Genomic DNA, 72,089 nt, shown 5'->3' with positions numbered 1-72,089 from the left:
GATCAATATTTTCACACAAATCGATCATTTAGTTAGATTATTATCTGAGACTAAACCTTACACTTCGTGAAATCTTCTCCTGTGATCACAAATTTCCGGATGAAATGAAACACCATGTTTTCCAAAAAATGGCTTTACACGTGATTTATGATGTGGCAGTTTCTCTTCTTTATTTTTCAAACTTCTAGAGTGGCTTCTTGTGTGGCAGAAGAATCTTCACAAAGCATATCAAAAGGTATTCAATCATTATTTTCACAGTCTAAATGTCTCATTGGAGGAGCTTGGCGAGAACTAAGGGCGGTGTCGATTCATGGCTACAAATCGCTCATTTTTTCAATTCTGGTTTTGGGCATCAGCACATGTACATGTACTCGGCTTTCTACATACCCTCGGCTAAAACGATGTAAATATTGGCAGATATTTCTATCGTTTATAAAGAGTGGGAGAAATTGCTCAACAGGAACTCAACAGGGACTTACAAGAACCTCCTAAATGTCTCATTGGAGCTTGACGAAAATTGAAGAAGGTTCCGATGCATAGCATCTACTCTGCTTTATTAATTTCAGCTTAAACGATGGAAAATTTGGCAGAACTTTCCATCAAGAAGTGCTTTTGAGCAGAAACATAACATTGATACAAGTCTGCAAAACGTTTAATCGAAGCTTGATGAAAGCAGAGGGAGTTTCTGGGACGCCAATAAACCACTTAGCATTGACGTGCGTGGGCTACCATACTCTTCCGACTCTTTTTCCAATACCTTCTTTGGCGGATAAAACAAAGAAAATTTGACATGTCTTGTACTCTGCTAAACAAGAATTTGATCTAGAGCAGTATCAGTTTTTTTGGATTCTTTTGATGAATTTGTTAAGTGCTTCCACATGATGTCTGGCTCGCATATATTGTGGAATTGATGCAAATTCAAGGAAGCCCAAGAAATGTTCAAGAAAAAAAATTCAAGTACTCCATCAACAAGAATTTTTTTTAGATACTGATGCAGGAACATGAAGATTAATTTGAATCGTGAAAGTCAATCTAGAGTTTTGACTACGAAACGTTGTCTAAGTATGGAAATATACTACCATTGGCACTTGGTGAATTATTTTCCATAAGAGGTTTCACACTTCTCAGCTGATCTAGACGATTCCTGTCATCTCAAAATAAACTTCACAGCCTATTATTTTGGATACCAAACCGCTAAGTTCAAAACTTGTCCAGGGATCATACCAAATTGCTTCTATAGCATAAATATTATGCTCACAAACAATATAAAAAAGATGAAAGAGACCCTTACAAAAAAACTAGTAACTTTGAATGAACTGTAAATTTTTTTAAAAAATGTATAAAAATTTACTAAAAAAATATATTTTTTTTTACAAATTGGTCGTCATACTCTCATTTGTTTATGTATAATTTCATAACCAACTTTGACTCGGACCCACTTCAAAATTTTTCTGTCATGTGAAATGTCGCTATATATATTCATTGAGTCTACGTCAACTCGTTTTGTACCGTAGTATATCTTTAAATATAAAAATAGATATAAAAAGTAATTATTAAAGTAGATTTAAAAAATAATTATTAAAATATCTAATATAATCATAATTTAAGAGAAATTTCAAAAAATTATGCAGACAAATGATGTTAAAGTAACTTCATATACAATATGTACAAATTTCGATATATGGACTAAAGAAATTAATTAGCATTTAACTCCGTAATAATCCTAAAAGTAGCCACATTTCAAAATTAAGCCGATATTGATCACACCCAATTAGTCTAACAGATATTACTTGTAATATGACTATAAGTCGTTCCAAAACTTCTCACGATACCAAATCGTGTGATAAAGATTATTTAGAGGGATTAGATTACCATATACTAATTTTGAGAAAAATATACATAGGATTAAATTTCAAATTGAATAATTAGTTTATTTATCTTACACTTTGAAAGAAATTGAGATAAAAAAGCAGTGTTTTACAAACTTTGAAATTAACGATATAAAACCGACTGTCTACCAATAAATATATTTAATTTTTTGCACAAACAATTATTTGCATATTTTGATAAATCTGTAGAAAAAAATGTGAAAAAATATTAATATCAACATTTCTGTGATATACAACAAAAGAATTTTACAGCAACTTTTAGATAAATTAATATCAAAAAACCTTTTATACTATATCGTTGCTCAAAATATCTAAATTGTTTGAATAGACACAGTCGAGTCTGCGTAATATTAGTTCTTTTAAAAAACGAATATTTTTATACCAATTAAAAATATAAATAAATATAAAATCAATTTCTGTATGCCTATATTTGATAAAAGGCAAGAATTATAAAAGTAAAGTATTACTAAAATATGATATAAAAAAAGCATAGTGAGTGGGTTATCTCTATGAATTGGAAAATACGAACCCATTAGGAAGATTATCTCATCTAGTATTATTCAATTAAGACAATAAAGAGCTTCACTCGATATTTTATCGATAAGGATAATAAAAAATGTTTTTGTTCATGGCGAAATGATAACTATAGTATATATCTAATAGTCCAGTTAACAATTTAAATATTTTCTGAAACCATTTTTAAAAAAAATAATTTTATTTCATATTTTAAATTAACAATGATACTAAGCTTGGGACGTATGTCTAATTTAAATTAAGATATATGAATAAAAAAATATGTTTTTTGCATTTTCTATAATAGCAAGTAAGTGTTAGTTATGAATATTAGTAATATAAATAAATAATCAAGTTATAGCAATGAAAGTAAAAAAGTAGATAATATTAAAAAATTAATGACAGATATCATGAACAGGCATCATTACATAATTCAGGAACTTTCTCTATTTGATTGTGCTTCTGGAAATACTTCCTTGTGTGCAGTTGATGTGATGATCAACTTTTTTTGTTAGAAAGATGATCAAAACAGTTCGAAAGATACATCAAGTTTTGACTTTTGCTACAATAAAGACAGAAAAAATGACAAAAATATTGAACAAATTATTTAAAAAAATATTGATTACTATCTACAGCAAATTCTCCCACTATTTAACTTCTGAAATTTGCATCTGAATTATACATAATACGATATAAACAACTTTGTTAGTTATTGTATATATAAGACAAGTTATGTTTTATTCAAATATGTAGGTAGAAATTTATTATGGAATATTTACAACTTCAAAAGTAAATGTTGTTTAAATTAGTCGATTATGGACAAAGTAGCGATAACTATGTTTTTGATAATTATAAAACTTTTACTAAAATTCAGGACATTTTTGTATACTCCTTACAATAATTGATTAGTGATTTTGATAAAGATGATCTTTCTATAATAAAGATGGTCACAGTTTAGACTGGGAGGTTTGCTGTAAAATATAATCAATAGGTATGTATACATGTTTATCCTATTCTCTCAAAAGTATTAAGAAATGCCTAAATACAAGCATTAATGACATAAAAACAATATAGTATAAAAGTATTTCCTTTCGTTGTTAGTTTATTTTATTGTGAGCACTGTTGTTTAGTCCTCGAGATCTTAATGTAATTCTTAAGTAAACGTTATTTAATTGGTCCATAAGATGTATCGTAAATTTTATGTTAGATTTAACAGATGTTTTTATATAATCTATATAATAGCTTACAAGGGTAAAAAGGACCAACTGAACTTTTACCCTGGCAAAGGCGTTAAAATATAAAATGGTAAAAAAATGATAATTTGCTTGAAAAATGCAATTTTACAATAATTAAAGTAAATTAATAGTTATTCCAACAGTGCTTATAAATAATTCTGATAAAATACCTGATCAAGGTTATATACAGTGTTAAGTTTGTAAATAATATGTCAATGATACTTATATTTTGCATTGGTTGAATATTGTAGCAATTATTTCGCAAAATCCCTTTAAAATTAAAATTATGACATTGTATCTGTTTACCATCTGGCTGTCTCATTTAAACCCGCCTATGGGGTAAACAGGACCAAGTGGCAAATTTTTAAAAATAGGAAAAAACACATAGTTCTCTTTCAATGATAAATTACCTGAAAGTTTTACTGAACATAGTCAGATAGTTGCTTTTTCGACCTGTGTGGTATTTGTTGTGATTTAATTGGTTTGGTTTTCACAATATAATTGCTTAAAATCGAATTGGACCTTTGTGTCCCGCCCTACCCTATGAGCTATCAAAAATGAGTTAGTTCATTGAAATGGAATTGTATGGTGCATGGGAGATTAACTTAGCTCGCAGCTATTTATTAGAACAACAGTATAGAATGTGGTTGAATTATTCTCATTAGCATAAAGATTTTGATATTGGGGTTGATTTGGCATTCCTAACATTATATATAATTTATATAAAAACAAATATGAAAAAATTAATATATATTGTGTGCTAAAACTATCAGTAATTGTGATTAGAGACACTTATTCAACGCATCTGAGTGAGGCAAAATAAGAACTTTTGAACACTGACATGTTACGTTCTTATGTCAATTATATACATTATACTTATTAATATTAACGTAGTTTATAATGATTATAATGCTTGTTTATTCTCTAATTTGTTCATATCCATTGACAATAAGATAAAATTATATGTCGAAATATTCTCTGAAATCTTTTTCGTTTTTATTCGATGTTTTCCATCCAATTGTTTTACATAATGAGAAAATAAGAAACATAAAAATGAGAAAGCATGAGTTATATTTTTGCATTATCAATATGAAAATGATATATTACGGTAGCTAGGTGCCTGTTGTAATAGTTTTTTTTAATTAATATGTCTTGAGATCCGGTGACTATATTCCTACTAAATAAAGATGGATAGTTGTTTCGACTATTTTTATACTGAATGGGGTAAAAATAATTCCACAACTGTTGTTCATTATTTCACAATCAATTGCCAAGACAATAGAATAATAAAAAACTAGTGGTGTATGGCATCGTGCTTTAAGGCAAATTGCTGGAACTTCGAGGAATATTAAATGTTTTTAAATAGATTATTATGAATACTGAACTTATATATGTTCACAGAAAAGTAAATAAACAAAACTTAATCAATTTAATTTAAAATGAAAGACATAGTGTAATATTTATAAAAATTATGTAAACTGAAATGCAAAGTTAAAGTTATTTATTTAAAGATTATAAGTGAGCTTTAGAACTTTAGCTAGAATTAGAATTAAAATCCAAATTATTTTTGATATCAAAAACAAAATATTTTTGAATACAAAATTGAAGTTTTTTTTTCTCCCAGAAGCAATCGTTTCGTCAATACAAGCAGAAACTTTTAAATTATTCAAATCTAGTTTTCTCAAAAACTGCCATTTTTAGCACATTTAGCTCCGTATTTCCGAGAGGGCTAGACCTCTCTTGCCAAAAACTAATTATCACTTCTCCCCGTCATTACGAATTGAATGTTTTTTGAATCATTCCAATCGGATGCTCGGTTCTCGCAAAAAGCGAGTTTTATATTTTCTGCACTCTTTGCTTCGTATCTCGGAAACGGCTGAACCGATCTTAATAAAAACCTAAAAACTAATCAGCACTAATCCCCATCAGTAGCAATCGATTGCTTTTTCAGTCATTCAAATCGGTTGAGCGGTACTCTCGAAAACGTCGACAAAAAATTGTATCCACACATACATACACATACGCACACACAAAAGTGAAGATATGCAAAAAATGTGGTTTTACTTACATGTTATACCCGCAGTTATAATTACATTTTTCAAAAAAAAAATAGTCGTGTGAAATTTTATCTTTTTTTTATTTTCTTAATTATTATCCTTTAACGTATATTAATCTCAAGTTCAAACCCTGCTTTGGACAACCTGACATCGTGCAGTGGCGATATCAATTTTTTGAAAATATAGATCAAAAATATATTTCCAATTGAAAACAGCCAATTTCAGACACTGCGGTAAAAATGGCAATGGGAATCTCTCACACTATTCTTCTCTGAATCGAGTTGGTGTTTAACTCAGCTCACAGACCTGCCAATAATGGGCAGTTATTGGCACCCATTATTGTTAAATATATATGTATATTTATTTCAACGTTTTGAATCTAAGTACGTTCCATCCTCAGGAGATCTGACAAGAAACATGATCTTGATTAGATATGAACAAACCAAAAACAATATATTTAAAAAAATAATAATAGTGGATTTTTATAAAATTAATCAATTATGATAGAAAGGAAATAATTTTTAACATAACATATACAAATGAAAATAATATAAAATGAATGGATTAATTTCACAGGCTAACAGAGAAAATGGTGCAAACGATTTTAATGCTGTTTTTAAGTATATTTGGGGCGCTGATTTCAAAAATGACATTATTTTTTTTCTATGAGCTTTAGTTTTCAAGATATGATATATATTATATATAAAGAATGAAAGTACAAAATAGTAATACATTTCAGAATGTTATTTTAATGAGATATGCCTACTCGTACATACAAACTTACAAGACCCATTCCGCCTTAGTTGGGACATTAGTTGACGACCTGGAATGGACCTGGTTTCGACAACTTTTTTCCAAGTTCCAAACTAGAGCTGATACAAAAAAATGGTTTGCAGATTTGAAATCAGCGACAAAAATACTATAAGAATCAGCTCTAACATTTGATGCACCAAACAAAAATACAATTTTTGTAGACCTGTGTTATTTATTAGGTTATATAAGTAATCTATTTATTTATTATTATTTGTGTTTTAATATTATCAAACATAAAATTGAATATCTTACTGTTACTGTTTCAATACGGTCTCGATAGCAGATTTTGAAGTCTCCTGGGGCGTATGAATGGATACAGTAATGGTCCTGAACGCCCTTCGCAGTTACCCCTTTGAGAGACCGCGGGGCCCTTCGAAGACTTTTATCGGTGCATTTTGTTCAACGATTATTATGTAATAAAACAGCACGTGAATATCTTTATCGTGCGCTTCGTTATGCGATGTAATAATGCGAGCATTCGGGAAAGGGTAGGCTATGTTTTATGATAAATATGTCATAATGACATATTTATAGTATAAATGAGTGTGTAGAGACCAAAAACTGTTACGCATAAGGGTTTAAGGGTAGGGGAGTCTGGGTACGGTTGTGCCAATTTTTTTTTATTATCAGCTATAATTTTGTTGATTTACCAGTTAGCTGGAAGAGAAGTAAATTTAATGGTAATTTGAACATTTATCTATGTAGAAATATTAGAATGCTGTCCTTAAACATAATTAGTAATAAAATCAAGTCATACAAAAAAAGGGCAAGTGTTACAACCCCAAGACGGTTGTGACAGGCATTTTTATGTTAGGTTAAAAAACCAACCGTATAAACACCGAAATAGTTCATAACGACTTTTATTATTAGAAATATATAACACAACATAATATAATCATTTAAACAAAGCTTTTGAAAATAATATAACAATATATAACAAGACATATTTTTTTAAAGAAAGTTAACAAGAAATCTTTGCGATTTTTTTTATTGAATTTTCCTTTTCGTCTTAGTTAAGGTAGATTTTTCTTTATCTGTTTAATTTTCACCAGGTTTAAATTTTAAATTCTAGGTTTTACACATGCCTCAGACAACTTATTGTCAAGCAGTAGTAACATTAGATTTTACTTGAAAATATAGAAAGCAATATTTCTAATAATAAGTTTTCAAGTGAAAATATTTCTTGCCCGGCATTTCTGCATCAAAAGTAAATTATATGTCTGTACTATTAGAGATATTCTAATACTATCAAATGTTTAATTCGTACCTCGTTGCAATTTTATCTAAATAAATTTTTTGAAATGCTAATCATTTGTTTCAGCACTGTGCACATTTTCTTAAGTTTTTTTAATATTAAAAGTAAATTTAGTATTTAATATTTATTAATTAAATTATTGTTTTTCCTGTCCTTTCGTAACATAATATAAAATAAATAAATTAGACGTATTTTGTTGAACAACTCCTATGCTCGAACTGTTGCGACTTTTTAACTAAAAACCTTTAGAGCTAGAAAGTTGCTTGAAAATTATCGTAAGACATTTAAAGTTATTACTCTTTATCAATTCCTTTTGTTCAAGGCCAAGGTTGTATGATGTGTTATGCTCGTACATCCTCATAATTTTCAATAATTTTTATTTTGTCATTAACATTTTTTGAGAAAACTCTTACTCGATCAAAGCTCGTATCTCGAATTTTGCTCGTATGTCGAAGAAACAAATTGCTCCTTTGGCGGCTCGTATTTTGAAAGACTTGTATGTCAGAGGTCAGAACCACTGTATATTAAAATATAATAAGTCCAACCGTTGGGTTGCTTTCTAAAAATAAAAACTACGTTATTAGGAAGTCACCACAGCAAATTTATGGATTAATAAAAATTCTGATTGCTATTAATATGTAATAATATCTCTATATATATATATATATATATATATATATATATATATATATTATATTTATATGAAAAATTGAGAACCAAAAAGAACTCTTGCCTTCCAATTAAAAAACTATTCGTTAAAAAACACCACATATAAAATACACTATGTATAAAGTTGATGTTTCAAAATTTGATTAAAATATAATAAACACACTCAATAAAATCTTTAAGTTAAAATTTTTTCATAATATTGTACACGTTGACATTTAATAATAATGATTTTTTGTTTTGTAAAATGAAAAAATATAGCTCGTTGTGATCATTTATGTCAATCGTTTTTTAATAAAATTGAAAATTCCTCCTCCTTCGTGTTCTATCCAAATATTCTTTATACAGAAGATTGTATTTTTAAAACACAATTTATAGAATATTGTATGACCTTTTCAAATTCGACTACTGGTGTCAATAAAAGATCTGACCAGAATATCCTTCACAGTAAGTGATTTTTTGTTTTTCAATTTTAAATATATTTTTTTGAAGTATTTGATAATTAATCTATTTCATCCATTCCAATTATATCACATCCAAACCAATTATATCACAATAAATAACACATACCAAACAACTATTTGACTATATTCAGTAAAACTCTTAGCTACAATTTATTATTGTAGAAATATGTGTTTTCTGCCGTTTACAAAAATTCATCAACTGGTCTGTTTTACTCTATAGGGTAATGGACGGCCAGTGGGTAAACAGGTTCATTGTCTTCTTTTTAATTTCAAAAGAATTGTACAAAATATATTAACTGCAAAATATACCAATGCAAAATCTAAATGTATGAGCAAAATTTTCATAAAGATAATACTGTGTATAACCTTGATCTGGTATTTAGTCAAAAATATTCATCAGAAGAGGTGGCATAACTATTTATTTAACTTATGAAATTGATTTTTTTAACTTAATTTACTTTTTATTTACTATTTTTTATTGTTTACACTTTTCTAGGGTAAAGGTTCAGTTGGTTCTTTTTACACCATCCACGTGTAAGCTTTTATAGAGGTTATATAAAAAAACTGTTGAATCTCACTTAAAAATAACAATACATCTTATAAAACCTTTAAATAACGTAGACTCAAAAATTATCTTAAGACCTCGTAAACTAAATAGCAGTGCTCACAACCAAAAAAACTAACAATGCAAAAAAATACTTTTGTTATGGATTTTCAAACATAAGTTTCAAACACGTTTATCTCCCGATAGCGACTTCGTAAGAATAAAGTTGATTGCTAATAATTATAAAATATAAATTTTATACTAGTGCTTTTCAACCAATATTTTTTTTATTTGAGGTAAGTGATTTTTTGTTCCTTAATTTTAATGATATTTTCCTTGAAGTATTAGATAATTAATCCATTTTATCCATTCTGATTCCATTAATCCAGTAAGTTTTTTTAAAAAAAATCCCTCTACTTTCAAATATTGTTAAAAAATTCTCAACTTAATTTATTTTTGAGATATTGTTGGTGAATAGTTTTAAGTTAATCCCCGTTTAACCCTATATATCTCGTGGGAAACAGAATTTTTTCACGCACTATTTATGTTTTATTGAAAGCAAAGTTAAATAAATGCAATTTAATAAATACTAATTTGAGATAAAATTGTTTTTACCTAACCGGAATTTAATCTCGATTTCAGCGTCCAAATATGCAAACGCGTTCGTATATATAGTTTCCGAGAACGGTGATTTGGAGTTAGGTCGATACGAATTCGCACATTGGTCCGCGGCGCAAATGCGCAAAATTTCGCGTTAAAAACAAAAGTGCGTAGTTGCCGCTCTCCGGTTCAGCGGGCGATATTGCGGTCCGAATCATGATTTCCGCTCGTTAATACGATGAAAATATAATGGAGTTTTGTGACGCGGCCTCGTTTTATAACGACGACATATTTACATATGAACACTATGGAAAATCACATCAAAATGCGATGTCACGATGCCGCTACATAATATAAATGTATAATACCATCACACATAAAACTTACTTTTACTTCCAAATTTGAATTTGGTATATCATTATTGCATGATGTAATGTAAGTACACAATTATTTATTTATTTATTTATGAAGATGCCAATCGGCTGCGAACAGTAAGTTTTATAATGATATCTATATACATGTTTTTTTATTTTATCATTTAATTTACAACTGTCTAATGAAATGGATTTAATGGACAACAAACCAACAAGTAAATAAGCATAATTAAGTAAAATAAGCCAACAAGTAAATTTGTTGGCTTATCTAACAAAAATGTTCAGTTGTTTTCAGGTAAATTAATAAATGCTTGGTAACTGCACAGTTGCATTCTTGTCTTAAATTAGGGTAAAATACACGTGGTTTGAAGGATATACACTCATTTAAACATTTGTAGCATATTTCAATTATTTTACTTTTTTATGGTCTTTAACCAGACGGTCATTAAGACATTACATAATATCCTATACTAATCAGTATAATTAATATATTGTTACTAACTATTTAAAGTTTGTGAATTATGATCCATTTTAGTTATTCACCATTGTTCATGCTGCGTTCAGTCATTGAATATTTTTGACATAATTTTAGTTCAAATTTTTGAACTTTAAGAAAAAGCTTGAATCTTGCATTTATAAACAATTTATTTTTATTAAGGGTTGTCCAACCCTAATATTTTTTAAATAATGCGGTCAATTTTCTTTATTTAAACTTTTTACCTCAGAATACTATTTATTAACTTCCCGAAAGAGATTTTTGTTTCTTTAATCAAGGATTGCTCACGTCTAAAATTTTTTTTAATTTTGAAATTGAAAAATACATGGAACTCTTTTTACTTCATAAAACTATTTATTAAACTAGATGACCCGACAAACGTTGTCCTGTACCCATGTCTACAATTTTTCAATATAATATACTAATATTCACCGTTTACCTAAAAATAATAATTCTTGTTTTTTAAATTACTCTTAGCACCAAAATGCATAAACATTCATAATATGAGCGATGTTAAATGTAGAACTGCTTTAATTAAAATGATGAGTCTCAATTCCCACACTATATTGGAAATTGAAGTCTGCTAAGCGGTATAACAGAACCATAACCATAACATAACACTAGAACTTTATGTTGGATTAAATTAATTTAATTTTATATCATTTAAGATATCCAAAATTGCATTTTAAACTTCTCCTAATCGATATCGTGATGGCCAAATTGTATGTATTCATCTTTACTTTCCCATTTGTTGTTATAAAGTGAAATTTTTGCGAATTTTAAAAATATTGTGGAAAGATTAGTAAAAGATGCAAAGAAATTATATATTAAAAAAAAAACATATTGAAAATTTAATATCCGAATCTTGTATTGACGCCCCCTAAGGCGTGCGCTTGTATTTTTTGCATGCATCGCATTAAATGTAGGACCGGCCCTGATTAATACTTAATTTCATATTTTAAGTGAATTAATTTGTCATATCCTGTTCATATGTGTATCATTCAATCTGCCATACATATACTGCATTTTATATTATTTCAATTTCTGGCATATCTCAGCTGCTTTTTGACAATAATAATGTATACATTTCATTTTTCTTATTCATAATCATAAATTTATTATACATATTCTAATATTGTCTAGGTTCATAAGTAAATTGAAATTAATGGCAAATGATAGTTTTTATTTGTTTTCAATGCAAACAATTTTTTCCATTTATTTCTACAATATTGCACATACATCCCAGTAATTTCTTTAACAAACTTCAGAAAGATTTATCAAATTCCGAATAATCGTTTAGGAAGAGTATACAGTGAGTGCTTGTAGTTTAATATGAACTTTATATAATAGCAATAAAGCTCAAATTGATTGTACTATTGATTTTAGTTAGAAAACGTTTGTATGTGAAAAAGAAAAGGGCTGTTTTTAGAATTTTGCCGGTAATTATTCGATTTTTTCTCGCCGTAAGAAATATCCTTAGACTTCAACGAACACTTTAAAAAAAGAATTGGCCAAATTGGTCCAGGCGCTGTTGAGTTATGCGCTTACCATCACATTTTGCGATTCATTTTTATATATAAGATGTGCCAATTCAATTTAAATAGAATATGTTCCAGATCAGGTTGGTTCTTGCAAAGGTTATTAATATAAACCAGGACCATTTATATGTGGCATGCTTTGCAGTGAGTGAACTAATCATATATTTTTTGTTAGCTGTCCTGTCTTAGCTGTTATTTTTATACTAGAAATCAGTTAGTATATAAACATATACTAGCTGATTCTATTAGAAATGTTTCATATCCTAATATGAAATATTTCTAATAGAAATGATCCCAGTGGCGCGCTCTCGTATCGTTATCCGGCAGCCGCAGTGGACCCGTTGAGACACTTAGCCCGTGCCGGGCCACGCGCCGGCACGTGTCAGCACCCTTTGGGATAGCTTTTTCGCTTTTTTCGACATCTCAATCTGTCCGACTGGTTAGAGTTGTGCGGCAATATATTCGCGATTATACTGGGACTAACAATAAGGAAAAAGTAACACATGCCGAATTCGAAATTGCATAACGATGAAATGCTAATAAATTTGAACGGAAGTCGCAGTGTGAGAATACTGCGTATGATATTAACTAAGAGATCAAAGTATCAACATTGGATAATGTGATTTTGATTTTGAATTTGAATTTGTGAGTTGCTTCTTTATTTTGAGAGCTGATTTATCTGAGCTATGTTTAGAACACTAGTTGCAATAGAAATTATCATCAAATTTAGTACATTTTTCATAAATTAGAAAACATACCAATGAGTGGTTCTCTAAGAACATTATACCTTTATTAGGTCTCAGACTAATTACTAAATGTCTTTTAATTATAAGACAGATTGTAATTTAAATATGAATAAAAAAAATATTACATACATTAGAATTTACATAATTTGCAATAGAATTTATATATAGGGTAAGGTTGCCTGAGTCGTATCCCGTATATTTATATCGTTATTTTATTTTATCTATACATTGTCTGATAATTATAAACTTTAATTGATTAGGGGACGTTCACTAATCACGTGATATTTTTAGGAGGAGGGGAGTTTGACAAAAAATCACAAAATATTACGTGGGGGAGTGAGGGGTGTAGTAAGATATCACTTGTATTTATTATTTACCTAAAATTTAAAAAAAAATCCAAACATTGAAAAAAAACAAAAATTTTACAATTTTTTCTCGTAACTAAAAATACACGTGGTGCGGGTGGGGGGAAGGTAAATTTATATATTACCACGTATCACCAAGTGGGAAGGGAGGTCCAAAATTCCTTAAAAAATTGATCACGTGATTAATGGACGCCTCCTTAAGCAAACGTTTGCTATTGAAAGGCTGGTCAACTTTTATTAAGTAGGAGAATTAGGGTTTTTTTGTAACAGTTTTTTTTTTTAATTATTATATCTTGAGATCCATTGATTATATTTCTACAAAATAAAGTTGGATAGTTGATATAACTATTCCTTTACAGAATAAAGTAAATATATTTCCTCCATTTCCAACTCAATTATTTCAATTCACAATCATTTTATATAAAAAGTGCGGAGTAACAATTAGCCCTGCGTTTGGGGCTAGTTGTAACATTTACCAGAGCAAGTAGTAACGATAAAAAAAACAACAAAAATACTCCTCGCAATTTATTTTTAACTTAGTTTTAAGAACATTGACTTGTTTTTAGGTATTTTTTTTTATAAATCAACAAAAACTATAATTTATACAACTAAAATATATAATGTAATATAAATATTTATATTTATTGAAATATATGTTCGTTCAAAGTTCAAAAGACGAAGTAAACAAACAAAAATATATATATATAATGTCTCTCATATTATGAATTTTTATCAAAAATCAACGTAAACTACAATTGATATCATGAAACAAATGTCTTCTGTAACACAATTTACATGTGCAAACTATTATTCCATCCAATCTTCTTCACTTGAATCTGTATCTAATTTTTGTATGGTAAAATAACATCGAAGTTTTGTTTCAACTAACCCCATATGTGATTTTTTACATTAATCAAGATAATATTTATACAATTTAGCAACTACAAAAATTGTTACACATTATGAAAGATTGATACTATGTAGTTTATAGTGATCCTTGTAGATATTATGGTTGGTTACAATAATTTTTCGAGTGTCCATACATTTGACATTGAATAACACCTTTGCTTTTACGTGGTGGTTCTACTACAATTATATGGTTAAGCAATTTTTTTAATTTACATATTTCACCATTGCCTTCTGCAAGTTCTAAATTTACAAGAAACATATTTAAGGTCAACTTGGTTTTGTGTTGTTTCACATTAATTATACTCCTTACTTAAGTTTCTGTAATTCATTTTTTATTTCATTAGTGTCATATGTATCGTGTAAATTTTTTATCACGACTCTATAAGGTTCCTGCTTTATCTGATATGTGTGATATACTACATTTTTTGTTTTAAAGAACTTGATTACTGCCCTGTATTGATCTGATAAATTTGTATTTATTCTGATGACTTCACTCGGCATAGATTTAAGTATATATTCACATTCTTTTATGATTTTATTTAAATCACTTCTCATATCCGCGAAGTCTGTAATACCGTGCACAAGTATAGGTTGTGGCCTTTGTATTGTAGTAGTAGTCATTGTGATGTTTCCTTCAGTTTGATTAACTGTATTGCAATTTGATGTCTCTATTCCCGAATTTAATATGTCAAATCTATTTAATACTTTTATTGTATTTTCACATGAATTGTTTGATGAGATTCGTCTACGCTAAGAAGTTTTACTTGTTGAATTCACAACTTACCATGAGACAGTCGGCATAGGTATAGCCCCAATATCATCATCAAACAAATATTTTAATATTTTAAGATCTTATTGAAAAACACCTGTTACTAGTTACCCCTGTAACGGATAACCCTTAGTTTTCCTATACCGTTATATAATTTTATCTTAATATTGTTTAATAATTTTCAACTACATTATCTGATATCGTTAAATAGATTTAATTGACTATGCAAACATTTGCAATGTAAACGCTGGTAAGTAGTTTGAAGACCTTGAAGTTAACAAAATTATGACTGATCAAAAAAAAGTGGCACAACCGTACCAAGTCTCCACTTCTAGTTTGAACTAAAATTAATTGTTATTAAATGGGATTTGGTAAACTAGTTCGTCGATTTTTTTGCTCCGCACTGCAAAGTATCGAATAATATGCATAGTTGCATATTAAGCTGGTAAGTTTTGTCTGCCGTCAAAATTTGAAACATTGATTTAGACCGGACGTCATCTCATTTTCGGTTTATAATGAAGTTTCATAAAGTTTATTGGACTCTTGCGGCTTAATGAAATATCACGGTGCGCAAACGGGCGAGCTTTTCGCTTTTCGCTTTCCGGCTTCGCCTCAGTTCATCCGCGATTTCATGAGCAACTTGATTGCATTCGTATACAGATACATAGAACATTAACCAGGGCACGATTTCTCAACCCTTATATCCATCATGCAAAATATTTTGACTAGCATACATAGTAAAACAACTAATAGTTCGAAAAGGTAAACAATTTATATTGCTATTCTATTCCTGAAGTGTATACATAATACCTTAGTTGCTGTAGGTTTTTTATTTAATTTTTTTGCATATACAGGGTGTTCCAGAAGTCAACATCAAGTCGAAACAGGTTGTCAATCAATACTGTCAGATTGGAACTATCATGAAAAATATTAGAAAAAAAAGTTATTCCATGCAGTTTGAAAATTATGAGCTTCTAAGCAAAACATGGAGCTTTGGCCAAACTATTACCATTTTTGTTTGGATTTTATTTTTATTTTTGTTCATTTAAACTTTGGAACAGTAACTGTAAATGACATTTAAAAATAATGATAAAATTGATCCAAGTTTTTCAAAATCAAAACTATTTGTTAAACTGTGAATTTAAAATTTTCAGAAATAATCGAATTTAAAAGTCCCTCCATTAAAAAAACGTACTAAAAGTGTATTGTTAAGTTCAAAGTTTGCAAAATTAATCATGATTGCAGAATGGTATATTTTGCAGTTTCAGACTAAAAAAAGAGTAAAAAATAAAAAATCTAACAATTTTCACAAAAATAGTCCAAAGCTCATAATTCTCAAACTGCATGAGATTTTTTTTCTATTTTTTTTAATAGTATCACCCCGTTTTCCCCGTTGAGAAAGGTCCAGTCCACCTATAAAACAAGTAAAATTAAGATTTTTTTTATATTATTTGAAAGTCGATAGAAAAAGATGTATAACCAGCCATCACTTTAACTCTTACAATGTCGCTATCAGGAGATAAACGGCAATGTTTGAAAATCCGTAACGAAAGTATTTTCTTTCGTTGTTAGTTTTTCTGGTTGTGAGCGCTGTTGTTTAGTTGCGAGACCTTAATATAATTTTTTAATACTTTATTTGTTTCGTATGTATATGTAAGATGTGTTGTTAATTTAAGTTATATTCAAGAGTTTTTTTAATATAATCTCTGTAAAGCTTACAAATTGGCTGGGTAAAAAGGGCCAACTGAAGCTTTACCCTGGCAAAGGTGTAAACAACAAAAATAGAAAATCAAAAAGTAAATTATAAGTTTAAACTAATGGGGTGTATGGCATTGTGCCTTAAGGCAAATTGCTGGAACTTCTCGTACCGTAACGAAATGTTCGAGGAATACTGAATGTTTTCAAATAGATTATTATAAATATTGTAACATTGTCTAATATTTATAAGAATTATATAAACTGAATTGCAAAGTAAAAATTATTTGTTTAAGTTATATTAGAACTTTAGTCAGAATGTCAGAATGTTACTTGAAACTTCGTAACTTAAAAATTTCAAGAAAATAAAATTTGAAAAAAAAAATTATAACAATTTTTTTCTAAAAGCAATTATTTTGTTAAAACAAGCAGAAGGTTCTTTGAATCATTCAAATCGGACACTTAGTTCTCTCAAAAACTGCCATTTTTTGTACATTTAGCTCTATCGGAATATCGGAATATCGGAACATCGGAATATCGGAATATCGGAATATCGGAATATCTGAATATTTGAATATCTGAATATCTGAATATCTGAATATCTGAATATCTGAATATCTGAATATCTGAATATCTGAATATCTGAATATCTGAATATCTGAATATCTGAATATCTGAATATCTGAATATCTGAATATCTGAATATCTGAATATCTGAATATCTGAATATCTGAATATCTGAATATCTGAATATCTGAATATCTGAATATCTGAATATATGAATATTTGAACATCTGAATATCTGAATATCTGAATATCTGAATATCTGAATATCTGAATATCTGAATATCTGAATATCTGAATATCTGAATATCTGAATATCTGAATATCTGGATATCTGAATATCTGAATATCTGGATATCTGAATATCTGGATATCTGAATATCTGAATATGTGAATATCTGAATATCTGAATATCTGAATATCTGGATATCTGAATATCTGAATATCTGAATATCTGAATATCTGAATATCTGAATATCTGAATATCTGAATATCTGAATATCTGAATATCTGAATATCTGAATATCTGAATATCTGAATATCTGAATATCTGAATATCTGAATATCTGAATATCTGAATATCTGAATATCTGAATATCTGAATATCTGAATATCTGAATATCTGAATATCTGAATATCTGAATATCTGAATATCTGAATATCTGAATATCTGAATATCTGAATATCTGAATATCTGAATATCTGAATATCTGAATATCTGAATATCGGAATATCGGAATATCGGAATATCGGAATATCTGAATATCTGAATATCTGAATATCTGAATATCGGAATATCTGAATATCTGAATATCTGAATATCGGAATATCGGAATATCGGAATATCGGAATATCTGAATATCTGAATATCTGAATATCTGAATATCTGAATATCGGAATATCGGAATATTTGAATATCGGATTATTTATATAATATTTACACATGTAAATATATATATATATATATATATATATATATAAAAATAATATATATTATATATATATATATATAAATATATATATATATATATATATATATATATATATATATATACTCGTATATATATATATATATATATATATATTTACATGTGTATGTCCATAATATATAATTCTTAATATATTAATAAACATATAACAAGTTTAGTGCACGCCAAGTTAGATGCTTCACATCAATGAACTCTCAATGAAAATATGTATATCAAATCAAAATCATTATTTAATTTGTCGCATAAAATTGAAATTGGGAATCGGTCTCTTAGTCGAAAACGCATGCGATAACGGCTCGACTCCCGTCGTCGTGCGTGTGTTTCGCTCGTATGCATGTGTATGACACAATCTCTGCCAAATAACATTGTTATATAATGGCAAACCAGAAACAGGCATAAACCAATTCTGGTAACTGGATGTCTCTAATCAGTTTACAAAACAATTTGTCTGATCGGTGGCGCGTGAGATGCACACATCACCCGGCAAGCGGGACGGCAGGCGAGGAGCAGCGCGAGAGAGCGGGACTGACGCCGTAAGGACGACACAGGAATACAGGGACACAGGAATACAAGGACATAGGGACACAGCACGCATATACTAAACTAAATGTACGACGACGTATCCTCGATAGAAGGACCGTGACTTGTGCTAGAGGGCTGTTTGTTATTTATGAAAATTATTATTATATTATGTGGATTTTATTATACAATAGCAGAAAAAACCCTTTGCCAAGGACTTATTCAGCATGTAGCTTTTATTTGCCAAGGACATAAATCTAAAGTCACCTTCAGTACCATTTTATTCACATTGTTAAAGACATATTCTCATATTATTCCAATTGATTAGTAAGAATTTGTATAAAAAAATAGATTTTAGTTAATTAATTAATATTGAAATTAGTGGTGTATGGCATCGTGCCTTAAGGCAAATTGCTGGTATTTCCCGTACCGTAACGAAATGTTCGAGGAATATTGAATGTTTTCAAATGGATTATTATTAATATTGTAACATTGTCTAATATTTATAAGAATTATATAAACTGAATTGCAAAGTTGAAATTATTTGTTTAAAGTATATTAGAACTATAGTCAGAATTAAAAATAAAACTGAATTATTTACGATATACAAAAAATTTTTTTTGAAAAAAAAAAAGTTGAAACAAAAGATTTTTTTTCCAAAATAAATTATTTTGTTAAGACAAGCAGAAAGTTCTTTGAATCATTTAAAATCGGACGCTTAGTTCTCTCAAAAACTGCCATTTTTTACACATTTAGATCCGTATCTTCGAAATGGCTGGGCCTGCCTTTGCCAAAAACTAATAAACACTTCTCCCAATCATTACTAATTGAATGTTTTTTAGATCATTCAAATCGGATGCTACGTTCTCTCAAAAACTCGATTTCTATTTTTTGCACTCTTTGCTCTTTATCTCCGTAACGGCAGGACCTGCCTTTGCCAAAAACTAATCAGCACATCTCTCTATCAATAGAAATCGAATGTTTTTAGAACCATTCAAATCGGTTGATCCGTGCGCCCGAAAACGTGACTGGAAATTTGTATCTATACATACATACACACACACACACTTCCATTTTTTCTGAGGTATGCCAAAATGTTCAGAAACCTTCAAAACGTCGAAAAATGTAAAAATTTTCAATTTCAATTTTCGGCCCATTACAATAACTTACCCTGCGGGAAGTTAATCAAATGAAAAAATGTAACTGATCATTTTTTTATTTTTCCAGAAACAATCGTTTTGTCAATACAAGCATAAGGTTTTTTGAATAATTCAAATCGGATGTTTTGTTCTCTCAAAAACTTCCATTTTTTGCAAATTTAGCTCCGTATATCCGAAACGGCTGGACCTATCTTTGCCAAAAACTATTTATCACTTCTCCCCATTATTTCAAATTGAATGCTTTTTAATCATTCAAATCGGATGCTCTGTTCTTTCAAAAACTTAATTCCCATTTTCTGGACCGATTTTTGCCAAAAACTAATCAGCACGTCTCCTTATCAATAGGAATCGATTGTTTTTTGAATATTTCAAATCGGTTGATCCGTAATTCCAAAACCGTGGACAATAATTGTATAAATACATACGCACACACACACAAACATACATCGTTTTTTTCTAAAGTATGCGAAAATGTTCAGAAACCTTCAAAACGTTAAGGTATGCAAAAAATTTCAATTTCGGTTTTTCGACGATTACAATAACTTACCCTACGTGAAGTTACTAGTGGTGGAATTTTCCGTACCAAAAATTGAATTTTTTTAAAAAGCTTTAACATTTTGAAATATTTGAAGAAAAATTGTTTTTTTTTTAAAAACAATCACGCTGCGTAAAGACGAAATATTGAAGCGCGTAAGCGCCGCGTCGCATTCTAACGTATGAACATTGATAAACAACCTATAGAAATGTGAACAAAATTTGTACTTATTATTAAAATCTCTATAAAACTTCTGATAATTTGATATGTATATGTGTAATGATCAATGACCGCCAAATGGCATTTTTTTTCACTTTTTTTTCATTGGATATGCGAAACCGGTAAACCTGCCTTCCGAAAAATATAATCAGTTCTTCATTTCTCAATATAAATAAAATACTTTTTGAATCATTCGAATCGTACGCTCCGTTATCTCAAAAACTGAATGAAAAACTAAAAATTTTCATTTTTGATTTTTTATACATACTTATATACCTTAAAGATTTTTAGGGTATGGATGGTATTTCGATCAATATATTACCCGACATCATGAAAATTCGCAAAGTCTAATAAACATACATATTTTGTGTAATCACATTAAAGTGTCTCCACTGTGCAATTTATCGTAATGAAATAGAATATTATTGGGGGGCAGCAATTTGATTTTGTTCATTGCATTACAAGCCGAGGAAACGTATCAATCTTAATATAATTCACCAAATAATATAACAAGAAAGCTTTTTAACAGACATATATCCAAATAATAAAACGAAAACTAAATTATATTTTTAAAAAGTTTAGAGATTCATCGGTAGGGATCACAGTTCAGAATGTTCGTCGGTTATAGGTTAATTTCATTTTAATTTTTCAAATTAAAAAAAAATCTTTTCACAAATATGACCGTTAATCAAGTATTTAGTTTATTGAATGTCGTTTTTGTGTCTTTCAACAAAAATTAGTTTTGTCCACTGAAGAAGAATCATTCAATTTGCCCCTTTTCTCCGTTTCTCCGAACAAGTGGAATATTTTCGAATAATTAATAAACGACGATTTACCTATCAAAAACATTTAATTGAATTTGAAAGTAATGTCAAAGTGACCAAAGCCTTGAAAATAACAAAATTAATTCATTGTAGTTTTTCTGCAATTTTAATAACTTGCCTCAAGGAAAATCTAAACAAATATAATGCAATGAAATTTAAACAACATGCGTTTATAAATATATTTTTTTATTAAATTTATTGTTAGTACAATAATTATAGTTGCAATGATTGAAATTTTAATATATGACTTTTCTCAATCAAAACTAATGGCTGATAAAAATATTGTATTATCAAATATAATACTTTTTTTAATTCAGAGTTTTAAATATAAATTTATTTTATTATTTACAATATATCCAAGCATAATTATATATCTAGGTTAAAAAACAATATACACAAAAAATATATAATAACATTATTCATTTTATAACCTCTAATGAATAAAATAAACCTAACAATAAAAAATACATAACGACTATTAATTCCGTAAACAAATTTGTACAAATTACAATACATATACAAAAAATAAAACATTACAATTACTCTCACAAAATATCCAGAATATAACATGTTACAACACCGAAACAATGTTAGTTTGAAATTTATTGTATTAGTGATCTAAGGATTATATCGTTTTAATTATGCGAGCGCCGATGCTGGTAATGAGCTGTGTTTAGGTTTCGTTTTGTTAATGAAAACTTTTATGCAACCGTTAAAATCGGCACTTACTAACACGTGTCCACCGCAGCCGCGTGTTCGCTGCTCCACCATTGGGTCCTCCACCTGAGGATAAATGAATTAATAATTTAATGCAATTTCAAGATTTATCCATACGATAAAATCACATCATTATATATATATATATATATATATATATATAAAATTTCTTTGCTCTCAAGGGTTCAAATGCTTCCAAATTAATAAAAAATAAATCTCTAATAGTTTTAGCTCTTAATATTAACATTTAGATAGATCGAGCACCAGAATTGTTTGACAAAACTTGCCTATCTCATTTTCGCAATACTATAATAAGAAGTTGAAACATATTTTTTTCTTCTTAAGGGGTCCCCCAAACAAATTTTGATACGGGCCCCGCCAAGGCACGCTACGCCCTTGATAATTAAACTAATTTCGTGAGTTATTTATTAAAAACATACATATATTTTCCTATTTGAGTTAAAACGTCGAGAAGACAATACTGCTAAGGCTGAATTTGAATTTTTTAAAAAGATTTAAAATATTTTTAGAACTATCAAAACATAGATCTTTGAGAATTCTGAAATTACTGAAAAAAAGACTTGCAATATTTGATTTTTTTTCTTTTGAAATATTTCGGAAATTTTGAACATTTTCAGAGCAATTGCGTTAGCTGCGTAGTGACGAAATATTGAAGCGCGTAAGCGCCGCGTTGCAATCTACCGTATAAACATTGGTACGGAACCCATTGAAATGTAAATAAAATTTATTCTTATTAAAATTTCTGGTAATTTGATGTGCTTATATCTAATGATAATTTTTGACCGCCAAATGGCATTTTTTTGCTTTTATTATTAGATATCAGAATCAGCTAAACCTGCCTTCTCAAAAAATTTATCAGTTCTTTTTTATCGGTTTTTGTTACATACAAGTAAAATGTTTTTTGAACCATTCAAATCGGATGCTCCGTTATCTCAAATACTGAATTACCATTTTTGTAATTATAACCAAAACCAATCAGCTCGTCTCCCTGTCGATACGAATAGAATGTTTTTTGTATTATTCAAATCCGTTGATCCGTGTTCACGAAATCGTCCACGAAAATTTGTATCCGAACACACACACACACACATCCATTTTTTCGAAGATATGCAAAATTGTTCAGAAACCTTTGAAACATATAAATATACAAAAATTTTCATTTTAGATTTTTTGTGATTACTTAAGTCCGGTGCATACAAAGCCACTTTTCTTGGCACATATATTATGTCGTGTGCACCGGACTTTAGTCAATAAAATCATTAATAGAATACCTTGTTAGATGTTTCTGATAAATATGTCTGAGACCCGTTGTTAGCTGACGCTCCTTCGCGTTCCTCCACTAATTTAATAATAGAATCAGGATGAGGTGCAAATACAGCACAAGTTACAACGGCATTATGGGCTTTTATTCCTTCCCAGAAATCATTTCTATCTCTTCTTACCTGGAAATATATTGATAATTTCAATATAAATCGCACAATTTTAGCACAAGGTTACACCTGAAAAACTTTATTGTTTTCATATTTAAACAAAACGAAAAAAAAAATCGTTAGTAGATCAATAGTTATACATACTTTTGAAACAAAGTGTGTGAATGGTTTAATAAAGAACAGTTGAAACAGTTGGTTATAAATAATACACAGTGCTTGTTTGTGAATTTGACAAATCCTTACCGAACTAAATTTGGAGTAGTCATGGTGGGTCTTCCAAATATAAATGCACTGATTTTCTGAGCCACTTACGATATATTTACCATCGTGACTAAATGATGCTTTTATTTGACTGGATACATTCATATACCCTTTATATTTGCATGAGAGATTTAATTCATGCAAATCATACAATCGAATCCTACTGTCATTTGATGTTACCAAAATTTTATGCATGTTATCTTCACCTGAATGAAATAATAATTTACGTTAATTATTTGTTACATTTAAACACTATTTAATTAAACACAGCAACAAAACAACATAATATAGTATTAATAATTTATTTCAATTTTTGTTCAAGTTTTTCATTCCTTACCTGGCATTGGCTCAATGCCACTAATTTTCCTTCCAGTTGCATTCTTGCCTCTCGTTGATCGTACATGGATTTGAGTGTGATATTTCAGCTGATCAGTCGTGTAAAATATGCAACGTCCATCGTAGGAACCTACTACTGCAAATTGACCATTTTGACAAAAATTAGCTGCTGTAATTAATTTAGTTTGACCATCAACTTCATTCCAAACTGCTACTTTCTTATCAGGTATATTCCATAACCTAAGTTTGCCATCAAGGCTTCCACTCAAGAAATATCTGAAAATATAATGAAGTTATTTCTATAAGTTAATTGTTGCAATTGTATAAATACAAAAAATCATTAGATAACAAGTAAAAGATATTCTCTCTGAAATTGTTGTTCCATCAGACAATATTTACAATTAATCTAATATTAAAAATATTAATCTAATATTAATATAATATTAAAAATCTTACCTATCATCCCTGGGATGGAATACAATAGCCGTTACAAAATCAATATGTTGAAAACAACATAAACACTCTTTTCTAGATATATGCCATAATCGAACAGTTTTATCCATTGAACTAGATAGTACAAAATAGTTCTTTGACCATGATACATCTAATAAATCGGAAGTATGCCCTGAATATGAGCAAAAAGGCCTTGGCATAAATGGTCCGGTACCATCCAAATTTCCGAGTTCTTCTGCTGAATGTTGGGATACTAAAGACTCTTGAGATGGGGTAGGTGATACTTTCTGATCTGCATTATATTTAGTTCGCATATCCTGTTAAAACAATAAAGAAAATTTAATATCAGAACATTACACAGACGTTTAACTTTAAATTAATTGTTGTAACTAAACCGGCAAAATATCAATCAATACAGCAATACCTTCTTATAGCATAATATTCATGACTTTATAGCTAATATTTATTATTAGCTTCCCGTTGTGCAAGTTAGAGGGAAAATATGGACAAAATGGATTATATGGAGAAAATGAAACAGCGCCCTTGTTTAAAAATTCGCTAGTTTTATTAACGTTTCTGCGATAGTATAAAATAAAAAAACGCATAATAACCATCATGTCAGATGATGAGCGTCATTGTCGCAGTACGCGCTATGAAAGCTTATTTTGAGGGTGTTTTCCTCACGATGGTGATCTATTATTGCTATTCGTATTTATTTCCATAGTAATCAATTTACTTATGCAAGTACTAGTGATTTCAATCAATTTTATTGCAACAATCAGGTGTATGGTGGAATTTTAATTAATTATTCATTTTTGTTCAATTCCGAACAAAATGACATACACAATGCACAAAATAATATAGTACTATTTTGCAAGCATTACAGTGCAAAGAAAAAATATTAAAACCTTTCAAAGGTGATTGGATTTGAACTTCTACTCGAAGAATGCAAGAAATAATTTACAGGCCAAACAGGCCAAAAATCCACCGGTAAAAAGAATAGACTTACATTTGTTGCAAAACCCTTTTTTTCAGTTCTAGGCCCGGCCATTGATTACGATGTATTACTTGTACTCTTTGGGTTCATGCTTCATGTGCTGATGTCCCAAAGAGGACGAAACGATTTATTTTTTCTAAAAACTAGCATCTCAGTATGTCCTTATCCTATGTCATTTTTGTAACAGGTTGCTTTTTTTCTTATAAATATGTTATTATAGTTCCTATTTAATTAAAATACTATCTCACTAGTAATCAATGAACCGTAGATAAGTAGAAACTATTAAGACTAGTGATGATATAAAGAAATAAATTTAATTAAAAAACAAATAACTATGTCATTTTGTCCCTACGTCCTCTAGTAATCACAAAAAATCTAAAATAAACAATTTTGCATATCATTTCGTTTTAATGTCCTCTGAAAATTTTGGCATATCTTAGAAAAAATTGATGTATGTGTGTGTAAATGGATACAATTTTTCATTCGACGATTTCAAGAACACGGATCAACCGAGTTGAATGAATCAAAACGCATTTTACTTGTATTGACAGAATAAAGAATTGGTTAAATTTTTGGGAAGACAGCATAAGCAAAGCATAACAGCATTATTCGCGTTAAGGCATGGTGCCATGCACCACTAGGTTTACTATAAAACTAGCTTATTTTTTCAGGCTGTCTTATATGCAAAGTTGTAGCTAAAAAACTCAATAGACTGGGGGGCTTCCTCATTATTTATTAGTTTTTTTGTTAGAAGCATTCCATTGTTTTATTTCAAATTTGATGCACAATTTAATTTCAATAAAATCATACTAACTTGGAAAAATGTGTATGCATCTCTTAGTACCCAAACTCTTAATAATCTATCCTGACCTGCAGTTGCTAGTAATCTTCCGCATGTACTGAATTTCATGCACCACACAGGACCCACATGCTGTCCAGACAATTCCTGTAATAATATAAAAAAGTAATGACAAGCGTATAGCTAATGCAAAAAAGGTCGTCGAAAAAGATCGTTTATGATTCTTAAAATATGATAGAATATCATAAAAAATAGAATAAACATGATTTACTTGAACACGTTGAATGCTATCAAATTCATATGGTCCTTTGTGAGAGGCTGAATTTTTGAACTTTAGACTAGGTTCTCCCGGACTTGACAATTCATCAACGTCTGTAACATCATCTCTGTGTCTAGAATGTGCTATTGATTTCGCTTTATCCATTGTTTTCTTTACAGTTGACCCAAGGAATCGTTTGAGTCTGAAAATGTTATCAGTAGTATTCAATTTCTTTCATTCCTACTACATGAATAAACCTTTTTTTTTAAGACTACTTATAATAACTAAAGGAAAGTGCCTTTATCAATAACTAGTACCAGATAAGCACATTAGTTACAATGTACAGTGATACCCCGACATACGAGTTTCATTCATTCCGTTACCACGCTCATATGCTAAATGGTTTGTGTTTCGAAGCAATTTTTATAAATACGTTAAAATGCCATTAATTCATTCCAGCATTGTAGTTTTTGTCAAGTTTTTTGAATATTGAAAAGAAATTATTATTAAATTTAATAATTTAATTATTGTTTTTGCCTGTCCATGAATTATACTGCCGAAATGAGTAAGACACGTTGGAACTTTTTCGGGGAGATTTTTATCCACAAGCTCTAGAACCTTACGAAATTACTGTGGCCTAAGCTCAAGTTATACCCTTCATCAACATCTTCTGTTTAATCTTAGTACATATCTATGATGTGTTACGCTCATTTTCATGTTTCAATATTTCAAGAGACATGATATCTACTTTGGATAATAAAAGTAAATAATATTTTTTATATACAACTGTAAAATCACTATTAATGTATAGTCAAAATTTCAAATGTTAAAATAATTCTCAATATACTGTGTGATAGGTGGGTAAATTGTTACTACACAATTAGTAATAATATATAATTGGCATGATTAAATATAAAATAAATTACTATCATAAAACTGCCAAGATATTTCAAAGTTAGGAATATCATTGCTACAACTGACAAAATTTTTCAAATTTTCATTTTGTCATTAACATTTTTTTAAAAAACTCCTACTCGGTCAGAGCTGGTATCTCAATTTTCGCTTGTATGTCAAAGCAATAAATCGCTCCATTGGCGGCTCGTATCTTGAAACACTCGTATGTCGGGTCACTCGTAAGTCGGGATGGTACCCGACTGTATAATTAAATATCTGGTTTAAATAATTTTTTTTTTCAGTAACTGAATACCTAGCTGTTCCTCTGCGCAACTTGCTTGCTTCTTCACTTTCAGTTTCGCCTTCTCCTAATCCCATACCTTGTGTAGGTCCGGTCATGCTTTCCTCATCACTCTCTCCTTGTTTATTAAGACTATTTGTACTAACATACTCACTTGTCAACCTCATAATATGCAAAGATAAAGGATTTATACATTGTGGTAATTTGTCTTCGGCTACACTCAGTGGCACGCGCTCGCCAGTGTCTAAATTTAATACGGTAACTTGTTCTAGAATTTCCATATCTGTCAATTCCTTTCCGGAATCTGTTCTTGTGCGAACATACATATTTAATTGCTTAAGTAGGTCTTCATCTCCTGCTGATTTTCGTCTTTCTTTTGAATTTTGTGGACTATAATATTTTAAACTCGGGCCCAAACTTGAATGGCCGCTTTGACCACTCAAATTTGGAGCCCGAACACAATGTAATACTTCATGTTTGAGGCGTTCAATTCGTTCTAGTTCTTCTGGTGATGGTCCTTCAGCACGAGACTTGTCTTCATCATTTGGTTTTACAACATATTTACCTACAATAGAATAAATTTATTAGAGAATATTTACAAAAACTTCATAAAAATGATTTGTTATAAATTCCATTAAAGAAAATTTGTGTGTAGTTTTATCAGTTGCTTAGAATTTTCCATCCCAGTAAACCACGCGATCTTTTATTGTATATATATATATATCAATTACTTAAAAATTCTCAGTCATCTATCATTATAATAGCTGGATTAACACCAAGCTAACTGGTTCCTAAAATATCACATCATGTTATGTTTGTACAGTTATGTTCCTTGCTTCATGTGTTAAACATTGCGCTATCTAGCTGTACACCAATCACATTCCAATCTTCATTCCTTTTTAAATTTTCATGATTATGTAAAAATTCTATATGAAATGATGTACCTAACTTAAACATCATTTTCTGCATGAATATCTATATACTTATATAGCAATGCAATCACATGAATTAGGAAAACAGTTGCAATATAATATATATATATATATATATATATATACATATATATATATATATATATATACATATCTATATATATATATACATATATATATATATATACATATATATATATATATACATATATATATATACATATATATATATATACATATATATATATATATATACATATATATGAGTGAGTTCTTGAGGGCGATACATCAAACAAAGAAAAGCCAAAGATTTATAAAATAATCTTTATTTCCAAACGTTTCGACATTCAATTTAATGTCATCATCAGTGGATATTACGTTGGTTAGTTACATATAGAGAAGTGTACACAGCACTAGAGATTTGGCACTAACATTTATACAACTAACTTGTCAGCACTATGCATTTTTTTATATAATTTTTTTGTATGATGTAAACAGAAAAATGATAGTTTTATTGAACAAAAATGTAAGTAGAATTATGTAATTTCTGCCACGACTTCTGTACTTTGCTAGTACCGAGGCATATATCATATATGCCTCGGTACTAGCAAAGTACAGAAGTCGTGGCAGAAATTACATAATTCTACTTACATTTTTGTTCAATAAAACTATCATTTTTCTGTTTACATCATACAAAAAATTTATATAAAAAAATGCATAGTGCTGACAAGTTAGTTGTATAAATGTTAGTGCCAAATCTCTAGTGCTGTGTACACTTCTCTATATGTAACTAACCAACGTAATATCCACTGATGATGACATTAAATTGAATGTCGAAACGTTTGGAAATAAAGATTATTTTATAAATCTTGGCTTTTCTTTGTTTGATGTATCGCCCTCAAGAACTCACTCATATATTTCAACATCAAAATTAACTACTAAATCATACATATATATATATATACATATATATATATACATATATTTATATATATATATATATATATATATATATATATATACATATACATATATATATATATATATATATATATATATTATATATATAATATGTTGTAAATGATTTTACCTTTTGTTGCCATCCACAAATCAAGTGACCTCATTGTGGTGTTAGATCTCGACAACCCGCTACCATTTCTAAATTTATCAAAAATAATTGCATTATTATGATTGTTCGTATGACTAACACCGTTTGATCCATTAACATTGTTTTTGCTATTAGATAAAAAGGAATTTATACTTTGATGACTAGATTTATCATTAACTTGATGGTTCGATATCTTTTTGTTAGAATTTGTGACATCAAGTGAGTGTTCTAACTCTCTGGTTAGGGATTCGATGGTACTAGCTGGACTTGGTAATGGACTACCACTTTGTGGATTGAAATCATTCAATGACGAAGCCTGCAATTAAATGCAACGGATTTCATTCAAATTATTATATTTCGATATTTTCAAAAATTGGCTATTCAAAAATTCGTGTACAACTACAAGAGAAGTTAGTTTTCATAATTTAGATTATTTTCAGAGATACATCTGTTTAACCACAATTATCCTACTATTTCCTTCCTCTGCTAAACTTTAAAGATGTTTTTCTCGAAATTGTCTTTTTTGATACGATACCCAAGATTTCCGATTTACTTTAAATTTTTCAATATCTTCTTAATAGACTTCTCTTCAGTATGGACTACGCTCATCTCCAAATTCATATTGTAACTATTTTTTTAAAAATTCGAAAATATAAAAAAAATCAGACAGTTGCTATTTTGTGAAACAAAAAAAATTCAACTTGTCCATAGTTCATACGATACATTAACAATATTATGTATACATACTTTTCTTCAGATTATTTGGAGAGCTAAAATCATTGGTATATTACCTTTTAGAATTCAAACTTTGACTATTTTTAATTTTTTTTATATAACCTCAAAACGTTAATGAATTACATACATAAAAAAATATAGTGAAAAAATATTTTGCCTCTTTTTGTGGCCTTTCAAAAATTGCATAAAGTTCATGTCTCTAAACACCTAGAATATCCCTTAATTATTTCTTATTATGGATTCAACTTTAGACTAATGTGGTGAAACAAAACAAAAAACGAGTTAACATATTCTAATTTATCTTAGAAAACAAGAATTTTATTCAAATCCATATCTAATATTTTCAAACTTACTTCAACATTAAGACTGTGTTTACCATCCTTCTTAACCCGGTCATTATACATGCGATCTTCATTACTGAGAGATGCCGTCCGATGTTTCTTCTTTTTCCTCGGCGGCGCAACTGGTCCAGGTGAACCATCGTCTTTGTCTTTATTCTTATTGTTACTCTTTGTACTTGCAATTACATCTGGTTCTTGCAGTTGTCTCGACTCTATATTACCATTACCATCACCATCATACCGCGAATGGTCTGTATCAGGAACATTTTGCGTACACATTTGCGTTATTTCTGGCCCTGAAGAATTATTAGTCTGTTTCGATCCGGTAGAAGTCAATATTTCATTTCTGGATTGAGCATTTTTCACGCCGTTAGTGGCGCATTCTATATTTTTTGTACTTGAGTGAATGGATTCAGAATCTTTTGAGTCTTTCGAACATAAAGATACAATAGATGCCGATGTTGCTGGTAGTAATGACGGGTCTCGACCAACACTCGTACCTGAAAAATAGCAATATGAAGCAAATAATATAAATTGACTAAAACAATATAAACAAAAATAACTAATAGGCTAATATAAAGTCAAAAAAATAATTACAAATCTGAGAATATTAGAACCCATCTAGTGTAAACGCATATTAAATGAATACTTTCTTTGTCTTAGAGATTAATAATTTAGCATTAATAATTTAACACAATAGTGTTTTGAACGATTTTATTGAAAGGTATTACTGAAGCATGAATGCATGAATTGGATGCAGCAATGTCGGCAATGCTTATTTTTTACTGAAAACATATTGCCATTTATATCTACAAATCATTACTGTTTGACAATAGGCTATCCGAGGCTGAATATCGAACGTGGAATTTCTGATTTCAATCTTATAATTATCACAAATCCAGGAAGTGATATTTATTATCACTTTTTCACGGCGGATAATTCATACAAGGACGTAAGCGACTAAAGCGACGTGATCTGAATCAGAGGTTCCTGGTTCGGTATCAGCTTCGAGCAGCCTGACGTCAAGCAGTGATGACAACGGTTTTCACTTGGAAATATAGATATAAATATGCTTCCAAGTAAAAATAGCTCTCATTCGGCAATGCTGCATCGCCCTATTACAAAAATTGTAATAATAAAATTTATCACACAGAGATGAGACAACTTTTTGAGCCGCCTTCTGCAAAACCCACAACTTAATCAAATCAGCACTTAAGTTCTGGTTACTATTCAAGCGATTTAAAAAATAATATTAATAAAAATAAAGACTAATACCTGACGGGTCTGTCGCTCCAGATAGTATTCGGCCGATCCGTCCTAACGACGTCATACTTTGCATGCTGACCGTGTCATGTTCAATTATCCTATAAACCAAATAATCATTTTATTCAAAGCATTCTTCATAATCGATTATGACCGACCGCTTAGCCCAATAGCCGTCACAGAAATGAAGCTACTTCCCGAAGCATAGGCCATTCTTCATCAAACTCTTTATGCATTTTTCATTCATAAATTGACTTATCATAATGCTGATTGTCTTCATGCTTCCACGGTTGCATTTTTTCATAAAATTCGTCTATTGGGTTAAGTAGCTCTAGTCAATTATTTACATAAATATAAATTACATATAAATACAAATTTTTACAACGCGCTCAATTTAAATTGCACAAATAATATTTCAACAAGAAACAATTCTTTTTTTAAATTTAATTTGTTTATTTGGTATAATTCACATATAGGTACCCACCTACATACGTACTGTATGTCAGTCAGAAACAGATTTTTCTATAATATCTATGTTGTGACTAATTTTTATGTATTTTTTTCTCTTATGTGCTTATGCAAAACCATGAGAAAATATTGCTAATAATATGCAAGAGAACGTAAACATTTTGATTGAATGTTGGTATTTACGCCCGGCGGAGAATCTACTAGGAATAATAATAAACAAATGCACTTTCTTTTGCAACTTAACTCAACGTTAATAAATATATTATAGTTATGAAGGTAATTATTCCATTTTATTCCTGTAGCAAAATAATGACTCGAAAATTTAGTAATACGATCTAGTAATTACAATATATTTGTATGGCGTGCAAACGGTGGATTTATTAAAATTGATGCTTATGCTTTTGAACGAAGTTTAATAAAAGTGTTCATACCGTTGAATTTGGAAAAAGATCAGTTTGACACAGTGAGTACGAATAAATTTTATCTATAATAAATATGTATTGTTCTTGACTTTTGTTTTCTCGATCTTGTTCACCGATTTGATTTTTGGTCAACCCGAAATAGAAATGTTCTTTGATCTTTTGGTTATACTACAGCACATTTGTGATTGTGACATATATAAAATACGAATTCAAATTTAACCCTTTTCACTCGGATGCTGCCGCTCCGACGGCAAAATACATATTAATTTCGGAATTCTCGAGTGGAAGAAGATAAAAGAAAAAAATTTTGAATAAGGGGGAAAAGAAAAACCATTTAACGTGAATTTCGATTCGATATTTCGATTTATTACGTATCATTAATAACATTTTAAATTTAGAACATCATAATAAGTTGAGATCATTAAGTTCTGTATGAAATTATTAAAAAATTATAGATAATTTATAGATATAGATATAGATATATAGATAGATATAGATAGATATAGTTATCCTTTTTAAAATAGATATTTGTTAGGGTTTGATAACGAAATATGTTTCATTTTATTTCCTTGAAAAACATATCATTAACGTTACACTGATCGGAGAAAAGCAGTCTCTCGATGCAAATTCTTTATCGATATTTTGATTTATTACGTATTTTAAAAAATACAATATAGTAAATCGTTAATAAAATTATAAATTTGAAAGAATGTTATAACAAAATGAGATCGTTGTGTTTCGTATAAAATTATCAAAAATATGAATTATAGATGTAGGAACCGATTCTGCCGCATAACAGAGAAATGTTAAGACAAGGCCATGTTTTGAAGAACTTTCCATACAAAATATTGACAAAAGCCATGTGGCTGATGTGCAGTCAAGCGTATTTCTCAGGTGGTCAGATAGAAAACCTAACTTAGAGTCTTTCTGACTCAGCTCCATAACATACGAGTGACGTTGCAGTTTATGTGTGAAACGCCTGAATGCACAGCATATACATAACATTTTGACAGTGTTCAATATGATTCAGTAGCCTAATGTATGGAAGTTGGAGTGTAACATGACCTGGCCTTGCCATAACATTTTTCTGTTATGCGACAGAATCGGTCCCATAGTTATCTTTTTTGTAACTTATTTGTTATGGGTTGTTAACGTAATGCAGTCTGTTCTTTAGGATTTGACTCTACCTCGGTAAGTCTAATATACGTTCAAAAATCGCAAATAGATTATTCAAACGCTTCCCGAAAAAAAATTAAACCCAAGTTTCGTATGCAATGCCCATGGATTGCATGAAGTAGCCAAAAATAATTAAAAAATTTTTTTACTCTTAATTTTAATTTATCATCTGTTATTTACTAACCGAAAGGGATGAGTAGTTCGCGGCGCCGGGAAAACGCCGTCGACCGAACTTCCTTGGGATTCGGGAGTCGAATTATTTGTTGGGCCATTATCGTCTTCATCGGCTTGCATGCACTGCCGAAGTTCGTGAAATTTTCGTCTTCCATTCTGAGAAAATAAACAGAAAATCGATTTATTCATGATGAATAATCTAAAAATTTCCTCAAAACAAAATCAACAACGCGACAATACCTTATGAATTTTGTTGATTTCTGGCGTTATATCATCGGAATTTGGTTTAAGATTGAGTTGCTCTTTTGTTTCTACATCATCATTACAGTCGTCCTGTGATCTTGGCGTTTTCGATTTCCTACTTTATATTTCAATTAAAAATTATTATTATTATAATTAATACGGTACGTATTTCGATAGATTAGATTAATCAATATCTGCACACTGCATGTTCAGAAACAAGATTACTAAATATAATACTTTTTTATCTTAAGAAGCGCATTGAGAGCTGATTTCTACTTATCAATATTTGCCCTTCAATAAAAATATTATTTGAAGCGAATTATTGCTTGGGAAATATATGAAAAATTATTGTAGATGAATAAAATTAATAATTATTGTAGCTGAATAAGATTAATAAACTAGTGGTGCATGGCATTGTGCCTCAAAGCAAATTGCTGAAACTTCCCGTACCAAAAATTAAAGTTTCTAAAAAAGACTCAATTCTTTTTTCAGAACAGAAAAAAATGATTTTTTGTGATTTTTAAAATTTTTGAAAAAAAATTACCTTTTTGAACATTTAATTTTTTATACTTCCAAATATTTTGAATATTTTGAACTTTTATTTAAAGCAATCGAAATGAAATATCAAAGCGCGTGGGCGCCGCTTCGCATTAAACGGATAAACATTGATACGGAACCCATAGAAATGCAAACAAAATAGGTTCTTATTATTAAAATATCTATAAAATATGTGATAATTTGATATGCATATGTCTAATGATTATTTTTGAACGCCAAATTGCTAGACAGCTAGACCTACCTTTTCAAAAATTTCATCAATTCTTCATTTTAATTATTCAAATTGATTGATCTGTGTTCTCGAAATCGTCGACGAAAAATTGTATACGCACATACATACACACACCCACACACACACATACATTCATTTTAAAGTATGCCAAAATGTTCAGAAATCTTTGAAACGTTAAGATATATAAATATTTTCATTTTCGATTATTTTGCGATTACTATAACTTTTTACCTACTTTACCCTACGGGAAGTTAATTATTGAAGACGAATGAATGAATAATTATTGTGAGTGAAAAAAAAGTATTGTGGACGAAATGTAGTATTGTTTTACCCTACAATAATACTAGAATTCATTCAATTACAATTCCATTATACAATTATAATTTCAAATTTCATACATTTGTAGAATAATGAAATGTAGTATTTATTGTAGGTGAATAAAATGTAGTAATATTGTAGCCTGCTTTAATATTACATTTCATTCACTAACAATTTCATATTTCATAACAAATTTGTAAGAGAGTGGAGTGTGTAGTATTATTGTAGCCTACAATAGTTTTACATTTCATTTCTTAAAAATGTCATATTACAATTACAATTTCATAAAATTTGTAAGAGAACAAATTGTAGCATAATTATAGTGGAATGAAATGTAGTACTATTTAAATCTACAATAACATTGCATTTCATTGACTAACAATTTCATATTACAATTACAATTTCATACAATTAGTAGGGGAATGAAATGTAATATTATATGTTGAAGTACGAAATGTAGTATCACACTGGAAAATTGTAGTAATACTATAAAATGAAATTAAGTATTATTGTAGATGAATAAACTGAAGCATTATTGTAAACGAATGAAATGTAGTATTATTGTAACCTTCAATACTACAATTACAATTCCATACAATTTGTAGAAGAATAAAATGAAGAATTTTGTGGACGAATGAAGTGAAGAATTATTGTAGATGGATAAAATAAAGTATTATTGTAAGAGAATGAAAGATAGTATTATTGTAACTTACAATATTACAAATACAATTTCATACAATTTGGAGAAGAATGAAATGGAGAATCATTGTAGATGAATAAAATAATGTATTATAGTAATGGAATGGAATGTAGTATTATTGTAATCTACAATAATATTACATTTCATTCACGTACAATTTCATATTACAATTAATTAGTTAAATGCAAATTAAATGTAGTATTATTGTAGTTGAATGAAATAAAGTATTACTGTAAATTAATTAAATGAAGTAATATTGTAGATGGATAAAATGAAGTATTATTGTGAAGGAATGAAATGAAGTATTATTATAATCTACAATAATATTACATTTAATTAACTTACAATTTTATATTACAATTAGAATTTCATACAATTAGTAGGCAAATGAAATGTAGAATGAAATGAATTATTATTGTAGATTGATGAAATGAAGAATTAATGTAGAATAATGAAATTAAGTATTATTATACATGAATTAAATAAAGTATTATTAAATGAATGAAATATACAAAAAATGAACAAGCATTTGATAGCAAAAAATCGGAAAACTAAGAAACTATAAATAATTTCTGAATATACTATTTAAACATTAATTTTATTTATATAATAATTTCAAAATAATTCAATCAAAATATATAATGATTATCGGGCGGTATGCATTAAAGAATTTGACCTTTAAAAGTATGTAAATATGTACAAAATATTTTTTGTGTATACATGTCTATATGTATGCACATGCATAATTTGTTAATATTATTGCATAATTTAGTATAATAATATTTTTAATTTAAATTTAGTATTATGTAGTATTATGATTAAAGCAAAAGTCCAAGAATTCTTATTAGTAGATGCTTTATATATGGCAGATGACTAATAAAATTTGTTTATTTTGACATGCAGTTTTTGCATCACAGACATGTTGCGTATTGGATGCAATAGCTAATTATGTTGTTTGACAACTGTTTATAAAATTAATTATATTAATTAGCATAAAATTACCTCACTAATTTATTTGGGATTGTATTGTCTTCCGCATCATAAAATTCATCTGAATCACTACTTGTAGACATTATTTACACTGATCAGATATTATACCACTTTTATGATTGCTTAATTTTTTAAGTTAAAATTTACTGACGAATTTTGATCACATTTCTCAAATTTATTTAAAAAAAATACTTATTTATAAGATACATTTTGTGATCTCGCTAGAGCTCACACATCACACTGACAGCTGTGACATTACGAACGTAAAATCTTCTTTACCGACATCGTGTTTCGCGAGTCTGACGGCAGATGCACCCGACACCGACGAGACACGACCGTTGGATTTCAAATTTGCGCGATACACCAATGTAATAGTAACAAGTTACATGAACTTCCCGATATGTGTAAATAATCGACCTAATCAATAAAAACCATTAATTTATGAGTGATTAAAAGTATTCAGAGTGGATTTATAACACATAATTGAAAACGAACAAACTCGTTAACTTGGAGTATTTTCTAAAAGCAAATTTTCAAAAATCAATCATTTTTATAATTGAACCGGTTTCCATAGGACTTTAATTGTTTAGTACATTCAATAAGACCAAGTACTCTATCGTTATACCAAGTAAATTGTCTAATTTTAATTTTAACAAACCTTAAGAAAACTACTCATTTTCTCAAACTGATGATTTTTTAAAATTAAATTACTTGTCGTAAGGCCGCAATGTTTCAGTAAGTTCTATAAGACCATGATATATATCGCCAAAAAAAAGTTCCATGAAAAATCGGCTTCAACGGCTCGGTAGATTTTTACCTAAAACTAATCAGTATCATTCCCAACTAATATCTTTCGAACAGTTTTTGATTTTATAAAATCGGTTCGGTAGTTTGAGGTTAAATGTGGACAAAAAGTTTAACACTTTTTTTTAAATTACAAAGAAACGGCTCCGCAGATCGTCTCACAAAATTGACAAACGATAATCCTCATTGAGATACATCAAATGACTTTTAAATTTCTGAAATCGGTTCAGGCGTTTTTGAGAAAACGTCGATCAAAGGTCTAATTTTAACAAATGCCAAAGAAACTATACTAATTTTTGCAAACTTTGAAGAATTTTCAAAATTAAACGGTTTGTCGTAGGGCCGTAATATTTTAGTATGATCTACAAGACAGACCATGGTATCTACCGTCAAATAAAAATCATAAAAGTCGTGAAATTTTTTTTTAACTTTATTACAAGAAAACGGCCCGGCTGATCTTTACCAAAAACTAATCAGCGAACCAATATCTATCGAGTGGTTTTTGAATTTTAAAATCGATTCAGAATTGCGGGCTAAAACGTAGACGAAAAAATTTTCACTTTTCTGCAATTTACAAAGAAACGGCCCGGCCGATCGTCGCACAAAACTCAGAAACGCTAGTCCTCATCGAGATACATCGATCGGCTTTTAAATTTTTGAAATCGGTCCATCCGTTTTGGAGAAAACGTCGATTTACGGCAAAAAATCTGTTCACACACACACACACGTACTTTTTCAAATTTGGTCTCATTCGATTCAAAATGGTTTGAAACGTCGAGAAAACATAAAATTAGCGAGTCGGATTTTTTGATGAAAACATAAACTACTCCTTCGGGAAGTTAATAAAACTATTCAAGTTATTCGATAATAAAGATAAAAATATTTTACTACACACATATATAATAAATACATGAAACTATAACTATTTGATATAAAAATAATTTTGATATCGATTTTCTCACGAGCACGTTTTAGACCAGTTGAACGATTTTTGTTGTGAATATAGTCACTCAGTGGCTTCCAACCATTTTGTACCGCGCCCTCGTTCTTTTAAAAAATTGGTTAAGCCCTCCTCATTTTTTTGAACAATTTATTTTCAAAACCAAGTGGGCACGGCATCGTGCCTTAAGGCAAATTGCTGGAACTTTCTGTACCGACAGAAAAGTATTCCTTTTCTAAAGAAGATTCAAAATTTTGTTAAAACTTCGAAATAATTAAATTTTTGAGATTTTTTAAAATTTTGAATAAAATGACTTTTTAAAAAAATTGATAAAAATGTGATCAAATTTTGTTCTTTTTATCAAAATCTTTATAAATATCTGATAATTTAGTATATTTTTTTGTTTTTTTTTATTTTCTTATATTTTTTATTCTATTTCTGTTTTGTTTGATTTTACGTAGCACACTATACAGTAAGTATATTCAGCTACTTCTATATCTGATAATTTGATGTGTATATATCTAATGATCATTTTTGACCGGCATATTACATTTTTTTATTGGATCCCCGAAACCGCTAGACCTGCCTTCCCAAAAAAAAAATCAGTTCTTCATTTCATTAATACAATAAAATATTTGATTTTTGATTCATTCAAATCAGACGCTCTGTTATCTCTAAAACTGAATTACCATTTTTGGCACTTTTTGCTCCGTATCTTCGAAACGGCTGGACCTTCCTTTGCTAAAAACTAATCATCATTTCTCCCCGTCAATACAAATCGAATGCTTTTTAATTTTTTAAATTCGTTAATCCGTGTTCACGAAATCGTCGACGAAAATCTGTATCCATACACACTGACACACACACACATGCATCAATTTTTTCTAAAGTATGCCAAAATGTTCAGAAACCTTTGAAACGTAAAGATATGCAAAACTTTTTATTTTTGATTTTTTTGCGATTACTATAATTTACCCTACGGGAAGGCTACGAAATAATACGCATCAATATTATGTAAAAATATACATAATAAATAATTATTTAATTATTAATATTTCATATCATTTCAACATTTTTAATTTATATTTGATAATAGTATATTGAAAACAACTGCAGTTCTGGGAACAGCCTTGCGCCATCCTGAGGAGGCGCGATCCACTGATTGGAAACCATGGCACTAACTAGTTATAAGTATCATTTTGTCTTAAAACAAATTGCCTGAACTTCCCCATACGAGTAAAAAATCGACTTAATTAATAAAAAATAAGATTTGGTCATTATTTAAATAAACGTTTTAACTGTTCATTTCAAAAATTAAAGTTTTCGCTTTTACTAAAAAGAAATCAATGCGATTTTCAGTCATACTTATATAATTATCTATTGTGTTAATTATGGTGCATTAAATAAGATTTAGTAAAATAAATACGGTATATGCCCTGGAAGCTCATCATTCCAAATTTTAATAAATTTTTATAATTAAGCCAATTGTCGTAGGTCTATAATATTTTAGGATGTTCATTGAATGGACGAAAATTTGTACACTTTTCTGTAAATTTTAAAGAAATCATTCAACCGGTCCATCTAATGACTTTTAAATTTTTGAAATTAAGAGCCGTTTTCGAAAAACGATCAAAGGTCAAAATTTAGCTCACCTACACCCACACGTTTTTCCAATTTTGGTGTCAAATGATTCAGAATGACTTGAAACTTCATAAACAACACAACATAAACTTTTTCTTCGGGAAGTATATTATGTATTATGAAATATTATTTAAAAATAAATTTATTAATAAATTATATTATGATAGCATAACAAAATACTTAATAATGTAATAATATATCTAATGTAATTTATATTCTATAGTGAATATAAATTCTTACAATTTTAAAAATGCAATCTCAAATGCAATGTTCTTTCCAATTTGGTTATAAAAGTAAAAATAGAGAATACCTATTTTGTGAGAAGCATAAAAAGTATAATATTATTACTTATTTTGTAATATTTTATTATTTAATTGCATAACACCAATAATTAGTGACTCGTGACTAAAGAATATAATAACACTTTCAATTTCAATCAAATGTTATATTAATTTATTAACTATTATTATATGAGTTCAATTTTATCTAATTTTTTTCATTATAATAACAATTTAAGATTTTCAGAAGACTATCTCGCAATAATTTTTTTATAAATTTGTATAAAAATTTCTTTTTAATATGCAATATATGTTAACATAATTCATAAATATTTAGTTCGTAAATATTTGCAAATATTAAAGATAAATATGTTTATAATTTTATGAAAGCGGTTGTTATGATTATAAAATACAATGGCTTTTGTTGGAATTCATACAATCATTTGCGAATAATTTGATTAATGAAATCTCAAATGTAGATTCAGAAAAAAATAAAATCACAACCATATTGTTAATAATCAATTTTAGTATATGTTTAATTGAAGATACTGTATTGGCATTGTTATTTGAATTTCTCTAATGAATTCCTAGTCTATTTAATTAAGCGAGCAAAAATTTTGATAAATAACTTACTAGTGTTATTATTATATAAACAAAAACTCATTAAGCTCCATTATTTATTCTAAAAGGAATTCCAAGGCTTAGATTGCTTTTGCACCGATAAGTATTTATCATTAAATATTAATCAATTGCAATGTAATTTACAAATATATAACTTTTATAGTTGGCTATTCATATATATGAAAAATCTTTATTAAATAGTTCAGTCAAATATGAAAATGAGTCATATAACTGCTCATGGGGTCATGGGTTAATAAAACTTAATTTAAATATAGATTAGTGTGTCCATTTTTCGAGATAGCAATATTTGTACAAGTTTGATGAATGCAATCGTTTGCCATAATGATAACATGTTCTGTACTATTTAACAATAAGAGTTGATGGAAGTGTTGAAAACAAAATTATGATTACTTGATAATATAGTTTAATAATAAATGTTGCTTCAATTGTTTTTTTAAATTAAGTTCATAATAATGGCCAGTAGAATTTTATTTATTTTATGTATTTTGTGTTTGATTACAGTGTCTTACTCATTTGGATTTTTATTTTCAAGGGTGAGGTATTTAGTATAGAATGAATGCAGTCAATAACATATGTACAAATAATTTACTAATTCATATTTTTTATCGTAACTTAAATATTATTTGTCTTTCAACATATGTTGAATTTTTGACTCGTTTAATTGTTTTAAAAAAATATGGCATCAAGAAGCATGTTAGTTGAACTGCGCTTGCTTTAGTTTATTATTCATTGCGTAGTAAACTGATAAAATGAATTTCTTAGATTTTTAGCAACTTTACGGTGATAGATAGAATTGATAGAGATGATAAAGGCATAACCATTATAATACATTATAGTATAAGGTCTATGGATACAGAACTTTGTTTAAAATTTAGTACTGTTTATATCAATAACTATAGGACATCACTTTAACTAACAGTAGATGATTAGGAGATAAAATTTATATTTTCACATATGGATATGCAGAATTTAAATTTTAATTAAAATGTAATCATTTCAACGTAATATACTTTATAAAAATTCACATTGCTTGATAAATAGTTGCTCTAGATTATTATCAAATTGCCATGCAGTGAAATGGTCAAAAAACCTATATATTGTTTATATCCATGTTACAAGAAAACTGTACTGGAAGATATTAAAAAATTGCGATACAAAGGATTGAGTTTAAATTTTCTAACGTTTCTGCCTACATAGAAAATATGGGAGGCTTTGATCATTTTTAGCTTGAATACAAGAGAAGCTACAATGAGCAATTTCGATGATTCTTCTACTTATTTTTATATATCTGATTTTTTTAGAAAAATCTTACATTAAAGAAATTAATTATTGATAAATGTGACGAAGAATCAAGAGATCCTGTTGAGTTTGAAGACGTAGGAATGGATGTAGATGATGAAGGATACACACAAGTATGGGGTACAATGAAAACGTCTATATCTTTACAATCACCGATTGAAGTAAGTATTTTTATCAATAGATTACATTTTAATTGATTCATTTTATACCTCCTTTTTAGTAATAGACTATTCTAATTATTAAATGTTTTTATACATAATTAATAATACTGGCTTTGGCGGCGCCTAATAAAAATTTGTTTGGGGGCCTTTCGGAGGGGAAAATTTATCACAAATTTTAAAAAACATGAAATTAAAAAAAATTGTTCATAATAATTATCTACCTTCACTTATCCTAATTTTCTACAAAGAATTCAAATTCAGTATACACTATTTTTGCCAAACTGCTTTATTAAATCATTTATTGCTGATGAATGCTTTAAATTTTCTAACGTTTCTGCCTACATAGGAAATACGGGGGGTTTTGATTAAGTTTTGCTTGAATACAATGAGTTATATGTGGCGCTAAATATATTTGTTTTATCTTTTTTCTTCAAAATTGCAATTTAACGGTCAAATGCTCGTCAAGACACAAAGTTCTGCCACTTCTCCATGACGAGCATGTTTATTTATGTATGATGACAAGAATACTGTTAATCACAGATTACTGGTTAAAAAAGAGCTAATGAAGTATTTATATTTTTACTTATTTTCGCTATTTTTAAATCTGAATATATATTAGAAAAGATCATGAATATTTATTATCAATTAATTATAATTAATTTAATCAGGTTTTCGTATCAATGCAACGCAATGTCTTTGGTGTTTGGGTGCACGTCCCATGTGTGGATGGCGTCGGGTCATGCCATTATGCTGATGTCTGCAATTTTGGAAAACCGGAAAACGTACAATGTCCTCCGAGATTTGAGAAAAATGGTGTTCCGTGCAGATGTCCTATTGAACAAGTAAACTATCCAAATCTATTACAAATTATATATACCTTCTATTATATAAAAATTCAATGTCACAATGTTAGTTGCTGTACTCCTCCAAAACGGTTTGACCCATTTTTATTAAATCGGTCAACATCAATTTTTCACACCTTTAAGTGATAAGGTTTTGCAAACCTTAAGAATTTTCTTTAGTTTCTTGATCATTTTTTTCAGCCAATGAAAGTTTTTGTCATAATTTTTGAAGTTAGAATTTATTGAAATTATAAAAAAGCTAATTGAAAAATACTGCTCTTTTCACTTCAAAATACTATTTACTGTTATCGAGGGTTGTCCATCCCTCCCATTTTCTAAATGTGCAAATATTTCCCGATGTGCAAAAACAGTACATACTTACTTCAGAAATTTTAAGAGCATTTTTAGCAAAAAAAAGAGATTGAAATTAAAATTTGAAAATACAATAGTTTTCGAGAGAAAATACATAGTACTATACAAATCTATGGCAAAGCTGTAAAATTTTCCAGAGTTTTTCTCAGTAAATTTACTGGGCAAGTCAGTGTAATTTCAGAATGCTTCGTAACTCAAAAATTTATGAATTAATGAAAAGCGCAATAATAATATATCAAAATCTTGAATCTTTAAATGTCCCAATTCAATTATAGTATAATTAGTTTCGGATTAGGTTGGTTTGGCAATGACTAATTTTAGATATATCTAAACGGGATATCTTAACAAGTAAATAAGCGCTTTAGATGATGTTTAGTTTTCAGAAGATTATTAAACTTATCAACTGAGTATTTTGATAACTAAAACTGATAAAATTCAGTTGGATCGCTCAGTTTATTCAAATTTTATGCCTTTTTGTCATAAACGCCTTCTGCGTTCGGAAAGTTTTATTTGCTCTTCTCCAAAATCAATCGAAGCTATTACCATTTTTTTTTCTTCTTGCTCAGACCATTGTTAGAAAGACTAGCTGCGATGCTGTTTTTTTTTTTCAACTATTTCTTCGACATTTATTTCATCTAAGCCATTTACTTTGCTTATTCCACTATTTCTTTTACATTAACCCATATTTTATATGTGCAATTTTTCCGGGTTTTATCCCGGAAAAAAAGCGCTCAATCGAAATAGAGCTAAATGAAGCAACGTTAATCAGAATATTACTGCAATATTTTATTAGCAATATTTTTAACAAAATTGTTTTCGATTATTTATTAATTTTGAAAATAATATGCATGGCTCTAAAATAATCAATAGTCTTTTAATAAAAATATTTATTAAATGAAGATAAATTATTGAGATATCTTCAACATTTAAAAGAAAAAACGTCGAAATCACCATTTTTATTACCAATTAACAATCGATATAACTGTGCATTCTTTTTTGTTACTTGTACAAGTCGACTGCAAACGATTAGGTCAATTGTGAACGCTTTTATATCCTACAGTTGAAGCAACCATGCATTTGTATTAAAATAATGCAATAGTTCGACGTTATTAAATTATTAATTAATGTTATAATTATTTAATTTATTAACAGGGTACATATACACTAGCACAGCCTGGATTTAATTTAGAAGGAAATATGAAGAACGCTTTTTCCGGTTTGTATCGCGCTCGAGTAACTGCGTCACATGATGGTCTAGAATTGGCTTGTTATACAATGAAATTTCAATTAAAAGGTTCTTAACTTTATTTGAATAGTTTTATTCAGTATTTTTTGCTTGCATATTTTTTCTTTCAGCTTCAATAAAACTTTTCATGAGTCTTTCTACCAACAGCTCAAATGGTTATCAATTTGTATTATTGAGGTAAGTGTGGTAAGTATGATATACAGAGGCAGTACTAGGTAATATTTCAGGCAAAATGATCACATTTAAAATGTAAGTATTAGACAATAAGTAATACAAAATCATTTTTTTATAATTATATATTTTTTAATAAATGTAACGCTGTATAAAATATATTAATATAAACTTTAGATGTGCTGAAAAAAAAAGTTGAACATGTTTTTCACAAATTACTTCTCAACTTAAATTTTGGATACTAATCCAGTTTCAGGGCTTACAACCTTAACAAGGCCCAATATTGATTTAAATTCAGGTTTGCTAGCATCTTTAACCAATTTAAATATAACATTTTCACTGGTAGTAATTATGGCCCCCATGTTCTGCATTCTCTGTAATTGAGCATAAAGCAACTGGTTAATTGGATTTAGTTAAAAAAAAAACTATTGAAATTAATTATGAAATTAACCTTTAAAGCCAGCATTCGATCTTCTTGGGATCTGGATATAGTTGCGTCTGCAACCACATGAACATGATACCCTTCTTCAGTAAAATCCATAACAGATTGTTCAACACAAATATGTGCCTAATGATTTGTAGTAAAAAAAACATATATATATATATATATATATATATATATATATATATATATATATATGAGTTTCAGTCTTCAAGGCAATACATCAATTAAAAACTTGTATGACTTTTAAAACATTTTCATTGTTTCCATACGTTTCATCACATGGTTTTGTGTCATCTTCAGTGGACTCTAGTTTGAAAGCACAGATAGAAATTATTAATTAAAATTAATTTATAAGACAGTGACAGTATAAAAACTTACATTAGTAGTAGTAATCCTAATTATTACAATTACATACTTACTACAATTACATGTAAGTTTTTATACCATATCACTGTCATAAATTAGTTTTAATTAATAATTTCTATCTGTGCTTTCAAATTAGAGTCCACTGAAGATAACACAAAACAATGGGTCAAAACATATGGAAACAATAAAAATGTTTTAAAAGTCATACAAGTTTTTAATTGATGTATTGCCCTGAAGACTGAATCTAACATATCTCAACATCAAAATTATAAAAATTTAACTTATATATAATTTAAAATATATAATTTAAAAATATATATATATATATATATATATATATATATTGCTTGTGTTTTTTGCAAGACATACTTATGTACAGGTATAAAGTATTTCAAACCAAATTACATATTACGGCAGCAAAATTAAAATATTAAAACTTTTACTTAACAATTTAAACTTTCCAACTTATATACAAATCCATGTCTATCTGTCATTGTATCTAAATGGCAAAAAAGTATAAAATGTAATAACATTCTTCCTTCTTGATAAAATTTTTGGATCGTATGAGAAAATTGATGATGCCGATTATGAATGTGTGTGTATAAAATGTAATAGTATCATCGTATTCATTTTAAAATATGACAATATGCATGTAATGTCATAGTTATTAGTTTATATTACTGTTAAATCAATAAATTAAATCCTTATTATTTATGTGAATTAAAGTATATTTTTGTGAATTTATACTAACTTCTAGCCCAAATATTACAATTGTGTCAATTTTTTCTTCGCCCAGTTCATTTAATTTCTGTTTTAGTTCTGGAACGCAACACATGCTAAAAGACGTTTTTGGAATAACTGCAGAAGCATAGCTTATATCAATTCCAGAAGCTGTATTTCCCAAAGCACTTGGATTTTGCTCAGTGCATAACAAGGGAATTTTTAATGCTTGAGCAGACTTTATCTAAAATAGAATAAACAAACGTAGTAAGTATTAATTTATTACTTAGATCACAATAATTAATATTACTAGCTTGTTAGAAGTTTGAATCGCTTGATCAAAGTGCTTCATTACAGGCCGAAATTTTTCTTGAATATCACATAAAATAAAAACAGTTTTTGATGGTTCTAAAAAGCCTCTAAAAGATCTTGCAATTTTTGCCATTTTTAAATATTTTTGAGTACAAAAAATATTAGATATATTATATAACTATTTTAATGAACATAAAAACACATTTAATAATAAATGTTAACAAAATTCCGAAGTCAAACTGTCACATTTGACATATCTTATTTGGTTTTCTGATGTTTAGTCACCTGGCGCATGAAATCGTTTGTAATTGTTTATAACTTAACTGTTGTCTTTGAAATGATAGGTTAGAATGAAACTTTAGTTGACAACCGTTCCCATTTTCCATTTATTCACAATTAATTTTTTTAATTTAATATATCAAAATAAATTATTTAAATGTACTCGAAACAAGTATGTTACCGTCTTCTGGATTATTCAAGCACACTATATGCCCGCATTATAAAGATTCTTCAGTGAACTGTCAAAGACCCTATTGTCATTTTTTGCACACTAAAAATGGTAAAAACTGTGATTCAAAAAGTAGAATTTAAAATGAGAGTTTTCATCAATCTTCTAAATCATTTCTAGATAATCTTATTGAACATTTGAATGATCCTGTTATAAAAGAAGCTTTGTTATCCAAACAATATCACAATGTTTTGCGGCAAATTAAAAGCGGCGCGTTCCAAGGTGCAGAATTACAGCCCGTATTGTCTCAGCCTGAAAAGCCTAAGGATTGTAAATATAATCCAACTCCTATATCAAAGCTGAAAACGGACAAGTTGGGTTTACATGGTAAATAAATAGTGCAAGTTTCTAATTTATAATGATATACCTAATTTTCTATATAATCAAATTTGTTTATAGGTTGAATGCATGCATATTTTTAGGCCTATTTATATATATGATGTTTTTCCTAATAAATAATAAAATATGAAATTATACATTTTGTAGATTATGTACCCAGCGTAATATCAGATGATAAAAAATCTACAGAACTTGTTAAGAGAAAATCTTCACCAAAATTATTGCATTACATACCTTCTGTATGCAAAAGCTCTGAAGATAAAAATAATGTTGTTTCTTATACACCAACTTCAAGTAAAAAACTTAATCTAAATGAAAATAAATATGAACCTAGAAGTGCATCTAATCAAGAAGATAAGACAATTGATAAAACGGATTACAAGCCTTCTTCTAGTGCCCAAGTGAAAAAGAATGAAAATACTTATGAGCCCTTGAATACAAATGTTTTACAACAAGATGTTGATAATGATAAAACTCATACATATAAGCCTTCATTACATCATAATTCTAATAAAAATAGTAATATTTACGAACCACATGGTACCTCTAGTAGCTCGATAGAATATCAACCTAGCCCAGAAAAGTCACAGAAAAGATCTTCTACTAGTATTTTAAATGAAATAAGTAATTTGTCCGATGAAAAGCAACTTAGTATTAAAAAACCTAAACTAGATATTAATTTTGATAATCTTGAAGCTGAATTTAACATTATTGATGAGATATTAAATGGAAATGATTGCAAATCTGATGAGTCCAAATCACATCAAAGTGAGAGATCAAATAAAGAAAAACATGAAAAAGGTTCAAAATCGAAACATGATAAAGACAATAAAAGCAAAAGTAAATCTTCTTCAAGCAAATCAACTTCAAGTAAAAGTTCCAGTCATCACCATAAATCATCACATTCTCATAAATCAAAATCAGCATCTTCTACAAAAATAAAGAAAGATGAATCTAAATCAAATAAAAACTGTGATAAAAAAGATTCACACCAAAGTAAATCTAAGCATGACAGTAAATCTAAATCTCATAGTAAAAGTTCTAGTGAAAATAAAATCAAGAATAAAGATAGCAGCTATGGTGATAAATCAAGTAGGAGCAGAAAAACAAACGAGATTGTTGAAAAAAATTCATCTCCAAAGGCCAATTTGGTTGGCAAAGGTTATTGTTACTATATTCAAGAATTTTTGAAAATTGTAAATGTCAATTCTCATTACTCATAAGTTAGTGTAATACATATATAATTTATTATAGGATACAGTTTATTTGAAAGCGATGATGAAGAACTAGATCATCCGGTAAATAGTACTGATTTAAAAGATCCTATAGTTTTGGAGTGCCTAAAAATATCAGAGGAATATAACAATAGCTTAGAGAACAATTTTCAAAATTCACTTAAGGACTGTATTAATGTATGTACATAAATTCTTAATTATATCTATATCAATTTAAGATCAAATTTGTTTTAGGATAAGGAAAAGAAATCTAGTAATGTTGAAATACCAGAAGTTGCAGTTACAACTAAGAAGCGTATTGCTCATAGTTTAGCAAATACAATAATAAGACCAGCTGCAAAACTTGTTAAAAAGTTCACTCCTGCAACGGTATGTAATACACAATTAGGCAGTTTAAAATACCTTAATTCATAAAAGTTTATTTTTGTTATAGTCCTTTGTAGAAAGATACAAAAAGATATTGGAGTCACAAAAACAAAAAGAGTTTGAAGAATGTGAAAAACGTCTAGAAGAATTAACAAATTCAACAAAACCTATTCCAATTTCAACAACTTCTGCATCCTCAAAATCAAATTATTCAATTACAAATATCAAGTCAAGTTTTGCAAGCATAGTAAATGACAGGCCGACATTGTCTAAACCCATCCCAGGTATTTTTATAGAATTGAGAGTGGCAGATTTTTCGTATGAAATAAAAACAATTGATATTTATGTAAATCATCATTTTTGTATTATCATTTATATATCAATCTAGTAATCTTCAATAACCCTACACCATTCAAAAAAATTAGTATTTAAATTAACTATATATATTTTAGAATATTCTCAGATTATATTTTCATTAGTATATTTTTTTCTTGTCAGTAGCTATTATTAATAGTAATTATTCAAATATTGAAGTTGTTAATAGAGAAGAATTCCTTTACAGTAAGAATAGCTCATACCCCAAAGTCCCAAAATTCAGATTCATCTACAATGCAAACTTTAAAAAAGGGTACTGTAAGGACAGCTCATGTTCCCAAGGAAAATGTTCTAGTGAGATTATTTGATAAAAAATACATACTTTTGTTTATAGATATTCATAGATTATTTTTTATTCATTTATTATTTTTTATCAGAAAAAACTGGATGCAACAAACCTTCTGGGAACAAATAACTCTAAAATACCATCTAATGTAAGACTTGCATATCTGAATTATATCACTGAAGCTTGCTTAGAAATGCACAAAAATGATGTTGAAAAAGCACATAAAATGGTAAATATGTTAAATTAGAAGAAAAGTCTAATGATCATAATTAGGTTATTTTACATAACTTAACTTAAGTTTTTTATTCTGTTTATATTAAAATATTTCATATTGTGTTGATCATGTATTATTGCATTAACAGGGACAAGAAGAAGAATTAGCTGTTGTTAAAAAATGTATGAATATCAAGGTGTATAAAAATTCCTGCTTGGCAACTATATTAAAAATTAGGAAAGCCACAAAAGGTAAAAAATAAAGTAAACCCTTAATATTTCATTATATTCTGTAAACATAAAGTGCTTATGTTTATAGATAAAGTAATTTAATATTTAGATTCAGTTTATTAATATGCAGTAATTCTTATTTTTTTCTGCAGAATTGCAAAATTCAACTAATGGCATGTCATCAGGGTGAGTAACCTACAATTAAGCCGGCCACTGCGTAACTGTATAACTGTGCAACCTGCGACTTGCACATGTATTCTGTAGCGTCTGTGGGATGTTTTTTGCGCAAACTTGACAGACTGGTGCAAACGAGCAGGCATGAGCACTTTTCGATTATTTTAATTCAAGTCGGCAAGTTCATTCGTTGGCCGCGTGTGGCAGCACATGTCCCGTTTTTATTTTACTTTGTAGCGAATTCATAATACAAGTTTATGAAGTTATCGACAATTAAAAGTTATTAAATTAGCTCTCTGAACACTTAGAATTCTCTTCTAATGCTGCGAATATATAAATTAATAAAAAAGATATATTTTTAGGTTACGTTTTGACGTTTCTCAGTTGACATTTGTGATATGCTTGCGCAAATACTTGAACATAAACTTGAGCCGTCTGTGGGCACTGTGAAAATACGCTTGGTTGCGCATTCATTAAGTTGCACATGAATACAGTTACGTCTGTGGCGTACGTTTCTAAATATTTGTCTAATTTTTTTTTTTTTTTGATTTTTTTCAGATCTTTAACTATTCCACTGCAATATGAAAAATTATCAAGTAAGTTAACTTACTTGTGGGATAAAAATACTAAATTAGTTCAGATGTACTGCATAATTTAAAAGCATTATTATTGAATAAGCTTTTGATTTTTTATATATAACTAAACATAATCAGTAGTTAGTCAATTTTATCAGCTAATGTAACAAAAAAATTATACTTGATTGTTATGAGAAAAAATATTGCAGAGGCCCATAGATACAACTTGATTAAAAAATGGATATTGACAGAAGAAGATTTAGAAACAAACTCTTATCCAATGCCAACATCCACTATTGGTATAGCTCGAATTAACAATGATAAAGCTAAGTTAGTACCAGAAGATAGAAAGATCAGACAATGTTCACGCTGTCCTAAAGAATATTCTGTAGATGATGATGGAATTCCATTAGTAAGAGAAGCTTGCATCTACCATCCTAGGAGGTGTTATAAAACTAGAGGTAATTTAGATATTGAAATTTATCATACTAATTTTAGCACTAGTGTTAACAATTCTCCATCATCCAACTTCTTTCTTGGTTGTATGTAAAAAAAAAGTGCAATTTAATACTATATCAGAAAGAGAAATTATTTTTAGTACTACATGTAAACCCCACATAACTAATTTTAGTGCTAGTGTTAACAATTTTCCATCATTCAACTTCTTTCTTGGTTTATGCAAAAAAAATATGCAATTTAAGACCAAATCAGAAAGAGAAATTATTTTTAGTAATACAGGTAACCCCCACTTAACACAGTACTTCTATAACTTATTCACTCTAACACGGTTTAGGAATGGAGACCATTCCCCTCATAACACGGTTCTTTTAAAGCACGGGTTTGCTATTTGCACAGTTTGAGAATTGAGCAAAATCCTAATAAAATAAGAAATATAGTAAAACATATGAAAATCAAACTTTACCTAATTTAAAATTAGTAAAATTGTCATACAATAGCTAGACGAAACCAGTGCAAAAGATAAGTAATTTAATATTTTATGTTTTATTGAAGAAAAAAAAATAGAATTATCTGAACACTATATCACATATTTCTTCAACAAAGATCATTCAATCAAAATGAGCATAAAAATTTAATAAAGATAACTTTGCATGTATTAGAGATATAAATATCATTTTGCTAAAAGCAAGTAATTGCAAATATATTTTCATTTGCAAAAAATAATGCACGGATCTGGAAGTAGTACAGAAAACTGCTCAGAGGATGAGGATATCTTGCAAAAAACGGATTGCGATGGATAGCACTAATTGTTAGTTATGACGAAAAAAAATCATCATTCATGTGTTGTATATTACTGCTTAAAAAAAATTATGAATATAATACATACATATATACTTATATATACATAATATATATATATATATATATATATATATATATATATATATACAAGGTGGCTGATATGTATTGCAACCAAATTCAGACCGCTATCATTTCTAAACCGCTCACCAGGCAGATGACAGATTTATTCCAGTGATTGCTTATTTAGTTGTTTACAAGCGAACAAAAGCATTTGTATCTATTGCATTCAGAAAAAGAGTTATTTGTGATGGAAGTCAAACGTGATATTGTGATTGCTTTATATTTGTCATTCCAAATCGAGCAGTTTGTGAACAACCAAAATGATAGGGTTTACTTGTCAAAAAGGTCAGCTAAAAATTTACACCTTCGATTGGCCACCAGAACTCAAGCGCCGCCGACGGTAATGGTTTGAACCACCGTAACGGCCGATAGTGACATTCCGCTCGTATTCATCGACCGTGGGATCAAAATAATTGCCGAAATTTTCGGGAAAATGTCTTAAGGGCAGTATTGAAGCCCTGGGTAGACAAAAATTTCGGCCGCAGACCATGGACATTCCAACAGGACTCAACACCACCAAACTCAGCACGCGTCAACCAAAAATGGCTTAAAAAAAGAGGTTTCTCGCTTCATTTCCATCGCACAATAGCCACCAAAATCTCTGGATCTAAATTCGTTGGACTTTTGTGCCCTGGACATTTTGGAGAGTAAGGTTTGCACTAAATTATACCAAAGTGTCGATCATCCAAAGAAAGCGCCTCGCCGGCATTGGGCCAAAATACCCCGGAGCCACTTTCATGCAGCGTTTTGTGGTTTTTTCTACCTTTTGAAGGCCATAATTCGTGCCAAAGATGGCCAACTACAACAAATCTAAACTGCTTCTGAAATTTGATGTTATTTCTGACATTTTTGCTTTTGAACAATGAAATTTAAAATGAAAATGACAAAATTATAGTTTTTTACTTTGTTGCATAACATATCAGCCACCCTGTATATATATATATATATATATATATATATATATATATATATATATATATACAGGGCCGGTCCTACCTTGAATGCAATGCATGCAAAAAATGCGGGCGCACGCCTTAGGGGGCGCCAAAACGAGGTTCGGAAATAAAATTTATAATATATTATTTATATTTTTTTAAAAAAAATCTAGAATACTTAATAGATTATAATACATAATCCAACTTAACTATGAGACACAAAATGCATATAAAATTTGTGAATTATTGTTCTGCTTATTGTGTAATGTACTTATTAATTTTTTTCTTCGTTTGATACTGATTCTGATACTCTCAATCTGATTTTCTAAATAAATTTAAAATCGATGTATTTTATGCGCTTTTAGATTATATCTAATTTTTGTGTACTAAATCCAGAATAATAAAAATTAATTAAAAAAACTTAACGTAAATGTTTATATAATTTTAATGAAAAACTGTTAAAACAGTTAAAATTATTGGGGGGGGGGGCGCTAGAACAAATCTTGCATGCGGACGCTGAGGACCCCAGGACCGGCCCTGTATATATATATATATATATATATATATATATATATATATATATATATAACCTATAAACTGAATGAGTAACCCTATCAGCAGGAGTTTTTGATTTAAGAGAAGAAAAACTTTTTCTAAATTTCCGCTGATAGGGTTACTGATTCGGTTTACAGGTTGGACTGCAATAATTGCAATAGTTGTTGCATTGGGGATAGTTTCCAGTATATACATAAGAGGGTTAGTCAACATATATATAATTCTAGAAACCCAAATCAATCCAAAACTATGCTTTCAGAACATATAATTAACTTCAATCACACTTTTAACATGTCAAACCCTATTATCCTATACATTGAGAAAAATTGTGGCCTTAGAAAGATAGTTGAGTCGTTATTTATATCCCTTAATGCTTCTTGTGTCAACAAACGTAATTCCTCTCATCCCTTACATGACAGTTACAAAGTCATTATAAATTTCATGAAAAGTAATTCTTTACAGTTTTAGAATCTTTCGTTTGTCATATCTCTCTTCTCTGTTTCTCATTCCTTTTTTGTTTCTCACACCCCGCTCCCACTTATTCACCACACGTGCTGCGTAACCTTGATCAGTGTTCATAATGCACCGCTATTGAACGCATACAATATAGGAGGGCAATATGTGCTCCTTTATTTCTTCGTTTATTAATGTATTAATATATTATTCTTTAACACAATTTTAGTGTTCAATAAATTTTACATTATTAAATTTTGTTTTTTCTGGTTTGGTTGTATATAATTTTCTGTGTCGAAACGTTTAATGGAATAAATAATTTTTCTATTTAATCTTTTTTTGAATTTGGTGATTGGGCTGCAAAAAATATTTCAAATATATATATATATATATATATATATATATATATATATATATATGGTATATATATATATATATATATATATATATATATATATATATATATATATGGTATATCTTAATTACATTGCATGTAATACAGGCCGATCTATATATGGATGCTGCGGTTTGGAGTTAGGATCAATAGGTTGCTCTTCAGGTGACCATGTTATTGAGGGGATTATAGGTCCTGGAGAAGGTCTTCGTACTGGATTTGTGCAAACGCTTAAGAAACCGCCTGGTCATTCAGCAAACGACAGTATATATGCTTTGGATTGTGAAATGGTGTATACGACAAAGGGAATAGAACTGGCTAGAATAACGGTTGTAAATGATGACTTAGATGTTGTTTATGACAGATTTGTTAAACCAGAGAATTCCATCCTTGACTATGCCACAACGTAAGTTATTACACTCTTTTCAAGGAATCTTAAGTATTTTTTTTTCTATAACTATGATTCAAAAACAAATCTCTATTACTTATAAAATCTTATACTTTTTCAAGTTATTGTTTGATATATGCAAGAAATAATAATATTTATATCCATAAATCACAGTTAATCATCAATAATTATTTTGTTTTGTAGAATTTTATAAGGTCCTCAAATGCATATGTTTAATCAACTTTGTTTTATTTTAAAATGCATTATATTATCTTATAATTTATTTTTATATATTTATTTCAGGTTTTCTGGCATTACAGCAGAAATGTTAAAAGACGTCACAACAACCATTTTTCAGGTTCAGGCAGTTCTTCTGAATATGTTTTCTGATACGACTATCTTGGTTGGACATTCTTTAGAATCTGATCTCAAAGCATTAAAAATTGTTCATAAATTTGTTGTTGACACGAGTATATTATTTCCTCATAAGGCTGGTTTACCTTTCAAACGTGCACTGAAAACGTTAGCCACAGAGTATTTACAGAAAATAATCCAAGAATCAGGTATTTTTTTATTGCATGTATATATGTATATATGTATAACAATGAAATTTATGAATGCTCATTATGAACATATGAAATTATTTAATTCTCAGGCTATGGTCACGACAGTGCAGAAGATGCACGAATCAGTATGGAGCTGGTTATATGGAAAGTTAAAGAATCATTTAAAACTCAATGATATTGAATCTTTTGAATTAAGCAATGAAACAGCAAATTTTATATGTATTTTAATATGTGGAGACCCATAAACTAATTAAATTTATAATGTTTCTACTCAAATTGAAAGTTATATTATCTTTTCTATCCAAACTGTAAACTGTCAGAGATTTATTTAGAATAGATAAATAAAGTAAAATTTATCTTATACATAAGTAACTGATTAAAAATGAATTAATATTTTCTGGTTTGGTATAAAAAGTTTCGAGTATTAATTATTAATAGATAAAGCAATAACATCAGTTCACTTTACAGACATTGCCAGTTACAGTGTTATGGGAATCATTGTAATTATTAAGTCTGCGATATATATTTGTAATTGAATATTTTGTGAATGCATGGTTATGTATATAGGTATATATGTAATGTGTTTGTGGTTATAGATACTGAAACATTTTCAATTATGAATAATTATTTACAACATTTCACATAATCATTGTGAAAACATTTTCAATTATGTATAATTATATACAACATTTCACAAAAGCATTGTAAAATATTACATATAGTATGTATTTAATTTAAAACAATAGAGTAATTAGTAAAATTAATAATGTTAACATTTCATAACTAAATAAATCGTTTACTATAATTGAAAACTTACTGCTTTTACTTTCACATTTGGTTCTCAATTGTTCGAGTATAATATTGTAAGAAATTAGGATTTCTGAGATATTTTTATTTTGTAAGATATATATTGGCTACGAACATAAGTTAATATAACAGGAAAATAAAAGTGTTTTTAATTTTTGGTGCACTATGGTCAAAGTTTTCTAATACTTCTTGTGTTTAATAAATATTGTAGATATAATTGTAATTGTAGAATGTAGAATATTCTACATTCAAATTTCTACTTTTTATTGCCATTTTAAGGTTTTATTGTGATGGAAAATAATGAAGTTATTTAATTACTAAAATATTTTATTTATATTTGATGAACAGACTAAAATTTCCAAAAGGTATTAAAGCACTTTTCATTATTAACAGTGTATTGCATGAATTAGATTCTCATATTTTTATTCTGTATGCATCTTTTATAGTGATAAGATGATATTTTAGAGTTAAGCACAGGCATCTTAACATAAATTATATAGAATATTACATTATAAGCCGTTATAAATAATTAAACAATAATTGATTTGTATAAATAAATAAATTTTAGGTAGATAATTTTGAAAATCATATTAATTATAATTATTTTCAATCAACCCCATGAGACGCAATGCACGGCATACGTTGATTGTCCTTTGAAAAGTAAATACAAAATGGTTGCAGTTAGCATAAATATACTATATTCTCATATGTATTGCCGAGGAGAAAGTCAATCAAATGCATATTTGAAAGTAGCGGGTATGTAAGATCTAAGATGTTGAAGTGAAGCAATAATGCCAACACTGACGCTTGAAATCAATTGCCAAACTTCACTGTCGTCGAAAGTGAGTTGTCGTTTACAAAATCTTTGAGGTTTCGTGAGCAAAGTTGCTAATTCATTTTACCGAAATACTAATTTATATTCATTTAGATACGTTAGACTTGTTGTGAAAATGCCTCTTGAAAATAGAGAAGAGGAAGGTTTGGAGAAGAATCCAAATTTAGAATTAGCGCAATGGAAATTTTTACTTAGTTTGCCAGATTATAAAGATGACAAAACTATACAAGAAAAACTCATCAGTGCAATAAAAACTGAAAGTAAGAAATATGAAAAATGTCTTTTAACTAAAATGTTTTTGAACCATATTATTTTTTTGAATACTCATATTTTACAATTTTTTGCAGATATGGCACCGTGGTATGCTGAAGTTTGTAAAGATTTAGGTTGGACTGTTGATGAAAATTTGTTGTCAACAATGAAAGCCAATAATGCAGCAGCATTAGTCAAACTTGATGAAACTATTGAAGATGCTGAAAAAAATTTGGGAGAGATGGAGGTAGATATTCTTCCTCCTACAAGATTTTCTGCTCAAGTTTTTCTTGTGTTGTGCAATTTTAATCTAATGTTGCTTATTTTTACTATAAATGTATTTTAATTTAGGTTCGAGAAGCCAATTTAAAAAAATCAGAATATTTATGCAGAATAGGAGATAAAGCAGGAGCAATTGCTGCTTTCAGACAAACCTATGACAAAACTGTTTCTCTTGGTCATCGCTTAGATATTGTTTTTCACAACATTAGAATTGGCTTGTTTTACCTAGACCATGATCTAATCACACGCAATATAGAAAAAGCTAAAAGGTAATTATAAATAATATATTATTTAACGCTATAACAATACACTTGCACTATCTCAAGTAGAAAATTGGCACTATTTGTTAAATCAAGCATAAAAAAAATGTTGATTTCGATGGTATTCATGTTATTTGTCATTTGATAGTATCGAAAGAGATACATTGATATATTTTTGTGCTGCCTGATAAGTAATTGTCAATGATAATATGATTACAAGTGAGAAATAATGTAATATGAAAGAAACAAATTTACTATTTTATACTTGGAAATGAGATTTTCATAACATAGCACTGTCTGTGGTACATGAGTAATAATATAGTTTTTTGTATATAGTTTGATAGAAGAAGGTGGTGATTGGGACAGACGTAACAGGCTTAAAGTATATCAAGGTGTATACAGCATTGCAATTCGTGATTTTAAAAGTGCAGCTACATTCTTTCTGGATACAGTGAGCACTTTTACATCCTATGAATTAATGGATTACAATACTTTTGTTAGGTATACAGTATATGTCTCTATGATTAGCTTGCCTCGTAATGAGTTACGTGATAAGGTAAATGTTAAATAATTCACTGTATCAAATTATTGATCATTTTTAATACATATAGTCTTTTTTTTTTTAGATTATAAAAGGGTCTGAAATTTTGGAAGTACTACACTCTAATCTAGATGTGAGAGATTATTTATTTTCTCTCTATGATTGTCATTATGGAGAATTTTTTAAGAATCTAAGTAAGAGAAATTTGTTATAAAATTACATTTACAAGAATAGATAAAAGCATTTTATTTATATTTATTCACTTTATATATTTTCAGTCCATGTTGAAGGTTTACTTCGTTGTGATTTCCTTGTACATCCACACTATCAGTATTACGTACGAGAAATGAGAATCCTTGCATATTCCCAGCTTTTGGAATCATATCGTTCATTAACTTTAGAATACATGTCTGAACAATTTGGTGTCAGTATTGACTTCATTGATCAGTAAGTAATTTATCAATCATTTTAAATTTGTAGTAAAACTCATATTTTGAATTAAATAGATTTATATACACATTATTTTCTATGTTCCATTTGTAAAGTAAAAATTAGTATATTAAATTGTCTTTTTTGACCATTATCTGTATTCATCATAATAAATTTTACTATTTAGGGAATTGTCAAGATTCATTGCAGCTGGCAGACTTCATTGTAAAGTAGATAGAGTTGGTGGTATTGTTGAAACAAACAGACCTGATACCAAAAATTCTCAATACCAAGCTATTATAAAACAAGGAGATCTATTATTAAACCGGGTTCAGAAGCTATCACGAGTTATCAATATTTGAAATTATTTCTGCATTTGTTAAGAAACTAAGTAATGTATTGATATTTTTCATAATATATTTAGAATAATTATGATAATATTAGAATTATATAATTTCAATTTGGCATCTCAGCATAAACATGGATTCCAACAGGAAAGTCGGTAGATATTGGAACAATTGCTACTTGCTTTGAATCAGTATCTTCAGTTCGTAGAAATTTGAAATCCTGGAACAAGATTTTTTTTTAATATTACATTACTTATCAAAAACCAAAATTTGAAAAACAAAGCTATGCAATTTTCATATTTTTATTGCAATTTAAAAAAAAATGAACATGTTCTTTATGGAAAGGCACTAATATTTAATTTTATAATTTTATTCAAGTATACTTGTAACTAATCCTTATAATTTAAAAGATAGTGAAAGTAGAAAGCTTGTATTATAACCTGAAATTCATGATTATGTGTAATTTCTGTATATCCTCTTTCAGTAGTTTCTAAAGCAATTTCAAAATGTGCTTCTCCTGATAATGGATTTTTAAAGTAAGTTTGAATAGAAGGCATCTTCAACAGAAATTCTCTAAATTGACTCTCAGCCTTAAAAAAATAGGGGTCACTGAAATAATTCGAAAATGGAATTTTTGACCTATTGTAAAAAAAAATGTACAGTAGGAGCTCGATTATCCGGACCTCGGTTATACGGATTTGCGATTATCCAAACTACCAACCGCGACAGAGTTATATGTATGCACATATCTACAATTCGATTTTTTGCATGATTTATGCTGCAGTCTAGTATATGTATGTAATATAATCTAAGAAAATATATATGTACATACATAAGGAAATGTTAATTTCTCATTAAACATTGATTTTCGTTGATATCTATGTATGTATTTGTTATTTTTGATAAATACACATCATTATTTTCCATACATTGGATTATCTGGATTTTCAATTATCCGGATGCCTATCGACAACAATTAGTCCGGTTAATCGAGGTTCTACTGTATTGCATAATTGACCTTATTGAGGTATCACATTCCTTAACTACAAATGCAAATTGGCACATTAGTTCACCGTTGTCAAAAAACTTCAACAAGACTTTATGTAGATATTTTGATTGAAGTAAATGTTTACTGCTATTCATACACTGCTTAATGTAATCATTTACTTTTGGATGCTTGCATGTTTGTATTGAAATGGCATACTTTTGTTTACGAGTAAAAACGTTTTCAGGATATAAGTTTGAATGATATAAAATGTTATGTATTGCAACCTCAAGAAACTCTATTAAAATTGAATTGCGCATATCTGTGAAATCACATAACTTACAAGAATGCGATTGAGTTTCAATTAAATATTACATATTCCTACAAATATTACTAACTTTTATCATGATAACAGTAAAATAAAGGTAATCCGAAATAAAATTTACCGGCTTAAATTTAAGGTTAAGCAAATAAACACGAAAAAGAACAATTCAATATGACATAAATGCACTTAGGCGGCGGGCAGTTCTAGATTTCGAACGATTTTGTTGGTAACTCGTAATGTTATGTATTTTATTTATTCTTGAACTTTAAAGAAAAGATTTTAATAACATGTTTTTGTTTGACGTCACAGATACGCCCGATATTAATAACATAAAGCAAATTACTAATTGATGAAAATCAATTAAAATATATGTTAATGAGAAGCTGTAAATGAACAAGTGCATGCGACGAGTAAAAAAACATCCATGCGTGCGGCACCTTTTATTCATTTGTTTCCTATTCTGGCAACCCTTGTTTACTAGTGCAGTGCCCCTTTTTCGCGTGTAACAAAAAGACAACTTCGGTGTTCGTGTTCAAAAGAAACTATTTATTTTAAATTTAAAATCTCATAAACAATGGACGCGTTACCTACAGGACATTTAACAAGTGCCCAACGAGATGAGTTAATGGAACAAGTTAAACAACAAATTGCCGTTGCAAATGCACAAGAATTGCTCACGGTAATTGTGCACTATATTACTTCATCTAAATTTTGATTTTTAGCACATAACTCTTACAGTATTCTAAGAATTTAATAGTAATATATATCAATGATGTGTTGATATATCTATTTTTACCCATATATTTGCTTGGATTTATTTGATTTAAAAGTTACATAATTGTGACTAGCGGTTTTTAGGTTATTTTATTGGTTTATTTATTATGTTCATGCGTAATTGTTGCAGAAAATGACAGAGAAATGCTTTAGAAAATGTATTTACAAGCCAGGAACAGTCTTAGATAATGCTGAACAGGTAAGCAGAATTTCATAATCTAATATTATAACTTATCAGTTTCTAATAACTTCTGAAATGACACTGAATTTTTAATTCCATAATTGTTACTAGTTGTTAAATGTTTACGAGGATTTATAATGTTTACCATTGGTTTAATAATTGTTTCTTTTTTGGATTTTTTGTTCATAAGCAGATGTATTTCGATATATACATGATTTGGTGGAAATTTTAACTGAAGCGTATTGCGTTTGCAGTATTTGAACAAGAAATGCTTTTGCCTAAATCGTTTTTTTGAATTCATTACTTCTCGTATAAAAAGTAGTTTCTGGCATGTTTTATATGATTACAGAAATATGCTATTAATCTCAAAAGTCTAATAAGTTTCCTGTTATTTGCCATTGACAATCAGTAAGATTTTCATGATACATAGTAATTGCATTTATTTGACATGTTGTAATGTATTTGTATTTATTTATTTATTGTCTTTCAATATTTTTGTATTACATGCAAGATGTTTAGAAAAAGAGCATATTTTTGTGAATATTCTATTTTTGTCGTTTTAACTTTGTGTCCTGTTATTAGTTATGATGTAATTTTTCAGAAATGTGTTGCAATGTGTATGGATCGTTACATGGACTCATGGAATTTAGTATCCCGGACATATACTTCAAGAATTCAAAGGGAACGCAATAACATGTAGAACATGCCCTCAAATATAAATAGTTGTTGAAATTTTAGTGATACGAAAATTTGCATTGTTTACATTGTACTATTTACTAGTAACAATTATATTCCAGTCGGCCAGCGTTTATAAATATATGTATTATTAAAATGAGTGTGTGACATGAATTTTAAATCCATTAAAACATCTTGTTTTATACTAGGAATCTTTCTGTGACTGTTTAAATACAATTAACTTAAAATTCACTGCCCTGATGCGCATTATGATATTATTGTACATAATTTTACAGATAACGATTTAAAGGCTTTCACATTTCATAGTAATAAATGATTTTATAAATGAAACAATATTTTATTATAGTTATAACATTAGTGTTGTGGTCATTATTTATTTGTAACAATTTACTCTGATTTTGTGATCGAAGCATGTATTTGCAAAAACTTGCATCAATAATTTACAGAGCATATAATGCAAAACACCAATGCATTATAAATAAAATTTTAAGCAGACTTTTATGGTTAATAATATCATTATTGCTATAACATAATATAGGGGATGTAATATCTTCCCACAATTATATTGCAACTAACACATTATTTTCATGCCTATTTTTTACCCTTTTTCTTTTTCTTCTGTGCTTCAGGCCACGGGAAGCCTCTTGTTTTCAAAACATCCTGTAAAACACAATATATTATGTTAAATATAAAAATGCAGACATATGAAATTGATTATCAAAGAAGTGGCTATTACACAATTGAGGAAAAAATAGATGAAAGGCTAGATGTTTGTGTCAATGAGGAAAAAAAATTGGGGCTTTCTAACTTAGATTCTAAATTAGAATTGAACTGGATAATTATGATATATACTTTGTGGACTTACATTTATGTTTCAAAAAATCTTGAAGCCATTCAAAATGAAATCAGTACCTTATCAAAAACAGGCTTCACTAAAAATTTGAGATGAGATATTTCTTCAAGATAGTGTGAATTGTGGATGCTAAGCGAAGTATAGAAAGAGTTCTGAAGAAAGGTGATTCAGAATTATTTTGTATGAATAATAAGGTGAGTGGCAAAGCTTCATTGAGAATGGTAAAGATGGTAAAATTATTAATTTTTTTTTTTTTTTAAATGCGCTGGTACTTCGGCTTACGAGAGACTTCAGAGTTGATAATAGATATTTTGTCTGTTTTATGACAGTCAATTATTTTATAGTTAGACTTTTCATTTATATATTAATATTGTGTAGTAACATTTTACCGATGTGAATATATTGAGGATTATTCTAGTGATATAAATGTAAACTATACATTAATAGTGATTGTATCATTATATATGTTGGATTTGCGTTTTTTTTTTGCTATTTGTGCAAATTATTATTTACTTTAACAACATTGAATTAAAGTGTGAAATTATGGAGCGTAACACATAATAGATATGTACCTACTGTATTTAAACTTTTACTGAAACTATTTAATGGCATTTCAATGTACTTATATAGAAACAATTTCTTTGAGATACGAGCAACTAACGAATTTTTTTATATTTTCATTTTGCTATTAACATTTTTATGGAAAACTCTTGCTCGCTGATAGCTTGTATATTGAATTTTGCTTGTATATTAGTCCAGTCATAGCTTAAATTAAGTAACAATCTCGGAATTCGAGATATCCAGCTGTAAGTCTGTAAACACTTGTATATTGACACTAAAAAGTTGTCTCAAAACCTACATAGGCACACCCTACAATATGTAGGTTTTGAGACAACTTTTTAGTGTCAATATACAAGTATTTACAGACTTACAGCTGGGTATCTCGACTTCCGAGGTTAACTTACTATAATGACTGGACTATATTGATGCAACGATTTGCTCCTTTGGTGCCTTGTATCTCGAAACAATTGTATGTCGGTCGCTCGTAAGTCGGGGTACCACTGTATATAACTAAATGGATGGCTTTGAATTTTTTGCACCGTAAATCAGACTTAATTACCTGTATATTATGGCATAAGTAATAAGCGTTCTCCATTGCAACTTCGTTGAATATGTCCATTTGGCATCGGGATTTTGAACGGGAGCCTCCTTCGCTTCTTCTGGCCCCCGATCTCTTGGATCCTTTCGATGCTTTTTTCTTACCATTGCCACCTTTAGATTTTTTTCCAGCCATTTTTAATCGCAGTAAAAATTAGTATTAGTCTCTTATTTTGGAAAAAAATTAATATGTAGCTGTAACAAAAAAATCAAACATTGAATTAACATATTTATATTAGTAGCTACATAATTTACCTGAGGCATTTTGCGTGTTTTCACAAATGTTGGAAACAACTCTTTTATTGATTAAATATACGCGTATCTAGTTACCACAGATACTGATAAAATCGATTTGTTTTATTTGTGGTACCAATAGTTTGTATGCCATGACCATCATGTTATAAAACTAGTGGTGTATGGCATCGTGCCTTAAGGCAAATTGCTGGAACTTTCCATGCCGTAACGAAATGTTCGACGAATAGTCAATGTTTTCAAATAGATTATTATAAATAAATACTGTAGCATTGTCAAATATTTATATAAGTGAGCTATAGAACTTTAGCAAGAATTAAAATTAAAATCTGAATTATTTTCTATATAAAAAATTTTTTTTCGAAAAAAATTTTTTTTTTCCAAAAGCAAATGTTTCGTCAACAAAAGCAGAAAGTTTTTTGAATCATTTAAATTCTTAGTTCTCTCAAAAACTGCTATTTTTTGTACAACTAGCTCCGTATCTTTGGAACGGTTAGACCTGCCTTTGCCAAAAACTAATCACCACTTCTCCCCATCATTACGAACTGAATGTTTTTCATTCAAATCGGATGCTTCGTTCTATCAAAACCTCGATTTCTATTTCACTCTATAGTATAGGTGGGGAACCTGCGGCCTCCGGGAGGTTCTTGTGCGGCCCCATGCCGTCTAGTACAAAATAGCAGAGTTACTTTCATACAACTATTGTACATCAACGTACCAGTTCCGTGAAAAATCCCACCAAAAACAGTCATATTTTAACATGACATTAGATTGCTAGCCTGAAACACAGACTCTTAGGCAGATACAAGATAGAGATGTAATATATTATATTAATATTATTTAATATAAGCAATATTTTCGATTTCGCAAGACATCGCCTTTTATATGATTCAAGAAGTATTATAAAAAAAATTAACAGTGCAAAAAAATCGTTAGCACCCAAGTTGAAGATTTTTATGCGTATCCGTAGTAAAATGATAAAAATTTATACTTCTCCCAACCAAAAGCAAATTCGCAGCTTTGGCGGAGATCGAAGCAACCAGATTTTACCTAGATATATTAGCAACTTTATGATACCATAAGTAGTTATAAAATGGCACAAAACTATACCTTTTTTCATAAAATACAAAAATATATTTTTAAAAATTGCCGTAGGCGAAATATGTGCCCGTATATATTTGAAATGCAAAATATAAATTAACAATATATTTTGTGCATAATAAATACATATTTTAATTAATATATTTCTTTCACGTTCATTATTGTTATATTATCAAATAATACGCTTATTTTCATGGGTAAACTTTACTATTCTCTAAATGGAGTAGGTACATCATTTATTAATAATATTTTTTAAATCATATTCTTAAATGTCTGTCAATAGCGTCTAGGTATATTACTTTTGGAATGAGGTAACGTTGCGTTTAATGCATTAATCCTTTTTTTTTGTTATGATAACTATTGTCATGAATCATAACAAGCAGCAATATTCATACCGAAAGTTCACAAATGAATTTAATCTGGTTTTTCCAAAGCCTGAAATTCCCTAAATTAACCGTTAACACCTTAGTTTGCAAAATAAAAATCTATCAGTGAATTCAATGGTATAACATATATTTTTTTAATTTCAAATAATTATGTAATAATAAGAATATGAAAATCAAATTCAAAATAAATATCATTTTTATATAAAAAATTAATGTTTAAATGAAATTAAAACGAACTAAAATTCGATTTTATCGAAACGAAGTCGATTTTATCTCATTACATACGTTTGAAAATTACCAACTTTTTTTTTCCAATCTTCAAGAAAAGTGAATGAAATTTCGTTCGATTTCCTTCGACACCCAGAAACTTTACATCTCGATATTTTTTAAAATTTTGAAGTATTTTATTTATTTTTTTTCTGTATAAAGCAATAATAAAATAAAAAAAACTATAATAATTTCACAAAAGTCACTTTTTTAGGTTAATCAGCTTATGCGGCCTCTTTTATTGCTGCCTAATTTAAGTGTGGCCTCTAATGGCAAAAAGGTTTCCCACCTCTGCTCTATACCATTCTATTGGCACTCTTTGCTCTGTATCTCAGTAGCGGTTGGACCTGCCTTTGCCAAAAACTAATCAGGACATCTCCCTATCAATAGGAATATTTATTGAACCATTCAAATCAGTTGATCCGTACGCCTGAAAACGTGAACGAAAAAATGCAGACACACAAAACACACACACACACAATCAATTTTTTTCTGAAGTATGCCAAAATGTTCAGAAACCTTCAAAACGTGAAGATATGGAAAAATTTTTATTTTCGATTTTCGGTCCATTACTATAACTACTCTACGGGAAGTTGATAAGTATAATATATTTTTGCTCAACATTAATATCATATTAATCATAAATTATTTGTAAAGTCATTAAATCTACCCATTGGTTTAAGGGAATATTATAGAGAGTCTAGAGCAGTGATTCCCAACCTTTTTTGGGCCCCGCCCCACCTCAGGGTTTAAAAAAACGTTATGCCCCTCCCCCCCATACAATTTTTTTTGTTCTTGAAAAAATATGAATGCTAACTTTTAAGATGAAATCGCAATTAAATTGTTATTAAACATCATAAGTAAAATTTCGGAATAAGCCAAAAAAGCGGAACCTTCAAACTAATTTAATTTTATTACTGAGTTTTAAACCTAAGTCTCCACGTTGTGTTATTTCAAGTCTATTTCTTTTTTATAAATAATATATAGCAATTTTTTGTACTTATGATTACTTTTGGTTTCAGTTTTTTCATGAAGCTATTTCTACTTAGCTAGGTAATATTTTCTTAACTCAGAACGGAATTATATCTATTTTTTATATATCTTTTTTTCTAAATCTTTTTTCTTTTAACTGGAAATGAAATTTGTAGTTATCAGGTTGGCAACTAAGTACGCATTTTATTTTTATTAGAAATTGGTAGTTATAGGGTGCGTTCGACTTGGACGCTTACGCGCTGTGAGCGCTCACGCTTAAGGTGCGTCCACACCTAACGAACGAACACGAACGAACATGTCGAACAAGAAAATACAAAGAAGAACGAACAGGAACACGAACGAACGCGAAAAATTCCGAACGAACTTGAACAAGCGCTTAAAAGCAGTGAGCGCTTGAATTTTCGTTGTTCGTAGATGTTCCGTGAAACGTCAGTTTTATTATTGATATGGATGTAAGCTTTAATCATACGGCATTTTCACTGGTTTTTGTGTAATTTTTCTTCGTGTATATTTTGTAAATATACTGTAAATAAATTATTCAATTAATTTCACTCAGTTATTGTATTTAATATTTATATTTTGAGTCGTTTTCTTTCCTCAGCATTCATATTCGGAGCAAGCTGAACATTCCAGGCTTGAGCTAACTATACTCAATTTTCATACTCTCATCCTCAACATATATGTTGAATGTCTATGTATGATAACAAGTTTATTATTTACTTGTAAAGACTGCAATCATACTCTTCTTTTATCTATGACTGCAATTTCTTCTTTACTGCAGCTTCTGACATCCCAAACGTTTTGCCTACACTTTCCCAAGCATCGTTTTTTTTTCTAATAATTTTATAAAAAGGGTCTTTAGTCTCCCATATTATAGGAAACTTTTCTATTTCATTTATGAATGATGAAATTACGTCATTTGACCATTTCATGATTTATTCAAAATTTTCAAACTGTACACAATAATTAAAAGTAAATATTATTAAAATTTTCAAACATTAAAATTATTAACATTATTATTAAATTATTAAAAAAATTATTATTAATTTATTAAAATTATTAAAACAAAAATGTTCGTTTGCGTTCGTTGAGACGTCCACACTGCACATACGAGTTCAAACATGAACGAACAATTCCCTTTGATGTACCGACAAGTTGCGGAACATTGCTCGCCATGTTTGTTTATGTTCGTTCGTGATCGTCGTGGCGCCACACTATGCTGTTGCCATTCGTTCTGGTACGTTCTTTTATGTTCGTTCGTGTTCGTTCGTTAGGTGTGGACGCACCTTTATAAGCACGAATTTTTAGCGTTCGACTTGGCCGATAAGCGCTCAGAATCGATAACTAAATTCCGTTCGTTTTGGATACTGTGAGCGTCAATAAGCATCAAAATGGCGGCAACTGGCGGTAACGGTAATTGTGTAAATTTTATTACTTTCTGGATCAATCAGCGGGATTATAAAGAATTTAACAATTAATAAATAAATTTGGTTAGCTTATGCTTAATTAATAGTAATATTAAAATTTAAAATTATTTAAAATTAATTGAATTTAAAATTAATTTATTTAATATTGATATTAATACTAAAAAATAAATGTGATATACAACTTGGCATTTTTGCGGGATTATAAAGAATTTAACAATTAACTAGTTGGTTTGGTATTTAGCCTTGAGGCAAGTTACATGAACTTCCCGATATGCGTAAATAATCGACTTATTCAAAAAAAAAGTGTAAATAATATACTTTATCAATCCTACTTTAAGAAAAACGATAATAATTTTAGCAAAGTTTGACAATTTTTTAAAATTAAACTACTTGTCGTAAGGCCGTAATATTACAGCAAGTTCTATAAGACCATGATGTATATCGCCAAAAAAAGTTTCATGAAAATCGGCTTAAATCTTTTTTTCAACAGTTCATTACAAGAAAACGGTTCGATAGATTTTCACCTAAAATTAATCAGTACCATTCCCAACTAATATCTTTCGAACAGTTTTTGATTTTTTAAAATCGGTTTGGTAGGATGAACTTAAATGTGGACGAAAAGTTTAACACTTTTTTTCAACAGTTAATTACAAGAAAACGGCTCGGTAGATTTTCACCTAAAATTAATCAGTACCATTCCCAACTAATATCTTTCGAACAGTTTTTGATTTTTTAAAATCGGTTCGGTAGGATGAGCTTAAATGTGGACGAAAAGTTTAACACTTTTTCAACAGTTAATTACAAGAAAACGGCTCGGTAGATTTTCACCTAAAATTAATCAGTACCATTCCCAACTAATATCTTTCGAACAGTTTTTGATTTTTTGAAATCGGTTTGGTAGTATAAGCTTAAATGTGGACGAAAGGTTTAACACTTTTTTTCCAAATTACAAAGAAACGGCTCGGCCAATTGTCGCACAAAACTGAGAAACGATAATACTCATCTAGATACATTAAATGCTTTTTAAATATCTGAAATCGGTCCGGCCGTTTTTGAGCAAACGTCGATGAAAGTTCTAATTTTGACAAATGCCAAAAAGATCATACTAATTTTTGCAAACTTTGACGAATTTTTAAAGCTAAACCATTTGTCGTAGGGCCGTAATATTTTAGTATGATCCAGAAAACTATGGTATCTACCGTCAAAAAAATAATCATAAAAATCGTCGAAATTTTTTTTTTGAAAACTTAATTACAAGAAAACGGCCCGGCCGATCTCTACCAAAAACTAATCAGCACGATTCCCAACCAATATCTTTCGAACGGTTTTTGAATTTTCGAAATCGATTCAGAATTGCGGGCTAAAACGTAGACGAAAAATTTTTCACTTTTCTGCGATTTATAAAGAAACGGCTTGGCCGATCGTCGCACAAAATTAACAAACAATAGTCCTCATGGAAATACATCGAGTGGCTTTTAAATTTTTGAAATCGGTCCAGCCGTTTTCGAGAAAACGTCGATTTACGACAAAAAATTTGTTCACATACACGCACACACACACATACACACACACACACACACACACACACATACTTTTTCCAAAGTTGGTCTCATTCGATTCAGAATGGCTTGAAACGTCGAGAAAACATAAAATTAGCAATTCGGATTTTTTTATGAAAACATAAACTTCTCCTTCGGGAAGTTAATAAATGAATGAAATTTGGTTAGCTTATGCTTAATTAATAGTAATATTAAAATTAAAATTTAAAATTATTTAAAATTAATTAAATTTAAAATTAATCAATATTAATATTAATATTAAAAAATAATTGTGATCTACAGCTTGCCATTTTTGCGGAAT

General features: G+C 28.9%; 8 protein-coding genes across 8 annotated transcripts; 4 read left to right on the top strand and 4 right to left on the bottom strand.

The window, feature by feature from the left end:
• Positions 1–22,377: 22,377 nt before the first annotated feature.
• LOC113376606 (WD repeat-containing protein 44-like) lies at positions 22,378–38,105 on the bottom strand. Its single transcript, XM_026616586.1, has 14 exons — positions 37,879–38,105; positions 35,066–35,183; positions 34,836–34,981; positions 32,598–32,686; positions 31,335–31,822; positions 30,444–30,562; positions 28,219–28,773; positions 27,024–27,213; positions 26,768–26,899; positions 24,960–25,273; positions 24,505–24,779; positions 24,150–24,373; positions 23,748–23,918; positions 22,378–22,521 (listed from the first exon to the last, which is right to left on the bottom strand). Exons 1-14 carry the CDS (start codon positions 37,947–37,949, stop codon positions 22,378–22,380), a joined length of 3,036 nt encoding a protein of 1,011 aa, XP_026472371.1. The 5' UTR covers positions 37,950–38,105.
• Positions 38,106–42,623: 4,518 nt separating this feature from the next.
• On the top strand, positions 42,624–46,147 carry LOC113376049 (ganglioside GM2 activator-like). Its single transcript, XM_026615979.1, has 4 exons — positions 42,624–42,704; positions 43,473–43,631; positions 44,300–44,473; positions 45,998–46,147. The coding sequence occupies exons 1-4, from the start codon at positions 42,624–42,626 to the stop codon at positions 46,145–46,147; spliced, it is 564 nt and encodes a 187-aa protein (XP_026471764.1).
• Positions 46,148–46,412: 265 nt separating this feature from the next.
• LOC113376048 (isochorismatase domain-containing protein 1-like) lies at positions 46,413–48,238 on the bottom strand. Its single transcript, XM_026615978.1, has 4 exons — positions 48,104–48,238; positions 47,825–48,037; positions 46,714–46,830; positions 46,413–46,636 (listed from the first exon to the last, which is right to left on the bottom strand). The coding sequence occupies exons 1-4, from the start codon at positions 48,236–48,238 to the stop codon at positions 46,490–46,492; spliced, it is 612 nt and encodes a 203-aa protein (XP_026471763.1). The 3' UTR covers positions 46,413–46,489.
• Positions 48,239–48,481: 243 nt separating this feature from the next.
• On the top strand, positions 48,482–57,394 carry LOC113377208 (RNA exonuclease 1 homolog). The gene is made up of 15 exons (XM_026617438.1): positions 48,482–48,664; positions 48,734–48,940; positions 49,100–50,113; positions 50,207–50,364; positions 50,422–50,556; positions 50,621–50,837; positions 51,116–51,222; positions 51,306–51,443; positions 51,577–51,679; positions 51,811–51,844; positions 52,391–52,428; positions 52,617–52,868; positions 56,233–56,530; positions 56,816–57,075; positions 57,168–57,394. The coding sequence occupies exons 1-15, from the start codon at positions 48,559–48,561 to the stop codon at positions 57,251–57,253; spliced, it is 3,153 nt and encodes a 1,050-aa protein (XP_026473223.1). The 5' UTR covers positions 48,482–48,558; the 3' UTR covers positions 57,254–57,394.
• Positions 57,395–58,733: 1,339 nt separating this feature from the next.
• LOC113377136 (26S proteasome non-ATPase regulatory subunit 6) lies at positions 58,734–60,879 on the top strand. Its single transcript, XM_026617345.1, has 7 exons — positions 58,734–58,980; positions 59,068–59,219; positions 59,324–59,523; positions 59,851–60,070; positions 60,141–60,249; positions 60,334–60,502; positions 60,672–60,879. The coding sequence occupies exons 1-7, from the start codon at positions 58,836–58,838 to the stop codon at positions 60,844–60,846; spliced, it is 1,170 nt and encodes a 389-aa protein (XP_026473130.1). The 5' UTR covers positions 58,734–58,835; the 3' UTR covers positions 60,847–60,879.
• Positions 60,880–60,910: 31 nt separating this feature from the next.
• On the bottom strand, positions 60,911–62,136 carry LOC113376047 (mitotic spindle assembly checkpoint protein MAD2B). The gene is made up of 3 exons (XM_026615977.1): positions 61,850–62,136; positions 61,272–61,440; positions 60,911–61,051 (listed from the first exon to the last, which is right to left on the bottom strand). Exons 1-3 carry the CDS (start codon positions 62,134–62,136, stop codon positions 60,941–60,943), a joined length of 567 nt encoding a protein of 188 aa, XP_026471762.1. The 3' UTR covers positions 60,911–60,940.
• Positions 62,137–62,642: 506 nt separating this feature from the next.
• On the top strand, positions 62,643–64,030 carry LOC113378100 (mitochondrial import inner membrane translocase subunit Tim13). The gene is made up of 3 exons (XM_026618620.1): positions 62,643–62,820; positions 63,046–63,114; positions 63,698–64,030. The coding sequence occupies exons 1-3, from the start codon at positions 62,716–62,718 to the stop codon at positions 63,794–63,796; spliced, it is 273 nt and encodes a 90-aa protein (XP_026474405.1). The 5' UTR covers positions 62,643–62,715; the 3' UTR covers positions 63,797–64,030.
• A 353-nt stretch (positions 64,031–64,383) lies between these two features.
• On the bottom strand, positions 64,384–66,095 carry LOC113378322 (small lysine-rich protein 1). Its single transcript, XM_026618856.1, has 3 exons — positions 66,059–66,095; positions 65,766–65,998; positions 64,384–64,452 (listed from the first exon to the last, which is right to left on the bottom strand). The coding sequence occupies exons 2-3, from the start codon at positions 65,937–65,939 to the stop codon at positions 64,384–64,386; spliced, it is 243 nt and encodes an 80-aa protein (XP_026474641.1). The 5' UTR covers positions 65,940–65,998; positions 66,059–66,095.
• Between the last annotated feature and the right edge of the window lie 5,994 nt (positions 66,096–72,089).

This window comes from Ctenocephalides felis, unplaced genomic scaffold (assembly GCF_003426905.1).
Source record: "Ctenocephalides felis isolate EL2017-DRISC unplaced genomic scaffold, ASM342690v1 CF-g0.4_SCAFFOLD_01886, whole genome shotgun sequence".
NCBI lineage: Eukaryota > Metazoa > Arthropoda > Insecta > Siphonaptera > Pulicidae > Ctenocephalides > Ctenocephalides felis.
This window is presented reverse-complemented; position numbering and strand designations above follow the sequence as displayed.

Excerpts from the sequence above, each read along its gene's own strand:
- LOC113377208 (XM_026617438.1), top strand. The coding sequence starts at position 48,559 with ATGTTACCGTCTTCTGGATTATTCAAGCACACTATATGCCCGCATTAT. Across the intron at positions 50,114-50,206 it reads GGCCAATTTGGTTGGCAAAG|GATACAGTTTATTTGAAAGC; the intron begins GTTATTGTTACT and ends AATTTATTATAG. Across the intron at positions 51,223-51,305 it reads TTCCCAAGGAAAATGTTCTA|AAAAAACTGGATGCAACAAA; the intron begins GTGAGATTATTT and ends ATTTTTTATCAG.
- LOC113376047 (XM_026615977.1), bottom strand. The coding sequence starts at position 62,136 with ATGCGCAATTCAATTTTAATAGAGTTTCTTGAGGTTGCAATACATAAC. Across the intron at positions 61,441-61,849 it reads GAATGTGATACCTCAATAAG|TGACCCCTATTTTTTTAAGG; the intron begins GTCAATTATGCA and ends GAATTATTTCAG. Across the intron at positions 61,052-61,271 it reads CACATAATCATGAATTTCAG|GATTTCAAATTTCTACGAAC; the intron begins GTTATAATACAA and ends ATCTTGTTCCAG.
- LOC113376048 (XM_026615978.1), bottom strand. The coding sequence starts at position 48,238 with ATGGCAAAAATTGCAAGATCTTTTAGAGGCTTTTTAGAACCATCAAAA. Across the intron at positions 48,038-48,103 it reads TTCAAACTTCTAACAAGCTA|ATAAAGTCTGCTCAAGCATT; the intron begins GTAATATTAATT and ends ATTCTATTTTAG. Across the intron at positions 46,831-47,824 it reads TTGTAATATTTGGGCTAGAA|GCACATATTTGTGTTGAACA; the intron begins GTTAGTATAAAT and ends ACAAATCATTAG.
- LOC113378322 (XM_026618856.1), bottom strand. The coding sequence starts at position 65,939 with ATGGCTGGAAAAAAATCTAAAGGTGGCAATGGTAAGAAAAAAGCATCG. Across the intron at positions 64,453-65,765 it reads ACTTATGCCATAATATACAG|GATGTTTTGAAAACAAGAGG; the intron begins GTAATTAAGTCT and ends TGTGTTTTACAG.
- LOC113378100 (XM_026618620.1), top strand. The coding sequence starts at position 62,716 with ATGGACGCGTTACCTACAGGACATTTAACAAGTGCCCAACGAGATGAG. Across the intron at positions 62,821-63,045 it reads ATGCACAAGAATTGCTCACG|AAAATGACAGAGAAATGCTT; the intron begins GTAATTGTGCAC and ends TAATTGTTGCAG. Across the intron at positions 63,115-63,697 it reads TCTTAGATAATGCTGAACAG|AAATGTGTTGCAATGTGTAT; the intron begins GTAAGCAGAATT and ends GTAATTTTTCAG.
- LOC113376049 (XM_026615979.1), top strand. The coding sequence starts at position 42,624 with ATGGCCAGTAGAATTTTATTTATTTTATGTATTTTGTGTTTGATTACA. Across the intron at positions 42,705-43,472 it reads TTGGATTTTTATTTTCAAGG|AAAAATCTTACATTAAAGAA; the intron begins GTGAGGTATTTA and ends TGATTTTTTTAG. Across the intron at positions 44,474-45,997 it reads GCAGATGTCCTATTGAACAA|GGTACATATACACTAGCACA; the intron begins GTAAACTATCCA and ends ATTTATTAACAG.
- LOC113376606 (XM_026616586.1), bottom strand. The coding sequence starts at position 37,949 with ATGTCTACAAGTAGTGATTCAGATGAATTTTATGATGCGGAAGACAAT. Across the intron at positions 26,900-27,023 it reads ATAGCATTCAACGTGTTCAA|GAATTGTCTGGACAGCATGT; the intron begins GTAAATCATGTT and ends ATATTATTACAG. Across the intron at positions 23,919-24,149 it reads ACTACTCCAAATTTAGTTCG|GTAAGAAGAGATAGAAATGA; the intron begins GTAAGGATTTGT and ends ATATATTTCCAG.
- LOC113377136 (XM_026617345.1), top strand. The coding sequence starts at position 58,836 with ATGCCTCTTGAAAATAGAGAAGAGGAAGGTTTGGAGAAGAATCCAAAT. Across the intron at positions 58,981-59,067 it reads CAGTGCAATAAAAACTGAAA|ATATGGCACCGTGGTATGCT; the intron begins GTAAGAAATATG and ends AATTTTTTGCAG. Across the intron at positions 59,220-59,323 it reads AAAATTTGGGAGAGATGGAG|GTTCGAGAAGCCAATTTAAA; the intron begins GTAGATATTCTT and ends ATTTTAATTTAG.